Here is a 71,703-nt window from a genome sequence, read left to right on the forward strand (position 1 = left end):
AATGACTCCAAAGCAAAAGTATCTCATATCACCAGGGTAGAAAGCAAGAGTATCTCATATCATGCGTTCTCCCTGTCCTTTCCTTTGTCCTTGTTCCTACCTACAAAGACAAGGATAAAGAAAACAATATGCCGGAACTTCCACTCAAACTCGGGTAAGAAACCGACTACTTGGAACCCTTCCCTGATTGCCTACCTAGCACTGCTCTCGAGTACTCGTCTCCCACTGCTGCTGTACTTCCAAAGAAGCTACCACATCTGCCTAAAGAACAGACAAGGCAAGTGAAAATGATACCTTGCAGCATGTGGAGACAACGTGCAGAAGGAACAAGCAGAGAAGAATGCGGTCTGCACAGTCAAACTCAGCAGAAGGAGTCCGAACTGAGGAACTCGAGAAGCTGCCACATCTGCCTGAAGAAACAAGCAGAGAAGAATGCAGCATGCACAGTCAACTCAGCAGAAAGAGTCTGAGATGAAGAACTCGAGAAGATGCCACATTTGCCTGAGGAACCGATAAAGGAAATGAAAATGATACCTTGAAGCATGTGGAGACAAGTGCAACAAAGCACGTGCTGAGTCATCCGCTACTTCTTCAAAATCAAAAGTATCTCATATCATCAGGGTTGCAATCATTCTGGACGGTGAATTCATTTTGACCCTCAAATTCTTGGGTCGGCTTACTAGGCGTTGTGAGCTGCACGTGCCGATTCACCACCCTTGAATCGAATCTTTAAAGATCAAGTCACCAACTGGAAGAAGAGCCCATCAATCTTGAAGATCATACCGTTGACCAAACTGCTCAGGGGTGAATTAGAAAGATTGAACAAAGAAACAGGTTGTCACCTTTACCTCGTGCCTGCTTGCCATGTGTTCGAATCAACCTTCGAGATCAAGCCTCAAAGGCCCTTGAAGAAGCTTCCAGCCAAAGTTCAAGATCAAGCCTCAACGGCCCTTGAAGAAATCACAGGTCCGATTCAAGATCAAGTGTCTACCACCCTTGAATCAAATCCAGTTCAAGAATAAGCTGTGGAAAGTCAACAATTGGAGGAAACCAGAAAATCCTCCAACCCAGTTCAAGAATAAGCTGTGGAAAGTCAACAATTGGAGGAATCCAGAAAGTCCTCCAATCCAATTCAAGATCAAGCCTCGATGGCCCTTGGATCGACATCTACATTAAGGGACTTCAAAACACATCTCCTACACGTGATAAGCACATGTATACGACACGCCTTGAAGTGGGGGCATTTGTAGACATCAAAATTTTGGTAAATAAATGTTGACCGATAAATCAAAGTTTCAACGCTCATGTATTACATAAATTTTACATGTAGCGTGTGTCTAAACAAAAATCGAAATAAGTTGGAAAAGTCATCAAACATGACACATGTCAACACCTGGCAGAAACGACTTATTTCATCTGGAATATTATATTCAAATTTAGGCCTTGCAAATTTCTATAAATAGAAGGCTAATTCATTCATTTAAAGGAACCAAAATCATTAGGCAAAATTCTTGAAGCTCTGAAACTCTGAAACTCCGAAGCTCTCAAGTATCCAGGTTCCCGAAGAATCGAGAAAGCTCTCTTCGATCTTCGATCTTCGATCTTCGTTCATCGTTCATCCTAAAATCAAGCCCCAACGGCCCTTTGGATCAACAATCATCCACCTTCAAGATCAAGCCCTGACGGCCCTTGAAGAAAGTGTTCTTCGTTCTTCGTTCTTCGTTCTTCGTTCTTCGTTCATCGTTCTTCCAAGATCAAGCCCTAACGGCCCTTTGGATCAACAATCTTCCACCAATTCAAGATCAAGCCCCGACGGCCCTTGAAGAAAGCACCATCGTTCATCATCCGTTCATCCAAGATCAAGCCCCAACGGCCCTTTGGATCAACAACGTCGACAAATCCACACATCCAATCGTTCTTCAAGATCAAGCCCAAAAGCCTTTGAAGATCCGTTCATCACTGTTCTTCAAGATCAAGCCCAAAAGCCCTTGGAGATCCGTTCATCACTGTTCTTCAAAGATCAAGCCCAAAAGCCCCTTTGAAGATCCGCTCAAATCCACCTTCAAGATCAAGTCCACGGCCCTTGAAGAACTTTCATCCTTAGATCAAGCCCAACGGCCCTTTGGATCAATCGCACATCCACAAATACACACCTTACGGAGATCGAATCAGAGGATCAAAATAGAGAGAGATTGTAACCCAAAATCATCAAATACAAATATTTGTTTGTGCACGTTTGTTCTTGTCTCTTTCGTTTCAGGAAATTTCCGTGTTCACAAATGCGTTCACGCAAAACGGTATACGTGGTTACACTATCTGCTAGACAACTAACTTTCCCACTAGTCATACCTAGAATGAAAAATTAATTTGAATCGGTCACATGCATAAAAGTTCTAAAAACAGATATCCATTCAAAATAATTTTAAGTATTCAAGGATGGAAATTAATTAAAACTTAATGTCCAAAAACAAATCACCAACAAATAATCCAAACATAAAGGAAAATTGTTCAAAATTAACCGAAAACACAAGGGGGTTCGGCCACTACTGTGGAATTCGGCCCCAATGTCTAGTTTAACTAAAAAAAAATTAGTTTATGTTTAAGATTCTAATCTTCCATAGGTGTGGTATCCTCTTGAAAGTCAGAAACCACCATCTTGGTACTCTCTGGTTCGTCAACTTGCACAAAGTTTGATTCAAACTTCTTACGACGAGAATGATATTCAGCTACAACCTTCTAGAAAGCTTAGCAAACACAGGACCTATGGTCCTTTAAACCACAATAATAACACATATGTGTATCCATGGTTTCAAGTGCTTTGCCCTTATTCTTAAAGTTTAAGGCATTGGGAGCGAAGTTAGGGCGCTTCTGGGCTTTGTTTCCTCCCTTAGATGGGCCTTGGTTTTGTTAACCTTGACAAGGTGGCTTTTGGCCACCCCTACCACGCGTCTTTTTGCATTTTGGGCGTTGGTTTGTGCTATAGTGTGCTTCAGGCATAGCAGTCGCCCCAGTACGTCGAGCTTGATGATTCTTCATTAATAGCTGATTTTGCTTTTCAGTAAGAAGTAAAACAGAGATCAAATTCAAGAACTTGATGAACTTCTGAGCTTTATATTGTTGTTGTAGGACAATATTAGTAGCAAAGAAGGTCGAATAGGTCTTTTCCAAAATATCCTCTTCGATCAAAGTTTCGTTACAAAACTTTAGAAATGATCGGATTCGACAAACTTCATAATTATATTCATTCACAGACTTAAAGCCTTGGAAACGTAAATGTTGTCAGTCATGTCTTGCTTCAGGCAATAAGATGTTATTTTGGTGATCAAAGCGATCAACCAAAGCGACCCATAGTGCTTGTGGATCCTCCTTAGCAAGGTACTCGATTTGCAAGGCATCATGAATATGTCTTCGAATGAAGATCATAGTAGTAGCTTTCTTAGCTTCGCCAACCAGATTGTCCATCTCTTCTTCAATGGCGGGATACAAATTCTTTGCAGTGAGGTGGAGCTTCACATCTTGAGCTCACTTAAGGTAGTTCTTTCCAGAGACCTTTAAAGCAGTGAAGTTGAGTTTGTTCAAATTCGACATGTTCCTATCACAAAATAAAGGACAATATGTGATTAGTGTAATGGAGAAAGAAAAATCAATCCGTTCACATAGGAGTAGAACATTCAGGTTCTAATAGATATGTATTGGTTAAAATTCGCATGAAAAAACTTCGGGTTTTCATGGGTGATGTTTTTAAGGAAAACTTCATTTTTTTCAAACAAGGCATGTTTATAGAAACTTCAGATTTCGAAATAATTATAAACTTCAGGTTCATATGTTCCTATAGACAAACGCAAATATATACATAAATATGCAACAAGAAAATATGCAAATAGAACTTTAAGTCTATAATTATAATTGAATTAATTATTTGAACTTCAGGCCAAATTTAAAGTGTGGGTAAAAAAATATAAAACTCATTAGGCCTAAATTAATTATGCAATTAAACTCGGGGCCCAAAATAATAAGCCAAAGCCCACTAGTAGGCTAAGCAAATCTTTGTCATGAGGTCCAGGCCCGGATTCGACTGGAATTGTCTCAGGTGGGCTGCAGACCCAAGGTGAGAGAGGAAAAAAAAAGGGTCGGATCCAAGAGAGAGCCTATGAAAGGGTATAGATCCAGTGCGGTGCGGAGCAGTGCACCGATTCTCCAGTAGCGAGCTGGGATCGTGTGCGATGTAGATATGTGAACCTAGGGAAGGACGCAATCCAGTGTGTCACAAGACATGGGGACACCATAGCCATGGGCTGGTGTCGCGGGCTGAGTCCAATAGAAGCCCAATCAAACTTCTATGATGCAGGCTGAGAGAAGTAAAGCCCATGTGGGCATGGGTCAAGTTCAAAACGCCTCAAGTCAGAACTATGTTGTGTCACTGAGGAAAGGGAATGGCCGCTTCAGGCGGCTGGGTTTTGAGACATGGTTTTCGGTGCAAGGTCGTGGGTTCGACGGCGAGCCAATTCTTAGTGACGGGGGGAAAGGAAAAAGGAAACCCATGAATTTCATTCAAATTCGATGGAATTCTTCTAGAATTTTAATGATATTGGTTAAAAAATCACGACACCATGTCAGATTTTGCCAGAAATTTGCACGGCAAGGCCGTGGTCTCGTTGCAGGCGAGTTAGGTTTTCTAGGTTGGACGCCATAAGCGTCAGGTTTCGGTGGAGCTTAATGCTCTATGTGTAAATTTTTTTTTAATTTTTTCTTTTCTTTTTCAAGTAATTCAATGCATATTTAAACAAATAATTCAATGTATGGACATATATTTGATGCAATTCATGGCAATATCAAATTCACATAATTCAACAATTATGAATAATCCATACACAATTTATATAGAATCTAAAATTCGAAAAACATAAGGTTGGGTCATGCATTATGGTGAATGTTCATGCTATCAGGGTTGCAAAAATATCGACATAAAAACCGCTATCTTGGAAGAACCTGATTGCGTGATGATATAGATAAATTGGTTTGTAGCCTATTTTATCTGGCTAAGGGAAAGGGGGCGGCGGCAAGGAGAGATTGTAGAGAGAGATGTGTTTGTAGGAATGTAGGGGAATGTGTGTGTTATTCCCTCCTACGTAGTGCCTTTATTTATAGTAATAAGAGGGAGAAGAATTCCTTCATCCCCAAGGAATACAAGTCCATATAGGAAATAATAACTATAATCAAATCTAATCTAGGATTTACACAATCACACTTAAACTAGGAAAGTTTACAATAAAAGTGAGTTTTTAAAGTTCTTAAACTTAAAAATACACTCATTTATTTTCTCTCTCCTCCCCTCTTACCCCAAATCTCCTCCTCTGTCATTTGACTTCTTTCTTTGTCCTCCTCTTTCCTCCATTCCACTCACTTGATTCTTTCTTTTCTTTCTTCTTTTTCTCTCCTCCTCTCTCCTCCGGTCATCTCTTTCTTTTTTTCCTCTTTCTCCCTTTTATGCGACCCCTCTCTTTAGATCTCTTTGTCTAATTTAACTTTTAAGATTAATTTTAAATCTCATAACAAACAAATATTTGAGTCTTAAAAAAATTTATTTTCAATAGATGTTTTTAAGAAATGTTTTGGGAAATGATGACATTATTTTAATAGATACCAAACAGACCTAAAGCGATTTGGGCTTGGAATTGATCCCAAATAACATAAACCAGTTTGGGCTTGGCCCATGCATATTGATGAAGCAAACTTCCCTTTTTACCGTCATCCCTCTCCTCTCTTTCCCTCTCCCCGGGTCTGGAGGGAATTGCTCTGCAGACCTCAGAAAATTCTTATTCGTACCCACCATTTCCATGCTCTCACTGCACCTGAGATCTCTCTCAACCATGAGCAAGCGACAAAGACCCATCAATTCTCCTCCATCGACCCCCCAAACTCCGCAAACCCACAACTCCAAAAGACCCAAATTACCCCTCGTACCCACCACCAAGTGGGTCCCACTCAACCTCACCCAATCGGAGCTCTCCCTTCCCCTCACCTTCCCTACCGGCCAAACCTTCCGGTGGCGGCAGACTGGCCCTCTCCAGTACACCGGCGTCGTCGGGTGCCACCTTGTCTCCCTCGAGCACCTCCCGAACGGCGACGTTTCCTACTGCCTACACAGCACCACCTCCTCCGAGCGCGGCCTCGCGGAGGCGGCCCTGCTCGATTTTCTCAATATGGGTATATCTCTGGCGGGAATGTGGGAGGTTTTCTCGGCGTCGGATTCGCGGTTCGCCGAGCTCGCTGGGTATTTGGGCGGGGCTAGAGTGCTGCGGCAAGACCCGGTTGAGTGTTTGGTTCAGTTTCTTTGTTCGTCGAATAACAACATTCAGAGGATTACAAAAATGGTGGATTTTGTGTCGTCGTTGGGGAACCATTTGGGGTCTGTTGGAGGTTTTGAGTTCCATGAATTTCCATCTTTGGAGCGCTTGTCGATGGTGTCAGAGAAAGAGTTCAGAGAAGCTGGCTTTGGCTATAGGTCTGTTATTAATAGTCACTTGATATATATATATATATATATGTGTGTGTGTGTGTGTGTGTGTGTATTGTTTGTTTAACTGTAGCGCGGAAGCGCTAACTAGTTAGTAAGTTTGTACGGCGCTTACCATTTGTTTGGGCCCACGCCGCGGTTTGATCTCGTCTCGTGATTTGAGTTGTTCACTAGTATTCAAAGATCATCCTTACAAAACTTCACCGATCTCGGAAATCATTTAGCCATTTGATTATTACCTTAAACATTTAGAGTTTGTGTCTGTCTATTTTTCTGTTCACAATTAGATACTTTGTAGGGATGTTTTTCAATCATGAACTAAAAATTGATGGGTTCAGATCATGGGAATTATTGTGGAATGGTTCAGAACGTGTGGTTAATGTCGTGGTTAGTGCTTGAGTGCTTGCTTTGTTTGTGTGTGCGTGTGTGTGTGTGTCGTATATATATATAGGGTTTGATGGGTTGTAAGGTTTACCACATTGAGATCTGGTTTGTATGGGCAGGGCCAAGTACATTACTGGCACTGTAAAAGCTTTGCAGTTAAAACCTGGTGGAGGTGCAGAGTGGCTTTTGTCTCTGCGTAAAATGGAGCTTGAGGAGGTGATTGAAGCTCTTTCGACTTTGCCTGGAGTTGGTCCCAAGGTGGCGGCATGTATAGCTCTATTCTCGCTCGACCAACACCATGCCATTCCTGTTGATACACACGTGTGGCAGGTATGCTCTTACTGCTCAAATTTCTATTTCACAAATGCATTATGTGCTGCTATTAAATTTTGTTCATAGCTTCTTGGTGAGTTGTTGATTGGAATTGTAGCGTATCTGCATTGTTAATAAAATCCATGAAGTGCTGATGTTTCAATGATTTTTGGATGAGGAAGATTGCTACACGATACCTCATACCTGAGCTAGCAGGTGCTCGTCTGACGCCTAAGCTCTGTGTCCGTGTGGCAGAGGCATTTGTGAGTAAATACGGGAAATATGCAGGATGGGCTCAAACTGTGCTTTTTATTGCTGAATTACCTTCACAAAAGGCCCTTCTACCAGCTCATTTTACAAGTGCAAAAGAGAGTAAAGCTACAAAGAAAAAGGATCGTGAATCGCACACTGTAGTGGAAACTCCAACTGTTGAGTAGTGACGTGACAATTGGAATCTGGACGTTTGAGTTGAAACCTTATGGTTAGATGATTTCATCACTTTTATTATGCGGCAAGGCGTCTAATTGTTAAATACTGCAGTATTGAAGCTCAATGTGCAAGACGATTTTCTCCAACATAATGAACTCCTTGCAAATCAGAACTCTGTAAGATGAATGAACGTGGTTTACGCGCTGCCTATTGGAAGGTCAGGTTCACGTTGCATTCTATGAATTTTTCCGTCACCTACTTCTTTCAAAGCTCATCCGCTCATTCTCATTCCAGTGCACCTTGCTCTTTCCTCTGCATCATCACTGCTTGTATTTCTTCCTTGTTAACGTATATTTCTTGGCGGTCATATTATTGGATTTCAGTAGATTACAAATTGATCTTTGTTCAAACATTATTTGCATCTCAATCAAGAATCAAGAAGTGTATTTTCGCACTGCTTTAATTTATGAAGTTGTTTGGACATAGATTCAATTTTATATATATTGATTTGTTACCTTAGTTATCGTTGTTTCGTTTATGTGAACGGAGATTGAAGTTGGCTGCTAACATTATTTGACAAAAACTTGAACGAGAAGCTTAGAACCCTCCAAACTTTATTTCAAATATAATACGATGACACCTCATATCCTTTAGGTAATACTCTACACTAGTGGAGAGTTGTATAAGCAATTTATACCTGTATGTAACAGATGACCCGAAAACTATACTTGCATCACGTGCATTGTGCATCGACCAACAGAGTTTTGCTGATGCCTGGGCATGGATCGCCGAACCTGTTCTTCGATAGAAGGATAGAACATCTCCTCTTACCGATACAAACCTGAAAAATTAAATCATCATAAGAAACATGCACATCAGTTCCTTCGATTTTGGGGCAACAAAATGGAGCTCTGAGACTGCTGTAAAACGGTAAGTGATGCTCACCTGCTCTACGATTGCTGTAGAAATAGATGAGTGGCAGCTTCCGGTGGAATAATTTTGACAATCACCAGAAGGGTTGCCAAAGCTTGCGAACAAGACCTTGGAGATGTTCCTCTTGGGAGGACAACTGAGCTGAACTTTTGGCCTTCTGTCGCGGTTCTTTCTAGTGTTGTTTTGGTTCTGAGTTTTCAGACCTAACCATTTGACCACTGGGGGTAAATGTGTCTCGGACACAAGCCCGCAAACTTGTGCTACTGAAATTTTGTCCAAAGAAACTTTGAGGGGGTCGCCATTTTCTTCTTCCAGGAGAACTAATAGATTGCCGGTAGGCTTGAGGAAGGCTCGAGGTACATGGTACCTGAAAATTCAACATTTCAAGTAAACGCTTGTGCTTACAAAATATCATCGTAATAACAAATTTACAGGGCTGGTATGAGCTCTTACCATGTCTGGGAAGGTTTGCCTTCCGGGGTTTGAAACAAGACCCAATATCGACCGATACTTTGTCCATTGACAAAGGCTTCACCCTTTCCCATGGAACCGAGATTTAATGCAATAGGATCATTTCCTGCTGGTGCATCAAAATGAGTCTGCCAACAAAGACAATGACTTAGAAACAGCCAACGTAACGAAATCACGATACATTTTTCGTTAACCAATATTCATACCTTAAACCATTTGAGTGGTTGATTAGCGGAGCTTCCCAACTTATTCCATTCAACTTTACTTGATCCGGCATCTGTGTAGATTTCTAACTTCTCTCCAGACAGCCCAACCCGATAGCCCCATGAGTTTTTGCTCAAATCTCTCTCTTCAATCAGTACTTTACGTAATCCGCCCACTCTACGCTCTAGATATGCTCCCGAATCCTTCAAGTAAAACGTAAATTTGACATAAATTGCATGCAGATAACTTGGTTGTGACTTGCATTGTGTGTTTCTTTGCTACAATTATGGTAAAAATGCAACGGAGAAACAGATATTGGAAAAAGTGAGAATGAAAAATACCGGTAATCCGACCATTGCGCTAAGAAATGAGAGAGAGTTCACCCCTTTGTTAAGTATAACAGTCTGCTCCAAGGAAAACCTTTCATTCCTGTGCCTTCCATGTGCAGATCCTAAATGATAACGAAGCATTTCGAAGTATGTGAAGTTGGTGATCAATAAGTCGATCGAACAACAAATCTGAGAGATGTGTGGGGATGGGAAGGAAGATGTAGCGAGATGCAAAACTTACCTACAAATACTCCGTTTACAAATGCGTGCAAGACATGTCCTCGCGATTGAACAACTAATTTAGATTGAGTATTTGAATCTTGCTTAAGGCTGCATTTGGACAATCAATCAAAAGGATATCAGTAAATGATACAGTTAAATTCATCAAATCCTCCGTCTGGTTGATGTTTTACCTGATAGTGTACCAAAGGTAATCAGATTCGTCTTTTGTTGTGAACAATTGCTCTGGCAATGTGTTTGCTCGCGACACAGTGTTGTCAAAATTAGGAATAGCTTCCTTGTACTCTTCCCATCGCTCTGTTGAATCAAACTTTTGGGTTACCTGCCATGATCTAGTAGACTGTTGTGCGTTTACCTGTCGAACGAGAATTTTCAGCGGTCAAAAAAATATGTCTGAAATATCTCAACTAATTGTTGATGGATGTGAACTTACCTTTGCAGTGTTGAAGGCTACAGTTTTGCAGTCTGGCAGGATACTGATTGACTTTCGAGGCAACTGATACGGAGAATTTTGAAAGACAACACTCGCATCTTTAGGTCCCTTGTTCACTAAGAAAGCAGCACATTCTCCAGACTTAACTTGGAATACATAGGCCTGTTGAGAAAGATCGAAGCCCCGTTATTCTTATCGCACTTAATCACGGAGAAAGAAATAAAGAAAATGCTGAGAAGTTCTCGTCAATGTTCTTACATCTTGCAGTTCACCCAAAGAGACATTGGTATGGCCTCCAGAGAGCAGAGGATTGGAGGCTAGCTTTACCGCGGCGTGCAGTTCCTTCAGATGACCCCATTTCGGTTGCCTTACTGAACCTGCAGAACTCAACACGTAAACAGTTAAAATGACAATATGAAAACAGAACACACTCAAATGAAAACGAGTTGTAGAAATCGGAATTCACTTTCCATAAAACACTAACGAAATCGATTTATGAAATCCTACGTTCAGAATCTTACCATACTCATCAAGAGGAGCTTCATCATAGTAGCTAGTGATCACAAATGCAGAGGCTGATCTTCCGAAATTGGTTCCTCCATGATACTGGATCAAAACCGCATTGTTAGCAGAAAACATCATGTTTGATTCAATTCAGTTTTATTAGTTTGATAATTATATCTTGTCAAGATGAACATACCATATAATAATTTACATAGCTTCCTCTGAACTTTGCAATAAACAGTGCAACTTGATACGCGATATCTTCAGCCGATCTTAGTAATGGTTTGTCACCATATACTTGGTATCTTCAAAATCAAGAACAAAATCTTGGCATTAGTTAAAAGCTCGTTTGATAACCATTTCATTCGATAAAGAAATGGAAAAGAAACTTTCTGTTTAGAGTGTGACGGCGTACTGGCTTGTCCAATTCTCTGTCCAAAGTGCTGGCTTATTGGGAGAATTAGGACCAGTAAAGGTTTCTCCACACTTCATTCCATTGCATGTGTTGATCTGCAGATTTCGGGATTTAACTTGTCAAAGACTTAAAATAATACCGACCTTATACGACAACATAACATGTCAAACTACCTGACAAACTTCGCAAGCGCATGTGAACCGAAAGAAACTAAACTAACCACGGGATCTGGAGCATCATCTTGTTTGCACATAACCCAGGGCACACCAGTTTGAAGCCCGACCGCCATTGCTGCAGCCCAACGAACATAAGGAGGTCCCCTTTCATGAAAAGCTGGTTCTATCATTTTGTACTCGTTCTCAATCTACATATACGTATGCAATACACTGTCAATTTATAGGGTACATTTATTTTTTCTTGCGACTTCCAGGCAAAAATAAACATAAACATAAACGAATATTGCAATTTATAAGTTTGTGTTATGGAGTATGGGCTTTTTACCTGTGACAATATAATTGGTCCACCTAGAGAAGCGTACAATTTTTCTGATTTCATCATATAGACTATTCTGGTTGTCCATTTTTCCATTTCAATCTGCCATTAACAAAATGATAACGGATTTCAATGGATTCGAACATGCGACATCTTATTTACAACTAGAAAGAAATACCGGCCTGAACACATGGTTAAACCCCTTAAAAATGGAAGTTATCTACCTTGAATGGTTCATTATCGGATCGATAGACAATGCCAGGAATATCCCTTAACCAAATTGGTAGACCCCTGCAGCATCACCACCATAACATTAACATGGTATGTATATCTAATTGCGTAACATGCTAAACGATACAACACCTTATGTTGCCAATCGTTCGTCAGATTAAATGTTTATTTTAATATAAGGGTGTTATGATGATATAACATGCTAGATAAACGAAAAATTATCATTACCCGTACGTCCATTCACTCTCGATGAAAGGTCCGATTCTAAGGGTGACATAAAGGCCTTGGTTTTGGACTTCCTTAATAAAGCTTATTATATCATTTCTTCCACTGAAATCAAACTGCAAAACAAGGATTAACCAGAATCAGAACCATTATTAGTGACTGAGTTAGCATGTAATTAAATTAAATAAAAATTAGAAAAAGGGAGGGAAGTAAATTCTGACTTTTCCTTGTTGGCGTTCATGAAGGTTCCAAAACACGTATGTTTGTATCACATCTATTCCTCCTTCCTTGGCTTTGGCTATCAAAGATGGCCACATCTGAGAAGGACATGAAATTTGAAAATAAATAACACTTAGGAAAGTAAAATCATTGATAATATTGTAAAAACGACATTGAAGAATAGAAGAATTGAATTCAGTGCCCTTGTGGCACGTTTACGAACCATAACCGGAATCAATTTACAGAATTGGATTCCGATTACGGAATGCTCTTTCAGTCCTTTGTTTACTTAATCTATCAAAATGCAGGTTCAGTCCACACGAATTTAGGAATCCAACTCTTCATTTTGCAAGAATTAGACTCCCCTTACCAATTATGCCCTCATTTGGTTCTTATCAGAGCACGAGCACTACAACCACTCCCAACCATTCTCCCTCTCCATCTCCCTTCTCCCTCACCTCTGCACCACCTGCGCCATCAATAACATGGCCAGGCAGCAAAACATTTACATCTCAAATCCGTTAAATCGCCTCACCCCCACTACCTCACAAGACCGTCAACTCACTTCGCCCAAAACCCACAAATTGATTCCATAACACCAAAACCTGAGAAAGAAATAGGGCAGACGAATTTCTGGCTTCTGTGGAGGCGATTGGTCAGGGAGACTGTTGGGTTTTGTGGTGGCGGTTGCTGGGTTCTGAGATTTAAAAGTTAGAATAACTTTAACGGTTGATTAAATTTCAAAGATTCGGTTTGTGTGTCCTGATGGACTTGGTGGAAAAGATCCCCACTCCCAATTCTGGGTTTTATTGCTGGGTGCTGTCGAAGAATTCTTCTCTCTTTAAACTAACAAATTCACATTTTTTTTAAGTTTTATATTAGTACCTCACAAAATATTGAATGCATTTTACATTAAAATTTAATATTAAATAATTTATTAACCCTACTATGTAATGGTAATTTTGACCTTATTAGTTTTTTTTTAAAAAAAAACCCTAACTAATAAAACTACAAATATGTTGATTGATAAAAATTGTTTTTGCCCAATGAAACACTAAATTTCAGAAGTTTCACATTAGGTAATACTTCATATTTTGTATTGTTTTAGTGATTTTGACGACATCGATAATGATTTAATCTTGCTTTTGCTGCGTTATTCAAGCGTCTATGTTCGTATTCATTTTTAGGGATCACAATGATTACATGGAGAATTAAACACCTAAAATTATCACAAAATATTAAAAACAGACGACATGAGTTTTAATAGTGGAATTGAAAACAACCCACATATGCTTTAAATCTCAAGCGGCATCTTTTGTCAAAATTCCAATTGGCATTTTTTGTCCAAATTAAAAGCTTTATAAAATTTGAAAAATGTGGGGTGTATAGAAAATATAGGGTTATGTAGAAAATGTAAAGTGTATATTGAGAATGTGAGGTGTGAGAATATTATGGGGAAGTATGCGGGGTGTATTAAGATAATTTTTCATTGAAAAAGCAAATATAGGGTTATTAAGTATGAGTGGTTTATTCAACAATTTGTGGGGTGTTAATATAATAAGCATTTTTTAAATAGTCAAGCCTTCCATAAATAAACAATAAAGAAACAGTTAAGGCCTTATTAATAATATAATTAATTTAGTTTTAAAAAATATCCAATTATCATATAAGTAAGGATATTTTAGTAATCACACTGGTATTCTTTCTGATTCGTGTGAATAAATAAACAGTATAAATGAAATCAATACTTTTTTTACTCTGATTCAAAAAAATTTAGTAAACAGCTTCAATAAGAATTTGATTATGATTCTACCTCATTCCAACTCCTCAATTCGATTCCTTTTATTTTGATTATGAATCAGTAAATGAGCCATTGGAGTATAATGGTGAAATTTTTAATGACTTAGAGATACAATATAATAGTACTTAAAGTATATTAAATTCATTTTTGTTGTTTAGATTCAAATTAGGAAAATGACTTATATGAAACACTTTCACCATCTGTCATCATGACATTTAAATCATTACTACAAGTCCACGTAGAGTTAATCTGAAACATAACCTTGTATTAATAATCTAAGTCGTATAATAATCAGTTTCACGTCATAAGGTTGGATTTTTTGAATATTTCATATAACAGTGGATGTGAGAGGAAGAATGATACAAGAAAAAAGTGGTAGAATAAAATCATATGGTTCACGTGCATTCTTTGGTGACCAATTCGATTATTTGCAATGATGTATGGACATGAACACATAAATACAACACAATACTATATGATGATACGTAAAACTAATAAGAATAATTGTTGTACAACCACAAAGAAATATGACACGACACCGAAATACAAGGAGTACTACTGTGTCCATGCTTGGTAGATTATTTGTTAAAAGTTTTTACTAGACTTGGAAAATAATTTTTAAAAGGAATGATTTGAACGCATGAAAATTCACATAAACCCCATAATTATTACATTGCCTAGAAATTTGAGGCAATTACATGAGATCATGCAATTGAAATCAATACCATACATAATATCATGCAATTGGAAAAAAAGAGGAATGTTATCTGCCTTCGATTAACAAATTAAATTATAGAATTAATGCAAAATTTTAATCTTTCTTCTTAAAAATAAGATTATGTAATTTAATTTATTAATTAAATACACGTATCAAGTAATAAGTAAAAAAAATAGAAATAAAAAATGCATATGGAGAAAATAGCTAACTTCCTTTTTGATAAATAGTATGACCTTAATTGAAGTCGTTGACTATAAACACATAGTAACGATACAACGTCACCTACTAAATCACTTAACTATTTCTTTGATGATAAAAATATATAAATAAAAAAAATTACTTCATGAATCCCTTATACAAATTTAGTAGCCACTCAGTATTACAGTTTGGTTGTATTCCTCTTTACTTAGAAGTGATAGGTTTTAGATTTGAATTTCATGAATGGTGAATTCGATGCCAAATTGGGTTGATTATTGTGTGACTTAGCCAAACTCTCCCTTTACTTAGTATAAAATGTACTAAAAAAATGATTTTTTTAGCAATTGTTTACCATTTTAACACAGATTTCTCACAAACATAAGTACATGCAATTTTCTCCGCAAAAATATATATTTTCTTGGAAGAAAATCCTTTTCTTTTTTCTAACTCAAAGTTTTCTCAATTAAAGCAAGAAATACCCATTTTGTTAGCCTTGACAAAAATTTCTTTTGGCTCTGTTTTTTCAAAAATATAAAAAGAATCTTTTTGCTTTTCTGTATTATAGGGACTCTCCTTGGCTTGAATAAAAAGTATTTGAAAAAATGTAGAAAAAGAAAAGGAAAAAACAAATTTAAAATGAGAGGATGCAGCTCTATGTACTTGCCTACCTAACACGATGAGAACTGAACCAGCTAAAAACCCAGAATTTGTATTGTAATAAAACCTTGAAATAAAAATAAACAAAAGAATTATTGACAAGAATGCAATGCAGTTTACCTCAGGAGTGCTTCTTGGATAATGAATTGAACCCGAAAACAGAACTTTACGTTCGCCATTGATGATCAATGACCTTCCATCGTACGTAACGTCGCCGGCATCAGAGTTGCAGGCAAAGCTCATTAACAACAATGCAAAACTGCAGAGAAGAACCCTCACCATCTCCATATAAATTTCCACTGCCTCAAATTTGTTTTTTGTTGCTAAGACTTAAAATTCTGTCACAGAAAAAGAAAAGCGTTTTAAGATTTCGGGCAGAAGCTTATTGGGTTGCTATGATTCTATGAGTAACTGATATGAACATTGATCCATACAAAAAAAATAAGAAGAAAAAAAGAGAAAACTCGGGGTCTTTATCTCTTCAACGAACAAAAGGGGAGATTTTCTAACATGCTCTCGGAAAACTTCGGAGTATAAATAACCGGATCGTAATAGAACAAAATATACAAATTACTTATATGAGGGTTTCGGACCAAAATAAAGAAGGTAAAGGGTTTCGTTGGTGCAGCCTACCCTAGCTCCAATCTGCTATGATATCAGAGGTTTGGACCCTTTCACTGGCTTCATATAAACTTTTTGAGAGCCTTGAATTCGAACATGTCCTCTTTGATTTCCTACTACTTATAACATATATATAAATATTCTGTGTCTAGGCCTTGGATTATGATTACCTTTTTGGCTTGGAATCTAATTCAAATCCATTAACAAACCTACCAATTTGGGGTTTGTTTTATGGTGTGGGAATCAAGAACGAGCGATTTATTTAGTTGTAAATCAATTAGGATATGCAAGGTGAATACATATTTTATAAGATGGCAATATTAACTGCACCAATTAATTAAAAAAATTATATTCATACATACACATATATATATACACACACATGTACACGAATATAAAAATTAATGTGTTCTTGTCATACTAGTAACGTAAGATGCTTAAATTGTTCAACGCAGAATTTGGACAACCATTCATGTTGATTCTCGTTTGAATGTATGATTCAAATTTACAGTCTAACAACATAAATATGATAACAGAACATTACTTTGCATAGCTATAGCTGTAGTATGAGATTTGACTGACTCGTTAATTTGCTAGAAAAGGTGTAACAAGTGGTTTGCTGCAGCACGCCAACTTGGCTTTGTATTGGTGAGATTGGCGGTTCTATTAGTGTGACACACAAATATCATGTACATATTCTACCATAACAGATTCTATCACTAAAATTACGCGGATTTTGGTGAATATATGTTGCCATAATTTAGGGGTTGTGTAAAATGAACAAATATATTTGATAATACACTAATTAGAACATGTATACGAAATTGCTCCTGATTAAGGGGGAAAATCAGATAACCTATGTATGACATTTCTTGCCCTTCCAAAGTCAATGTGGGCAAATAAAAAAGGATCACAGCTAATTGAAGAAGAAATTCTTAAAGTTATCGGAAACACAAGTCACGAAGGGAATTATTGTACAGTACGCTAAAACAATACACGCGTTATAATTTGAGTGACGACATTCCAAGTATGTTGCTTGAATTGAAGATGAAGTTTTGCAGTTCTGTATGAGGAAATGCTTGCATCTTACACCACGGCAACATGCTTGTTTTAAGGGACAAAAACGTCAAGCATCCTCAAATATATATAACCACCAACTTAATTAAATTTGGTTCTTTGAAGCAAACTAAGAACAAAATAACCAAAAGGGTTTCCAAAATCTTTGAGATAAGATATCCAAGCCTTTCATGAGCAGCATGCATGATGCATATGTAATATTCAGTTAGTATATATCTCACATGTGACCTGTGTAATCGCTAGGGTTGGATGCATCTTGCAAGCTAGTCAGTTGTAACAGTTCCACATATACTTTTGTTATTGATACACCATGTCTATAGAGATACCAAGGCTTCACTTTATAATTCATATATATCTCTTCATTGTTTCTAGCTAGTTAGATTAAACCACAACTTCAATCTATATGGCCCTCGGGAAAAAAGACACATAAAGTCAGTAGAGAAATTGGTCGAAATGACCACCGTAAATGCTCCTAAAATTAAAATCACTAGGTGAAAGAAAATGAGCATAAGTTAAGTTCAAATTCTTATGTAACAAAAGAAAAAACGTATATAGGCGACACAGGAGGTACGAGATACTTTTGTAGCATGCATACTTAACAAGAACAAAATAAATAAAAAAGTATAAATTAATGTAGTAATATTGTTTACATTGGGAAAAAATATATAGTTGACAAATCGGTCGAAATGGCGCCCATAAACATGCCTCAGATCAAATGGGATGAGATGAAAGGAAATGAGCATAAGTTAAGTTCGAATTCTTATATAACAGAATGAAAAAGGGCTCATAGCCGACTGAGGCATGAGGTCCTTTTATGCCATGTATATAGTATCTTAACAAGAATGAGATGAAAAATCTTATGAATAGGAGAAGAAAAGAAAGAATCAGCCTAGTTGATCTTATTCGACTACATATGTATTAAATTAATGAATTAAAGGGAAATTCACACCTTTTCCAATGTGTGTTAGTAAACACAAGATAAATTAAGAATTGGGGGTATGTATACTTAACAAAAATGGGAGAATGAGAATCAAAGAGCTTTGAAATAAAGGAAAAAAAAGACAACCCGATCAATTAGCCCCTAGTTGATATGGTTCCTTATTTTCATACATTACATATTACAGGCGAAAGCTCAAATTTTTTTTCTTTCAAGTTCACGTGTGTGAGTAAATACAGAGAAGAGTTTAGATGTGAAATGATTCTCATACCCAAACTTCTGTAAATCCAAGGACCTCAATAATATTTGACAAAAAAAAAACTCGAGAATAAAAAATAAATTTAATTCCTGTTCCAAGTAAGCAGCTCAAAAATTGTTTCAATACTCATATTTAAATAAACTTAAGAAACTCATAGTCAGAATAATTTCACTTTCTACTCGCAATGATAATCATGCCATTAGATGAAAGTGAGGGGAGAACAAACCAATTAAAACTTCAGAATAATTTCAATTTCAGTTTCTATTCGCCATAATAATACTCGTATTTTAATAAAAATAAGAAATTCATAATCGAATTGACTTAATATGATGACCTAGGAACTGTGCTCGAAATTTAATTATCTGAGCAAGAAGTCTCGCAAAAGTTACATTTTAAGTAGACAAGAGACAAACTTGTGACCATCAAGTGGATGCATCAACCAAAATCATAAAAGTATCAAAATCGTCCACAAGGTGGTTGAATAGGCCCACATATATCTCATTGAATTCTTGCAAAAATGATGGGAATTCATCATCAACCTTTGCTTGTGATGGTCAAATATACCAACTTCCCTTGAGAACAAGCCTTGCAAGGGTTATCATTTGATATAACAATATGTCTGCTCAATAATGAATGTCCATTAGAGATGGTAACGATCCTACGCATCATGGTGGATCTTAGATGACCCATATGGTCATGCCAAAACATGTCAAGTTTTGGATCAATGAACTTCTGACTTATGACATTATGTGCTTCAATTGTTTTTATATATGTATAATACAATTCACTGGATAAACTACACAACTTCTTCAATGTACGCTTCTGAGTATCACTAGAGGTGATAGAGGTGTGTCAGTTTGGTATCAGAGCCTAACCCTGGCCGCGTGTGTGTCGACGAGGATGTCGGGCCCCTAAGGGGGGTGGATTGTAACATCCCACATCGCCCAGGGGAGTGATCCTTAAATGTATATTTTCATCCCTACCTAGCACGAGGCCTTTTGGGAGCTCACTGGCTTCGGGTTCCGTAGGAACTCCGAAGTTAAGTGAGAATGAGCCAAAGCACTCCCAGGATGGGTGACCCATTGGGAAGTTGCTCGTGAGTTCCCAAAAACAAAACCGTGAGGGCGTAGTTGGGGCCCAAAGCGGACAATATCGTGCTACGGTGGTGGAGCGGGCCCTGGAAGTGGTTCGCCCCGGGCCGGGATGTGACATTTTTCTAAGTAAGACAATCAAAATTAAAAACAATTTATTCATAATAAAAGGGAAACTGCAATGACACCTTTATTGAATTGAAATACAAGCTTTAAATGACAAGTTTAGATAATGAAAGCAAGGGTACAATAAAAATAAAAGTGATTTATTTAGACCCATGAACTTCATTCCCCCTTTCCACAACAAAGTCGATTGTGTTCAATTGACCTAATATATTGAATACTAGATCAGATATATCCATTAGATCAGCCTAGTCGATGAAATTAGTCTCGACATTCTTTCCTTTGAAGGAGGCTTGATAATGATCTACAGGATGTTTCGATGTACGACAGGTACGTGCCCAACGCCCATTCCAACCACACCTATTATAGACTCCTTCAGGATTCCTATGAGTGTTATTGTAATACCCTAATTATTTTTAAATATGAAATTTAATTATGAAATTCAAATGGGGGGAAATGAAATCCCGCTTCTGGATTTTATTGCTAATTGAGTATTTTGTAGTCGTATTCAGAGTTACAACGCATTTATATTCACAGCGTATAATTTTATTTCAATAAGTAAAAAAAACGAAAATGCTCCTAGTTGGCTAAACATAATTATACGATGACGTATTTTATCCTTATATGTTTCGCGGTATTTCTTGGCATATTTGGATAGAGCTCGATCTCACAAACGCGTAGGCAAAAACCATTAACAAAAGGAGTTATAACGAAGGAGATCGAAATGAACAAAGATAAGGGCATTTTCATTTGGCCTTCCATTTCTAGAAGGCTCCAGCTTTGCTGGAGCATGGACCGTTGAGATGATGCCACGTGTGTGGCTGTGATGGGGGAAAGAAAGAAAATGAGAGAAATGAGGGGGAAAACTGACCAATGGGAAGAGGGAGCAAGGAGAGAATGGGGAAAAAAAGGGAACCGGATCCACCCATAATCCATTTTCCCTACGTGACATGACCCGGTTCTGGGTGGCCAATTTTTCGTCGATTTTCTGACCAATTCCACCCAACCACCACCTGCACACTCCAACTCGACCTCCACTCTTCCATTTCCACCCAAATTCCATTTGATATAACCCCAGATTCACGAAGAATGAAACTGGTGGGTTTCGTGGGTGTCACGGCGGCGATCCGCTGTTTTTGCAACTACCATTGTCAACCACCACCCTTGTTCAACTCCCCTTGAGGTCTAGATCAAATCCCAAACAAGTTTGGGGGCAGCGGAGAAGATGAATCGAGTAACACCTATGTCTAATGTTTTCAAATGATCAAGGGCAATTTTAGGTATTTCTTGACCGAATAGACTTCGGCCTAGTATGAAAGTTATTCCCCTAGTTATGCTCTACAATTTTGTGAAATTTGGCTATTTTTTTAGTTAGTCGGAAAATGGGGTTTTCGTTACTCCAGAAACCGCAGTCTACGACGATGTGTGGCCAATAGGCAGACATTGCCTTTTTAAGTTAAATTCGATATTTTGATTTCATATTTGATACTCGTTTGATGTAATTCGATTGTTTGAGGTATTGAACATATCCGCCACTTGAATATTTTTAGTAAACGGTTTAAATTTGATGGCGAACTACGAATGGCTTGATCCCGTTTAAGGGTATGTAGGCATTCTAATGAGGAGGTTAGATGCAGCCATAAAGTAACCAAGATAAAATTAGAATAATTGTTTTATTTAAGGAGATTTAATATTGTTAATAGAGTAAAGAGTAACCATGACTTTATTTTGGCCTATCACCGGATTTTGCTTCCAAATAATTTGTGGATTGTTATAGTTATTCATATGAGCTTTACCCAGTTTACATTTTTAAAGCTCAAGTCTGGATTGTGCCTTGGACCTTGGTTGTAAAATTGAACATCATCGTTCTTACCCTTTCGATTCCATCGGCCTCACTTGTAGTCACATCATCGTCTTAATTACTGCCACGAGAGGAGGTGGTGATTGCTTCAAGGGAAGCAACATTCACTTCTAAGAGTGGTGCTGATCCAGTTGGTCGAGACTGATGATTTTTCATCAGAAGCTCATTGTTCTGCTCAACCACAAGGAGTACTGATATCAGCTAGTTTTACTCTGTAAAATCGCCTATCTATATTGCTGCTGCATGAGCAAACTAGAGGCATGAAAAGTACTGAATGTCTTTTCCAGCGTGTCTGCTCATTGACATCCTCCTCACAAAGTTTCATCTGAGAGCTAATTCTAAACATTACATAGTTATACTCAGGGACAGATTTAAAATCTTGGATTCGCATATGTGTCCAGTAATAACGAGCTTTTGGGAGAATCACTGTTTTTTAGTGATGATATCTATCTCTCAATGCATTCCGAAAAGCTAGTGGATCTTCAACTGTCAGGTATTCGCTCTTAATCTTTCATGAATGTGGCGACGAATAAAGATCATGGTTTTCGCCCGATCTTAGAAGGATGTCATGTTTCCCTTTTTAATGGAGTCCCCAAGATTTCCTGCCTCAAGATCGGCGATTATACCGCACCATCTAAAATTATAGTAAAATTAAATATGCAATGTAGGATGGGTGGTTATACCACACCATCTAAAAATGCAATAAAATTTACATAAATAAACAATAGGTTAGTAATCAGGAGCTACACCAAATAAAAAAAAATAAAAAATATAAGTAATTATTATATTGAGGACTAGTAGAAGACATGTGGTAGCAACTCTTCTTTGTGGTGGCGAAGGATCACAAAGCAGGTGAGAAAGAGAATGTAGAGAAATAGTAAGATCCTTACGAGAATCATTTTCAGCATGGAAATGAAAACTGGTTAGGGTTAGAAAGCCGTACTAATAACGTGTTATAAATAGGCAAAAGTGAGAGAGAAAAACTTTTTACTAGAGATCAAAGTGAAACAGGAGCAATGTTTCACACTGTTTTTGTAACTATACCATACAATGAATGCAGGTAAAGAAGGGAGGGAGATTAGGTATTCACTTTCTACCTTTGATCTTGTGTGTTGTACTGAGGAGGATACAAACATATCTCTATATATAGAGGTTTTGATCTGACAACTTTTTAAATGTATGAAGAAAACTTTACATACCAAAATAGTAACAATCAAACTTATAGTATTTAAGCCTACAATATTACTCTACAATCTTGACTTCCATTATTCCCTCTTTAGTCAAATTATGTGGGCATTTACATAGTTCTAAAACATTCTGAATGTTTATACTAAGGGTGCATTTGGTGCACCAAACTATCTCGGACTAGACTAGCTTCAAAGACTAAGTTGGATTGGCTTGGCATGAACTAAGCAGTACTAAAATTATGAAACGTTTGGTGCAGTGTTAGATTAGATATGTCTAATTTTTTATTTTTTATTTTTTATTTTTAATTATGAAAAACTTTCCATTTTTCGTCTAAAAAAACTAAAATGCACTCTATAACAATCAAATATTTAGCAGTATACCAAGGAATCAAAATCTTGAATTTTCAATCTTTCCCATCAAATTTTCTTAGCAACCAAGAAGATTAACACAAAAATAATACAAATTAAACAATCAGAAAACCAACCAAAAAGAAAGAAATACTAGAAAAAAAAAACCTAGGTGATTGAATTGAGAAAATCTTTAGTCATCTTTGGAGGCTTGCATTCTGCAAATCAGAAAAATAATCCAAAGTCAATCAATATTAAAACCAAAGAAAAAAGAAGGGATTGACTTATAACTTGAGAAGGATTAAAGTACCAGGGCGGCAAAACAAGGTCTGATCCTTGACCAATCACATGCAAATTGCAATTCAATTTAATTTTAGCTGAGAAAGCAAACTTGATGAAGACGAAGAGTTAGATGAATTGCCATGATTGTTATTCTTACCCATGGCCTTGACAACTGAAGAATGAAAACCATTAAATGAAATCATGCGCCTCAAATTCAAGACCCCAATCTCAAAATCATTCTCATCTTCAATGCTAACCCATAAAATAGGTTTCTCAGAAAACAAGTTTATAAGCAAAAAATGGGTTCTGCTGCTGTGATTCGCCTGCATGGACCCATTAGACTAAATCATGCGCCTCAAATTCAAGATCTGAATCTTGAAATCCTCTCGTCTTCAACTCCAACCCTCGAAATGGGTTTCTCAGAAATCGAGTTTCTGCTGATGTTCTTCGCCTATACGAATTACAGACCCATGATGACCTTGCACGAAGAGGAGTTTTCCAGCAAAAAAGAAAATAGGAGCGAAGCGGGGAGGGGCGAAGAAGATACGGTCTTAGCAGTCCGCCTGATTTTGGGGCCTTGCTAAGACGGTGTAGTGAAGCGTTTAGTCTAGACAAGTCTCAGCTAGTCTCATTAAGTTAGTCCTTCCAACAAACAAACATGGGACTATCCTAATATTTAGTTTAGTCTAGTGAATGTTAGTGAGTGTAAACAAACACACCCGAAAAGCATTTATATTTGCTACAACAAACCCAGACGAGCCTATTCGACCACAATTTTAAATTACAATTAGAGAACTAGCTACAGTATTCACAATATTTAGTATTATCATCATCTGACAATCAAATATACTTCTTAGATGTCATAACAGCATGTTGACCGCCTTATGGTGGTAGTATTACTAAGTCCTTATAAGTATTATAGCCAAATTCTATAACTAGATATTATGATAGAGAAAGAGTTCACATGTATGGTGGTTCACCTCTATAAGAGAGAGATAATTAGATGATCATGTGAAATAATACAGACAACACTAAATTTTAGTGCACATAAAAAATGCAAATTTAAGTTACATATCTAAAGAAAAGCTGTTAGATTTCATTCGCCTAAATGATCTTACAACTCTTATTAGATCATCTTTAATCATTGGGTTAAAATCCAAAACTTAAACTCAAAAAATTTAGGTTTTAACTCACAAATAGTTTTTTTGCTCCAATCTTTATGGGTTAAACTTTTAGCCCGATATTATTAGGTCTGTAGATATCGAAATTTCGGTAAATAAATGTTGACCAATAAATCAAAGTTTCAACGCTCATGTATTACATAAATTTTACACGTAGCGTGTGTCTAAACAAAAAATCAAAATAAGTTGGAAAAGTCATCAAATAGGACACGTGTCAACACCTGGCAGAAATGATTTATTTCATCTGATTATTTAATCCCAAAAATCAAGTTTTGGAATTCTATAAATAGAAGGCTAATTCATTCATTTGGGGAAAAAAAATTCATAACCAATTCACATTACACCAAAACCCTGAAGCTCTAAAACTCTAAAGCTCCCAAGCAAATCACGAAAGATCAAGAAAGCTCTCTTCGTTCTTCGTCAACTCAACCTTCAAGATTAAGCCCCAACGGCCCTTCGAAGGAACTTCCACCAATTCAAGATCAAGCCCCGACGGCCCTTGAAGAAAGTGTTCATCGTTCATCATCCGTTCATCCTAAGATCAAGCCCCAACGGCCATTTGGATCAACAACATCAACAAATCCACACATCCAACCGTTCTTCAAGATCAAACCCAAAAGCCTTGAAGATCCGTTCATCCAATCGTCCTTGAAGATCAAGCCCAAAAGTCCTTGAAGATCCGTTCATCACCCTTCAAGATTAAGCCCAAAAGCCCTTGAAGATCCGTTCATCACCGTCATTCAAGATCAAGCCTCAACGGCCCTTGAAGAAACTTTCAACCGTTCATCCAAGATCAAGCTTCGACAGCCCCTGGATCAATCGCACATCCACAAATACACACCTTACGGAGATCGAATCATAGGATCAAATTTGAGAGAGATTGTAACCCAAAATCATCAAATACAAAATATTATTTTGTGCACGTTGTTCTTGTCTCTTTCATTTCAGGAATTTTTCGTGTTTACAAATTTGGCATGCCCAGTGGGACCAACTCTACCTCTCATCTCTTTCTCCGTTCAATAAATTCAAGCACACTTCCAAAATCAATGGCATCAAGGAAGGCTCAAACTGTTCCCGCAACCGGCGCAAAGAACAAGAACGCCCTCGTCGCAAGTGGTGTCACTTTGGGCATCACGACTCCAAGGCAATAGCTACTTCTGCCGCCTCTTTCACCTCTGCATCAACTCTGCCAAGGGAACAAGAGCACCCAAGGCGCGAGCCTGTGATCACCTTATCCTCATTAAGGGCACCAGGGGGAAAGCCCAAGGAAATACTCCGAATCCATGCTCTCCGATGTCGATTCAAGCGGCAGTTCAGCCATGCAAGTCATGACCACTGGAGCAACTTCAATCGATGAGCAGCTGACTCAGATGAATGAAGCAATCGCAAGGCTAACCCGAACTGTGGAAGAAAAAGACTTGTAAATCGCTGAACTCATCAGCCGACTGGGGCCACATGACGGCGAGAACCCCGACCTAGAGGATGATCCACTAAAGAGAGGAGCTGGCGAAGAAGAGGAGCCTCAGGTGGAGAAAATCGATGTGAAGCCGGAGCCAGACCAAGCAGCGGCACTCATGGGATCTCTTTCTATCCAGCAGCTGCAAGAGATGATTACCAACACCATCAAGACGCAGTACGAATGGAGCTCACATACCTCCTTGTTCTACTCGAAGCCCTACTCCAAGAAGATTGATGCCCTAAAGATGCCAATGGGTTATCAACTACCAAAGTTCATGCAGTTTGATGGAAAAGGAAACCCAAAGCAGCACGTTGCACATTTCGTTGAAACTTGCAACAACGCGGGGACGGAGGGAGACTACCTCGCCAAGCAGTTTGTGCGCTTGCTGAAAGGAAACGTCTTTGAGTGGTACATGGACCTAGAGCCTGAGTCCATCAACAACTGGGAGCAATTGGAAAGAGAATTCCTTAATCGCTTCTACAGCACCTGCCGCACTGTAAGCATGTTGGAGCTGACAAGTACGAAGCAATGGAAAGATGAGCCAGTCGTGAACTACATCAACCGATGGCGCACTCTAAGTCTTGACTGCAAAGACAAACTTTCGGAGACCTCCTCGATCGAGATGTGTGTGCAAGGCATGCAGTGGGGATTACACTACATCCTTCAAGGCATCAAACCACGGACCTTTGAGGAGTTGGCCACCCGCGCCCATGACATGGAGTTGAGCATCGCCCATCATGGGAAGAAAGAACCGATCGCCGCTACAAGAACGACAAAGCTCTTGGGATAAAGGTGGAAAAAGCTGCGTGGAAATCCACCAAGGAAGCAATAACGGTCAACACAGCTCCCGTCAAAATCTCTACACGAGGCAAGGCGATTCAAGTTGAAGCTTTTCGTAATCAAGAGATGCGTAGACGTACTTTGAAGGAGCTCAAGGAGAAGACTTATCCATTCCTCGACTCTGATGTGGTTGCCATGTTGAAAGACTTGCTTGACAAAAAGGTGATCGACCTACCTGAGTGCAGACGGCCGGAAGAGATGAATCGTACTGATAGTCCAAGGTACTGTAAATTCCACCGTTTTATCAGTCATCTAACGGAAAAGTGCTTCGTACTGAAAGATCTCATCATGAAGCTAGCACAACAAGGGAAAATCGAGTTTGACCTCGAAGACACGGTTGCGGCACACACTACTACTATCGTGTTTGGATCACTCGATCCTATGCATCTCCGAAGCATGCATGACCATTCCCGTCAATGTTCAAGTCACACGGCACCTCCTACACAACCATCACCAGGGTCAAACAACCAAGATGCATCTATTGGTGATAAGGAAGGGTGGACATCGGCGACTTACAAAAAAATGAGGAAGCCAAAACCACAAGCCACAAGGCCAAAAGAGGAGCCTAAACCCGCCCCTCGAACTTCAGTCTTCAACAGGCTGAATCATTCAAAACCTAGAATTTCGGCACTTGATCGCATCAGTGGTCGAGACCGAACTTCCGTCTTCAAAAGGCTTAAGACGTCAACATTGCAAAGATCTGTCTTTGAAAGGTTATCAAAATCCAAGAAACAAAGCGGCACAGCTAGATCTCCTCCGCAACGGTCGGCTGCGGACAGGCTTGAAGAAACTAAGAAGCCTTCTAGAAACAGGAAGAGAACGCCAACGGAAGAAAAGCTCGATAGTCTAGCAGGAAAAGACGATGTTTAAAGCTTGATTCCTTCAAGGATGAAGCGCCAAGTAGCTTTGGAGGTCGACACAAAAGGACCACTGAAGGTAAGGAGGCGCACCATCACCTACATCGGCTAATCTTCACGCCAACAAACCCAAGAGGACCGCACTGAAGAGGAGGCCCAAGAAGACAAAATCCAGGAAGAAGACGTCACTTCTGGCTTTGTCAACTCAAAATCTTCACCTCAATCGTTGGGGGCATGCTCCAAAACCATTCCAGTCAAGCCAAGTGAAGTTGAAGGATGGACTCATGTCACTCCGAAGAAACTGCACAAGAAGCATATGACTTCTCCATAAGTTCACCCATCGGAAAGAGGGCAAAGCAACTTTCGCCAACCTCCAAAGCAATGTGAAAGTGTTGAAGATGAGGAAATTTCGACACAAAGATCGACCATGCGCGATCTCTCATTCCTCAGAAAATTATTCAGCTACTCGGTCAAGGCTCATTGCTATAAAGATTGCGAGGAACGCCTCTCCAGGCAGCAACCATCTATTCCACAAGTTCACCAATGGGAAAGGGGGCAAAGCAACTCCTGTCAACCTTCAGAACAATGTGAAAGTGTTGGAGATAATGAAACTTTGACACGAAGATCATCCATCCCCATCACGATGTGTGACATCTTCCCAGAAGACTTCTTCAACTACTCAATCAAGGCTCCTTGCTATGAAGATTGTGAGGAACGACTCTCCCGAATCGCTTAACGAACCAATAAAGCTCCTTGTTCGCACGAGCCTAAACTGCACGAACCAATGCTCCTGGTCCGCACGAGCATAAAAGGCGACACCAAAGCTCATTGCCTGCACGAGTTGAAACTGCAAATGGCACCAAGACACTCCTAGCCCGCAAGAGCATAAACTGTGTACGGCACAAAAAAAAATGTATTCAAACTACGTTTTGACTTGATCTCTTTCTTTGGAAGGGTACGTAGGCAGCTTGATCATTCAACTTCGAGTTCAGTCACATCAAAATAAAAAAAATAAGTGTTTTATTAAATAGAGTCAATTTTATTAAAAAAAAATGAATACATATGTTATTATGTATTTACAAAAAAAAAAAAATTTAAAAAATTAAAAAAAGAAAAGGAATATACAAGTATTATATATATGTGTATATATATGCGTATACATAACTCAAAAGTCGGGCCCTCGTCAGCGATCCATCCCCATTTCTCCTCGGCCCACAGTACGGCCCAGCAGCTCACACTCTCCCATTTCCTCACGAGCCACGCCTCGAAGTCAAGTCCCCAGAAGCTGCACCAGGCTCGGCTTCTTCTTCCTCTTCCTTTTCGAGTACCATGCCGCCAAGCTTCTAATCATGGAGCAGTTCCTAGAGACCGCCGCCTCCACTGCTTCACTCCAGCAGCTCTCCACGACAGCAAATGAATCGCTATCGCGACTCGCCGGCCCAGTAAGAATTTCTGACACATTGAGCTCTTTGATGTCGAATCCAAGACGTTTCAGCCGATGTCAGAGATCCTAAACCTGAATTTCCACCAAGCCCCACGTGCTGCACATGGTGCGCACACCCGGAACAAGTTGGCCTCCACATACCTGTCGTTGTATCCGCTCATTGCCAAAAGCGTATACCATATCAGTAAGAATGATCAAGGTCGGAGCAAACGGTTACAGTGGCAAACAATTTGGTGATACAACCAAAACCAAGATCTTTGTCGGAGGATTGCCGTGGAAGACTCGAGTCGACACCATGAGACGCTATTTTGAGCAATTCGAGGAGATCCTGGAGGCCGTTGTCCTCACCGACAAGTTCACAACAAGATCAAAAGGCTATGGTTTTTCCCTCCAAACATCCACTCTCCGGCCCGCTCCGCTAGACCCGATTCGGAAACGAACCCCCCATTTCCCCAATGTTGCTACCTGAGCAGCCAACTCCTCCAAGCGAATCTCATTCATATCCGCAAGCCCATGGATTCGTCCACCGACGTGAAGAAAATAGCACCAGCAGCAGCAGCATCGGACTGAAGAAGAACACAAGCAGCCAGCCAAAGGTGATAGGGATTTGCTGAGGATCTTCTCTCGGTCAGAGCTCCGCAATGCCTTAAAAAAAATGGTGGATCTGCTCTCGTCGTGCCCTCGTCCACTTTAAAGCCGAGACTTCCTGCATGCACCACGAACTCCACTCTTTCGTCTTTTCTTCCACGGCTGCGTCAAGCTCCAAGCTCTCGACCAACTTCACCTACAACGGCAGCGTCGTGGTGCAGGTGGTGGTGCTATAGTGCATCATCTGGTACATTCTCCCCAACAACACCGTGGAGCAGCAAGCAAAGCGAGAGAAACGGCTTTCGTGGCATCATCGACGAAGAGGATGGCGAGGTGTGCAGGAAGAAGCTCAGGCTCTCCGAGGATCAGTCAGCTATCTCTGCGACATCCAGCCTGACCCCTCCTCACCAACTGAGCTTCATATTCGAGATGTTGGACGGTGGTGCCAACTCTATCGCCGCACCGTCTGAATCTCCACCAACTCCTCCTCCGTGCTCCTCCTTCTTCCTCCTCCGTGCTCCTCCTTCTTCCTCATCCAAGCTCCTATCTCGCACCCTATATATATCTATATGTATATGTATGTATGCATGTATGTATGTGTGCATGAAAAAAATTATAATATAAAAAAAGGAAAAGATGAGACATGGTGCATCTGGCACCAAAAGCAGACGGAAAAGAAAAAAGAAAAAAAAATATATATATATAATAAAAAATAAAAAATAAAAAAATAAAAGTTGAAAGGTTCATGATGGTGGTGGGTATGAGCACCACCGAAAGCAAAAAAATAAAAAAAAATAAAAAATGATGGTGGACGACACCATGTGAAAAAAAAATAGTAATCATAGAGTCCTTTGGTGCTTTTGACACCATGTGAAAAAAAAATGTACACTGAGTGAAACAAAGCTCGTTTATTGATTTTTCTAAAAATTTTTTTTTTACGGAAACGTACGTTTACATGAAAAAAAAATTACAAAAAATAAAATAAAATAAAATAAACATGAGGGAGTCTTCATTGCTCAGGTGGCGTCTCAGTACTCAGCGGAGCTCCAGAAGGTGGAGGCACCAGAGGGTGATTATTTAGAGCCTCAGTACTAGGCAGAACCCCAGGAGGAGGAGGCATCGAAGGTTGATCATTTGGAGCTTCATTACGCGGTACAGCCCCAGAAGACGAAGGCAAATGCTGTTGGAACAAACCCACAAATCTCTGATGATCAAGTAAAATCTGACTATCAGATTCCTGCATCTGGTCAATCTTCCTCTTCATGTTTGTAGCATAGTTATGTGCGAGCCTGTGCAACTGTTTATTCTCATGCTTGAGCCCTCTAATATCCTGTTTGAGACTCATCACTTCAGCCGCCAATTATTCAACTTGACGAGTTCGAGCAAATAGATGTTGGGCCATATTAGACACAGAACCTGCACATTGCACACTGAAAGCCAAATAATCCTTAACAGCCAACTCATCAGACCGTTTGGAAAGCAGTCTGTTATCTTTGGGAGTGACAAGGTTCCTGGCCACCACCACAGCGGTCATATCATTCTTCATTACCGAATCCCCAACGGTAAGAAGACCAGTAGGGGATATGAAGGATGAGCGCCATATGTTGTTTGGAGAAGGCGGGACTGCCTCTTCACCAAGGTTCAAGTCAAAACGACAGTCGGAGGGTCCATACATTTTCAAAGGTGTTAAAGAAAGAAGAGGTCAAACAAATCAAGATCTTAGAAGTGCAAGAAGGGAGTTTCTACAAGCGAAAATTTAAGTGTGTTTTGAAACAAACTGCGTGCCTCTATAAAAATCAGCATTCGATGGGATTTTAAAGATCGGAGAGGCGAGCTCAGAATTCGAAGAGGCCAATTTAAAAAATCGAAGAGGTGCTAGCTTTCTCAAAAGCTGGGCTTGCTTAGAAACCACGAGCCAATCTTCATTTCCAGACTTGTCCGCACTTGTCACATACAATCTCTGCACTCGACGGAGTTCAGAAATCGAAGAGGCAAGCTCAGAAAGCGAAGAGGCATCTTGCTTTTCCAGACGCGTCAGTACCCGTCACACGCAAACTCAGCTTTGGGAAATCACGAGCAATTTGTCGAAGCGCCGATCCCAGATATCAAAGAGGCGCCAGTCTTTTTCAGCCTCGTCAACACCTGTCACGTGAACACTCAGCTTGGCAGAAATTACGGACAATTTGTCGAAGGTTTCTGATAAAGAAGAAAGCACGTGAAGCCATACTGATCAATCACTCAATGGTTGCCGACACAAGTGAAAGAATAGTACATCTACGGGTATTAAAGAACTTCCTATAACTGTCCACATTCACCTTCCATAGTAAGGCAGACATACAAAACCTTTCTTCATCTCTGAGAATGCCTTCCTAACGAAGCCTCTCGAGCCACTCAGTGTTCCTTATTCCTTGGGGTACATCTGCAAACAAATGACACCAAAGCAAAAGTATCTCATATCACCAGGGTAGAAAGCAAGAGTATCTCATATCATGCTTTATCCCTATCCTTTCCTTTGTCCTTGTTCTTACCTGCAAAGACAAGGATAAAGAAAGCAATATTCCGGAACCTCCACTCAAAACTCGGGTAAGGAATCGACTACCTGGAACCTTTACCTAGTTGTTTACATGGTATTACTCTCGAGTACTCATCTTCCTCTGCTGATGTACTTCCAAAGAAGCTGCCACATCTGCCTGGAGAACAGATAAGGCAAGTGAAAATGATACCTTGCAGCATGTGGAGACAACGTGCAGAAGAAACAAGCAGAAAAGAATGCAGCCTGCACATTCAACTCAGCAGAAGGAGTCTGAGTTGAGGAACTCAAGAAGCTGCCACATCTGCCTGGAGAACAAATAAGGAAATGCAGCATGCACAATCAACTCAGCAAAAGGAGTCCGAGTTGAAGAATTAGAGAGAAGAATGGGTCTAAGTTGAATCCAAGAGCTCGAGAAGCTTCAACAACATATTGACGGCACCATCGCCAAAGAGCAAAGCCTCGCTGTGCAACGCTGTCAAATCGCCACCACGTCTTCGAAAGCAAGAGTATTTCATATCATGCTTCATCTCTGTCATTTTCTTTGTCCTTGTTCTTACCTGCAGGACAATGAGAAAGAAAGCAATCAGCCAGCACTTAGTATCAATCTTCCGATCTGGAACCGACTGCCTAGAACCCTTCCCTGATTGCTTACCTAGCACTGCTCTCGAAGTACCCATTATCTCAACATTTTATGCTTCCAGAAAAGATACCACATCTGCCAGAAGAACAGATAAGGTAAGGGAAAATGATACATTGAAGCATGTGGAGACAAGCACAACAAAGCACGTGCCGATTCATCCGCTACTTCTTCAAAATCAAAAGTATCTCATATCATCAAGGTTGCAATCACTCTGGGTGGAGGACTCGTTTTGACCCTCAAATTCTTGGGTCGACTCGCTAGGCGTTGTGGGCTGCACGGGCCGATTCACCACCCTTGAATCAAATCCTTAAAGATCAAATCACCAACTGGAAGAAGAGCCCATCAATCTTGAAGATCATACCATTGACCAAACTGCTCAGGTGTGAATTAGAAAGATTGAACAAAGCAACAAGTTGTCACCTTCACCTCGTGCCTGCTTGCCATGTGTTCGAGTCAACCTTCAAGAATCAAGCCTCAACGGCCCTTGAAGAAATCTCCAGCTAAACTCAAGATCAAGCCTCGACGACCCTTGAGGAAATCACAAGTCCGATTCAAAATCAAGCGTCCACCACCCTTGAATCAAATCCAGTTCAAGAATAAGCTATGGAAAGTCAACAATTGGAGAAATCCAGAAAATCCTCCAACCCAGTTCAAGATCAAAGATGTGGAAAGTCAACAAGCATAAAAACAAATACGTGCCAATTCATCCACTACCAAAGCCAAAGATCATCTACCACATGAAGCTCCTTGTGGTCCAATTTCAACCTTCAAGATCAAGCCTCGACGACCCTTGAAGAAATTTCAAACAAAGTTCAAGAACAAGCCTCAATGGCCTTTGAAGAAACTTTCAGCCCAATTTAAGATCTAGCTTCAACGACCCTTAAAGAAATCTCTAGCCCAATTCAAGATCAAGCCTCGATGGCCCTTGGATTGACATCTATAGTAAAGGACTTCAAAACGCATCTCCTACACGTGACAAGCACATGTATACGACGCGCCTTGAAGTTGGGGCATTTGTAGACATCGAAATTTCGGTAAATAAATGTTAACCGATAAATCAAAGTTTCAACGCTCATGTATTACATAAATTTTACATGTAACGTGTGTCCAAATAAAAAATCGAAATAAGTTGGAGAAGTCATCAAACAGGACACGTGTCAACACCTGGCAGAAATGATTTATTTCATCTGATTATTTAATCCCAAAAATCAAGTTTTGGAATTCTATAAATAGAAGGCTAATTCATTCATTTGGGGGAAAAAAAAATTCATAACCAATTCACATTACACCAAACCCTGAAGCTCTGAAACTCTAAAGCTCCCAAGTAAATCCCGAAGGATCAAGAAAGCTCTCTTCGTTCTTCGTCAACTCAACCTTCAAGATCAAGCCCCAACGGCCCTTCGAAGGAACTTCCACCAATTCAAGATCAAGCCCCGACGGCCCTTAAAGAAAGTGTTCATCGTTCATCATCCGTTCATCCTAAGATCAAGCCCCAACGACCCTTTGGATCAACAATATCAACAAATCCACACATCCAACCGTTCTTCAAGATCAAGCCCAAAAGCTTTAAAGATCCGTTCATCCAACCGTCCTTCAAGATCAAGCCCAAAAGCCCTTGAAGATCCGTTCATCACCGTCATTCAAGATCAAGCCTCAACGGCCCTTGAAGAAACTTTCAACCGTTCATCTAAGATCAAGCCTCGACGGCCCCTGGATCAATCGCACATCCACGAATATACACCTTACGGAGATCGAATCAGATGATCAAATTTGAGAGAGATTGTAACCCAAAATCATCAAATACAAAATATTATTTTGTGCACGTTGTTCTTGTCTCTTTCATTTCAGAAATTTTTCGTGTTTACAAGGTCATCTCTAATGGAGATGGCTATAGGGCCATAGGCCAAATTTCAGTTCGAAATGCTCCAAAACCCAACTCCAATAGAGGGTTGGGTAAAAAAAAAAAAAAGGACCCACTAGGCCAAGTTTCAGCCCTTTGGCCATCTCTTCTTATATTTGTTTTTAACCGTTAAATTAGATCTTATTAGATTTTAGTCGTTGGATTCAATGAATTTATAAATATAAAACTAAAAAGAAATACACATATATGGTAGGTTAATACACTAACCCGAGGGGAATCTTAGGCTAAATTTGCCCCAAAAGAAGAGTTTAGAGTTAAAACTCATATTTGGCCCAATGATTGGAACAAGTTGGGTAGGTTTAAACCCTAAAATTTAAGTTTTAGTCTAATAGTTGGGGTAGGTCTTAGATGTGTAAGTTAAATCTGCACTTATGAGGAACCAAACCCGTTTGAATCGGTTCTACAGGGAGCTCACCAAATCTCAGCCATCAGATTGTGGTCTGCACGAATTGTGCGCACCTTAGACGCGCCCTTGAGTGAATCATTTGAACTTGATTTGCTAGGCCTCCACCTAGCCCAATCTAATATTTTGATATATAAGAGATTGGCACAGCCCATATGTAGAATTTTGACCCAATACAAACAACTGAAAGAAAAGAAAAGAAAAACAAACACTGGAAGGAAGAGCTGGAGTGACGCAGAAGAAATCAAGCGACCTATAATTTAGTGTTCTTGTGCGCAAAGCATTTGCACGAACGAAACGATCTCTCTCTCCCTCTCTTTTCAGTTGTCTGTGAAAGCAATTGGATTTCGATTCTGATTTTTGAGAAACCCTAATTCTCCGATGTCGGTAAGTTGAAGATGCAAAGCTTGATTCTTTACTCGCACATATGCTGATTAGGGTTTTCGTAATTACCCAACGGGGGATTTTGATTTTTGTTTTCAAAATTTTGGTTGGCAGATCTTCGAGTACAATGGGAGTGCACTGGTCGCAATGGTGGGGAAGAACTGCTTCGCCATCGCCAGCGATCGCCGCCTCGGTGTTCAGCTCCAGACCGTCGCCACCGACTTCAAGAGGATTAGCCAAGTCCATGATAGGCTCTTCATCGGCCTCTCCGGCCTCGCCACGGACGCTCAGACTCTGTACATCTCTCTCTCTTTCTCTCTCTCTCACTCTCTATATTATTTTTGCGTTCTTTCATGTGATTTTTGGGGATTTTGGTGTGAACTTGAAGGTATCAGAGGCTCATGTTTCGGCACAAGCTGTACCAGCTTCGTGAGGAGAGGGATATGAAGCCCGAGACTTTTGCGAGCCTCGTTTCGGCTATTCTGTATGAGAAAAGGTTTGGAATTTGCTCAAATCTGATCCTTTTTTTTATACGTACATAGGAAGTTTAATGGGTATTGATTACTTGAGCCTAATGTGATGAGGAACTAAAAGGTTTGTCTTCCTTTTTGTGATTTAGGTTTGGTCCCTACTTCACTCAGCCTGTAATTGCTGGGTTAGGTGATGAAGACAAACCCTTCATCTGTACTATGGATTCAATTGGAGCCAAGTAAGTTATTTTTTGTCTTTCACTCGTTTTCTTTTTCGACTTTCTCATAACTTTTTAGCTGCCCATATGCTAAGGACTTCAAAATTGTTTCTTCATCTTCCCAAATAGGATAAATATTCATGCTTGCTACTTCTATTTTGTTTATGTGTTTATGTGGATTTTGCTTCTTGTTGTGATGTTACTTGTGTTCTGTATATGTAGGGAACTAGCAAAAGACTTTGTTGTTGCTGGTACTGCATCCGAGTCCCTTTATGGTGCTTGTGAGGCAATGTTCAAGCCTGATATGGTTAGTTTCTCTATTCAATTTGCACTAGCTTTGTCAATGGTTGGTCAATATTTTATTTGATCTGGTTGTTGTTGCCGTTGATCCACTTATATACTTCTTCAGATATGAGAATTTCAGTTTTAGGTGCTTTAGATATTCTGTTGAATCATATGTCTCCCATATATAATGAACATTCAGGCACGTAACTGTGACATGCTGTCTCAGGCCAGTGTGATTCATATTTAATGGTATAGATGTGTTGTTGCTTTGAGAATGGGGCCATTGAAATCAAGAGAAAAAACAAGCTGGAGATCTCCAATTAGTTGCACCCTTTTGTTTGTGTGTGTGTGTGTGTGTGTTGCTACTACTGAAAGGAGTTGGGGAAGGGGCAATATAATTCAAGGGAAATGCTACATAAATAAAAGCATATATAGAGATAAACAGTTGGCTCCATTGCCAACTGAACTTCAATAATCGTGTAGAGGATTCTGTGGGGCTGAAAATTTATTGCTGTCTGATCGATTAGATCATTGTGATAATGTGTGCTCCTAGTACCGCTAAAATGTCCATCTCCTTTGTTATATTTATTACTAATGAGAACAGCTCTAAGCCTCTTAACAGCAGTTTGTCTACCAATTGTCAATCAGGAACCAGAGGAATTGTTTGAGACTGTCTCTCAAGCATTGCTTTCATCAGTAGATCGAGACTGTCTGAGTGGTTGGGGAGGCCACATCTTTGTCGTGTAAGCCTTACATTCTCTGTACTTATTCAGATATTCTTATCACGCAATTTCTATACAAACAGTGTTATAAATGAAGATAGGTGTGTACATAGAGAGCGAATGTCTCTTGAAGCAATGTAAGATTCTATTGTTCCTTTTGTCATTCATTCTTTAAGATGCTGGTATAGGATTCGAATCATTTATTCCATCTCTTTGCCTGCCAAATAAAGCAAGTAGCTATATATACTTCAGCTGAACATGATATCAGGGAAATAATTGTGAAACACTGTAACATTGTGCTTTACATAATATGATTAATGCTATGTGAAATCGAGGAATGTTGTTTGTCCTGAAGGTTAAAGCTACATTGTCGTGACCAGTGGCTACTCTTACCATAACATTTGGATTAGTTATCATGTTGGTGATACAGTAGAGCGTAAATAAAACCTAATTCCATAACTGGTTAACATTATTTGGAATCTCAGGAATCAATTTATTTGGTGGTTTGTTGTTGATTTTTCCTTGATGTTCTTTATATCCTTAATCTCCCTATGTTACGACTTCACAGTAATTAAGATTTGTGAGGGTCATTTAATTCCCTCCATTTATGTGAGAAGTAACACTAGCCGTTTTGACACGTGCATTCATTTTTCTGCAGAACACCAACTGAAGTGCAGGAGAAGATCTTGAAGGGAAGGATGGACTGACCTCGCTGGCATGCCTTTTAGTGAATCCTCCTGGCATTTTGTTCAGGCTGCATCTTTTCCTCAAGTGTTTATGTAGCTTTGACGTGAATGAGGAGACATAAGCGTTCTTGGCGATCATCGGCCCCTTGTTATGTTTTGATTTAATGTACTTTGACGAGTATAGACAGTGGGATCATAGGTCACTTGAAGAAAATGCCGGGAATTCAAATATGTTTCAGTTGGTACGCTCATGAATGTTTCTAAACAGTTTTCGAATTTATCCAGATGTATTTGCTGTTTCTAAGCATTATCTCGAATTTATTCGTGGTGCGTATTCGAAACACATGATGTTACTCTCTTGTGTTCAGTTCCGTTTCGTAGAGGTGGTGCTATGGTGAAAGACATGCTGTTAACCAAAGTCTTGCGTTACGTGTTAATCGGTACCGGATAAGCTCGATATTTATTTTCGTTTTTTGACGTAAGCAAGGCATATGGAGAGGGGTAATCGAACTTGAAACTCGGGTGTAGGGGTGGAAGCTCCTGACCAACTGAGCTACAAGGTCCATGAGAGCAATGTTTTGGGGAGAAACTTGATATTTTTATCAGGAATGGATAAGTCTGGCGTCTATTCAGCAACTCTTTCACAACATTCTCAACTAGTTCGATGGAAGTGTCATCGCTTCGCTTGTGGCATACGCAAGTCGTGGTGGCAAATAAGCATATTCCTTCACCCAGCCACCGTTTTACACGAACATTATTATGCTATACATCATAGACCCATATGGGATTGGTTGAATTCTTTTGACCTGTTTACTTCAAATATCGCAACGACTTGATTCCTGACTTTTCCACCATTACTGTATTGAATAAAATTATAAAAAAAAAATTTATGTGGATCTCATGTTACATTGCGTAATATACAATACTCAATGTTTAATATTTTTTCGATATGAGATATTTTCATGGAAGTATAAAAAAAAATCAGAGAAATATATGGAAATGGGGGAAGTCTAAATTTCACCTCATATCGGACAAACTCTTAAGTTTAGGCTAAAATCGACAGATATCGTCGGTATTTCTGACACATTTGTTAAATATTGGAGAGTCTCTTATATTTTGTCCAAACCAATGTTTGATCATTCTTAAAATTTCATCTTAAATTTCCATCATTTCCATCGAAAGCAACCGATATCAATTTCGACATATCCGTCGTTATTTCCACAAATTTGCATGTCGATATTTCTACAGATACCGATATTTTAAACACTAACGATACTTGAACCTTTTATAATTAGATTGTCTTCTCTCCTCTATTCACGAGTTCCTCCCGTTTCACATTAAGTAGACATGAAGAAACCTTGAATCAACCCATGAAACCAAGAACACAAAGGTAATCTCGCACAATTTCTTAAACGAAAACAAAAGATAACACCGAAACAGTTTTCGGTCTAATCGCTTGTTCTTCTACTACGAGAGTTATGTTAGTCTTTAGAAATAGAAAATCACTTTATGATTAAAGGCCTTCTGCTAATCATCTGCTTAATTAACCTCATAATTAATTATTCTGGGGACCATGGATGTGTGTATGAACAAGTTGACAAGAGGATTGCCTTTGCCCAGCGGAGAGGGAATTGCCGATTGCGTTGGGCACAAGTCACAATCTAGGAGCCCAAAATTTTGGACTAAGAAGTTGTAACTTATGGGAGATCATTCTCTTTGGCACACGACTTTGAACTAGGAATCTGGAATACTTGTGTCCATGAGGAATAGGTTTCCCATTGCTTCCAAGGGACGTTGCCTTTTCTCTCAAGAAACCTCATAAAAATAATCCAATAGTTTCCCCTCATATATCTCGAATGAACCTGGTTTTTGACACTGCGTTTCTGGAAGAGATTGATCGTAGTTTTCAATGGACGGAGAAGAAGAACGAGCCAAACAATCTTCCCAGAGGACCCCTTTCACCGAACTCAACCAAGTGAGCGCGGATTTCATTCTAGCCATGGCTATGCAAGAGCAAGAGCAAGCCTACACAATGCTCGAAACCATAGAAAGCGATAGTGAAGAAGACGATGCTGAAATTGATGATGCTTCTTCGTCCTCTAATGAAAACTATGATCCAGACAATGCTGCTTTCTCCCAAAGCAGAGAATTTGATGCTGGTGATTTCAGGTTTCTTGAGGACGAAGAAATTGGCAGCAGCAGCAGCAGCAGTAGCGACCAAGAAATGGATGATTTGGACGTGGATGAACTAACTTATGAGGAATTGTTAGCACTTGGAGAGTTCATAGGGGAAGAAAAAAGAGGACTTCCCAGCAGTGAGATTTCTACATGTTTGCATCCCTACACCTGCAAATTAGCGGTCGATCAGAGCGAGACTAGCATCGATCGATGCGTGGTTTGTCAGATCGAATATGAAGATGGTGAATCATTAGCTGCATTGTCCTGTGAACACCCTTATCATTGGGAGTGTATAAGCCAATGGCTTCAGATTAAAAAGAGTTGCCCTATTTGCAGCACAGAAGTTTCATCACCATCCTCATCATCCAAGACCAAGAATTTATAAATAATTAGGGTTATGCATTTCATTTTATTTTATGGGTTTGATTGCAAAGTGTAAATGTACAAAATTTGTGTTTCAGTTATAGGTAATTAGTTGGAATTTGGTAATGAATGGTGTAATTAGTTGGAATTTGGTAATGAATGGTGTAATTAGTTGGAATTTGGTAATGAATGAAGAAATAAAAGACCATAGGATATCCTTTATCAATAATTTTCTCTCTACACTGAAATAATTTTTGTAAAACTTTGCATATTGAGGTTGCAAGTTGCAACTAAGGCCCAGTTTGGCTTTTTTTTTTTTTTTTTCACAAAAGCTACTTCATTTTAAAAGTGAAACAGTAAAAAATATTTGGTAAAAATTAAATATTCTGCTTAGTTTAAAAGTAATGGCCTTCATACAGCAACAGCTGCTTTAATAAAAACTAGAGTTAAGCTTTTAATTAATATTTTTATTTTTTGTAATACGCTCATTAATTTCAAAAAATGCATTATTTATCCTTCTAGACACATTTAATCCTTGTAAAACAAAGCACTGTTCTAAAAACTTCCACCTTAGCGCTAGGCAGCTGGTCATCGCCCTGATTAATGTCTAGACGTTTGAAAGTTAAGAAAGGTCACCTACCACTACAAACCTTACCTCTTACATCACCATTTCCATTAGCACCACCATTGTTGCCGCTTCCACCACACCACAATCGTGCCAACACTTACACCACTACAACCACCACCACAACCATACCCACCATCACTACCACCACAACTGACACTACCATCGTTGTCGTCACCGTCACCACCAACACCACCATAAACACAATCGCAACCATTGCCACCGCAACCGCCACCACAACCCCCAACATCGTTGTTGTCGCTGCCCCTACCACCATTGTTACCTCTGTAGCCCAACTACCACACCACATCATTGGCACCATCACAAACCATGGCCCTTGCCATTGTCGTCGTTGTCATCACCCACACCATCATGTATATTTGTCATTATATACAATTATATAATTTTTACATTAAAATTTACTAAACGCTTTTACACTACTTTTCATACTTACAACACTTTTAACAATAAAGTTTATCAAACGTTCATCTGCTTTATTTTGCAGCTGATTATTCTTAAAGTACAACATAAGTAGTTAAAAATAAAATAAAATAAACACACAACAATCCCAAACTGACCCTAAATGACCAATTTAGTACTTATTAGATGAGACTTGTTGACACAATATAGTAGATTTTGTTTTTTATAACTCAAGTTCTACCATTTAGTACTACAGTCTAGTAGTATTCTTATTCACTTGTAAAAAAGAGATCTTAGGTTCGATTCTCGTCAAAGACAAATTTGAACCAAATTATTACTAGATCATTGTAAGGCTTAACACACTCTCACACCACCTTAGTGTAAATAATATTGTTTGTTAAAAAAAAAAGTTCAAGTTCTAGTATTTATAAGTTCATCAAACAATGATCCAGACATTAATCTAATTTAATTGAATAGTCTAATTCAAGTCGAGCCACCAAAGATGAATCTAATAAGTTCTACTCACAACTAATTTATTTTTTGCTAAACTCTAGAAACTGACATTGATTTCTTGATTAAAATACCTAGAATCAAGTGAACTGTCCAATCCGCTCTCATTTAAACGGTGAGCTGCTTTGAGAATATGTTGAAGAAGATGATGTAAACATGAAGCCTTTGAAGGGCAAGGAAAGCACAGAAATTGTCAAGATTTCAAGATTTCTATACAACAGCCATATATCCTAATCCGATATCGATATGGACAAAAGAAGAAGAGACCATAAGAAAAGTGGAGGATTATTAAATGTTTGAAAGGTCCATGGGCGCCGCCATTAACCTACCCCCTACAGGTTATATATATAAGTAATGTTAGAAAAATTAAATTAGAAATTAAATATACAAATTAAATAATGTGTCATCTATAAAAATAAATACTTTTGTTAACGTGTAATTAAATAAATCAATCATCAACTTGTATGTCCTTTAAGTTTCAAAATTTTATTTATAAATTTAGCCTTTCTAGCATTACTCGTTATATATCGGTGAGAATGAATCTTCTCTAAATCCCTTCTACCAAGGCCACCAGATCAAGTGATCAGAGCCTTTGAAATTTATCCAATGGTAAAAAATTATTATAATTTGTAAGAAATCAAAATAGATTGACCGTTTGATAAAATTTCAAAAGTTCGGATCACTTGATCCGATGACTTTGGCCGGATCTCTCCCCTTTATAGGCTGTAGGTTGTATCTGCCCTGAGGGTCGGTCTCAGCAGGTCTAATTTTGTCGCCACCTGCACCATTGGCCACAACAAATCTTAGACCTTTAATTGGACATATATGCAATAATTTAATTTGGCAAACACCTAAAATTTCAACTATTGTGAATAAAAGTCACGTCCTTAATTTGTTCGTGCGTGCTCAACTTTGTCACACAAACGACAAGAAAAATTAGGAAGTGCACGAGTAGGTTTTCTTCTTTTAGAGTAAATGAGTCGGAAGGTTTTCAGTCTTGAAAGTATTAAGATATTATTATTAATGAATTGTGTATTTAGGCGTGCATAAATGATGTCAATTGTGGATGTAAATTCATAATTTAAACTATATATTGATAAAGGCTTATTATATTAACATCTTATAAATTATTAAATAAACCTCACATACTTAAAACACCCAATATTTGCTTTTTCAATTAAAAATTATCTTAAAACATCCCACATGCTTCCCCATAATATCCTCACACCCCATGTTTTCAATATACATTTTACATTTTCTATATGCACCTCACATTTCTCAAATCTTATAAAGCTTTTAATTTGGACAAAAATGCCGACTGGAATTTTGGCAAAAGATGCCGCCTAGGATTTAAAGCATATGTGGCTTGTTTTCAATTCCACCATTAAAACTCATGTCGTCTGTTTTTAATATTTGGTGGTAGTTTTAGGTGTTTAATTCTTCATGTAATCCATATGATCGCTAAAGATGAATATGAACATAGAAGCTTGAATAGCACAGCAAAAGCAAGATTAAATAAGTATCGATGTCGTCAAAATTACTAAAACAATAAAAAATATGAAGTCTTACCTCATGTGAAGCTTATGAAACATTGGTTTCGTATTTCATTCGTCAAAAATAATTTTTCTCAATCAACATATATATAGTTTTATTGGTTAGGGTTTTGTTCAACAATGGAAGGTCGGAGAGGTTTTGAGAGTTAAAAAAGATAAATAATGCGTTAAAAGTGATTTGAGATGTATTTAAATTTTTTTTTAAACCTAATAAGGTCAAAATTGACATTGCATAGTAAGATAAATAAGTTATTTAATATTAAATTTTAATGTATGATGCATTCAATATTTTGTGGGGTGCTAATATAAAAAGTCCTTGATAAAACTCTCTTTATTAACTGAAAACGGTGAAAAGACTATTGACTCTTCTATCACAAAAAGAAAAACATGGGTAATAATGTAATTTCAGAAAACCAAATTTTACTTTTATTTTATTTTATATTTATTTAAGCCTTACCCACATGTGATTTCATCTAATATTAAAAAATAAAAAATTAAAGACAAAAACTTCTTTCCCCACTCCCACCCCCATAGTTCTGTCCCTCTCTCTCATTCCCATTAAAAACGAAAACAAAATTTGTTCACACATTCAAAGTGTATATTAAGCAAACACATTCATTTGTGATGTTAGTAGCTTCAGTCATCAAAATCGATATACCCCAACAGTCACCAGTCAATCACGTCCGCAAGAATTTAGTGTTCATTAATTGATTATAGTTGAAGTAGGGCACATTTATGTGCCCGTGAATGACTATCACTTGAAATCAAAGGAAAATTAATAAAAAGGTCTTGAAAACTTTGAGTTTTAATAAAAATGACAAAAATATGTTGTAAGTGAATAGTACGAGTGATTTTTTTAGAGTAAAAATTTTATTTTTATTAAAAGTGAATAGCACCAGAAATATTTTATTAAAACTCCTCAAAACCAATGTACATTAATAGTCGACAATTCTTCACCTGCGTCCGCAAGAGTCCCGCCGACATCATTTCAACGACAAACAGATTTCCACACCACCTCAGAATTGTCCAACGACAAGGATCAATGGCTTAAAAGCAAGTCGTTCAAGTGGTTTTACGGTGCTACCCGAATCAAATAGTTTTATAATTGCAAAAACAAGGTGATCAAGTTGCACTTTCGGTTCAAACACCATGTTTTTGGAGGTGTGGAAAAAGAATAAAGCATGAGACAAATTGGCGGCCGTTTGTAGTGCCGCCCTTGGATTCAGATCATTTGACAACAAGATAATAAAAACGTGTTCAATTCACTTGGTCGCTTGAGCCATTTTCTGCCCAGTGCTTACAGCCTATTAGGACAAAGAAATCACAACCGTTTAAAGTAACTGAATTGTAGGATGTGATGGGATGTTTATAAGGCAGGTTCTTCTAGGGTTCACACCCAAAGACCAAGTCTTTGCTAATTAATCAAGGATTATGAGATAATCATTACGGGCTGGTGGTTGGTCTAGTGGTTGGGAACAAATTCCAGGCCTGTATTCCACACAACACGTCTTCGGTTCAATTCTTTCCGCTAGTGGATCGCATGGTGGTGGCCAAGAGGAGGCTGACATGCTTATGTGAGTCTTTTCGATCTCTATAAAAGTAAACTGCTTATGCGAAGTCACCAACTGGTCTCTTTTTGAAAAGAAACAAAAAAGATTAATTAAAGATCATGCCCCCACTAACTTTAGAGTTGAAAAAGGCCATCTATTTCTAAAGTAAACCCTTTTAAATTTAAAGGTCATGGTCTATTGATCGCTTGTTGACAAAACAGTAAAAATTTACGACTGCTTTGTTTTATTTTTATTTTTATTTAATATGTTAGAATAGAAATTTAAACTGTAGTGTGAAAATAAACATATTGTGGAGGTTGTTGTTGTAATTTTAATTGTAGTTTATTCTTTTGGTATCGAAAAAAAATTGTACAGTTAATTGACTTAACCATAAATCTCAGAGATAAATTCAATAATTTTGAGAATGTTTGCAACTTCAGCGGCTGATAGGATTGTAGTCAAATACATAAATAAAATAATGAATGAATTCAGCAAAATAATAATTTTGTCCTCCACAATTTTTTATTGAAAAAAAAAGTGGAGACAATAAAAGTTCAACGAAAAATTTAAAAAAAAAAAAAGGAGGTTGGGCCAGCCACCACTTAGCCCATCATGCCTTTTGCTTTTGGTCAGAAGCCCATCATGTTTTTGACCATCGCTCGCGGAATTCTAACCCTCATAAACATTAGATTCTTGATTGTACGTGTCATTTTCATCCGCTTTGAGATAAATTTTTTACTGTATCCGAACATGATTTGGTATATTAAATGTTATAATATAATTAGTTGAATATATATATATATTTTCAAATTTCAACTAATTGTATTACTATATTTAATGTACCAGACTATATGGCTGATACATTGGGTCATGTTGAATACTTACTTGTTCCTAACTGGTTGATACAAACACCACGGTAATGAATACCCACGAAATTATACTCATATCTAAATCATGCACATATTAGTACATGTGTACTGTGGTTGATAATTCAAGAACTTAAGTAGAATATATAAATAAATATATACTTATACAACATGAATGAATTGGTCCATCACGTGAGAGCACACAAATTTTCTCCCATTAATCCACATCTAACCTCTCCTTGTTACCCACCCACTCTCAAATATCATGTTACCTCAAGTAATCATCTTGCCACCTAAGAAAAATCATCGGAGTTAATTTAGGCATAAGATTAAGAAAGGTTCTAATCCAAATTAATTTGTTTAATGGTCATAAGGGCAACCATCTAAGCTTGAGTCGAGTCCACGAAATTAGGCTATCTCTAATGGAGAGGGTAGGCCAAGACAAGAATAAAACGTAGTGTCTAAAAGCCAAAAAATGATATGATTTATCAAAAAACTCATCTCCAAGCGATGACTAGGTTATAATTTTATAAAGCCCATCAGACCATTATTTGGCAAATGGGCATCTGGCTGACTAAATGTTAGTCCCCCTTCAACCTTTTTTTGGGCCCAGCTTATCAATTGTAATAATTGATTTAAATTCATGGGCTAGATTTGAAAATATCTAACGGTATAATTAAATTAACTAATAAATTTAAAGTATAAACTTAAAACTAATAAATGATTGAAGATGCTATATTTAGCCCCTGCGGTTGGAGATAACATATGACTATGACATGACATTGTTTATTTAAAAATAATAATTTGTAGAACTATAATTCTGGACGAAACTATATTTAACCATTTCGATTGGCGATGACCTTATAGGTCACTTCCTTCTCCATGTGTCCAAACAGCTCCCCTGGAAGCTTTGTTGTGATGATGACGTGGCACTTGTCCAAACAGCTCCTTTCAACCCGAAAACTAACTCAGATCCCTTCCTCAACCACAACATCTTGATGATTATAAGAATTGGGAGTTAAGGATAAGGACAGATGTCACCAAATGAAGTCAATCACAGGGTTGGCAGAGGAAAATTCGGCACAGCAGATCTGAACTCAGCTTCGATGGTCCCTGCCCCTCGTAACCGATGGACACGTCGTCGTACTGGTTGATCATACACAGGACAATTTTTATTGAATATTCGTAAAGTTAATCAAGATATTTATTTTCTGTGATGAATCATGCTAAAACTAAAGTTTTTTTGTTTTTAAATTGAAGAAGGATTATACGAAAAAGTTAGGCATTGATATGTTTGATGTCGATGCTCAAATTTCCGATTTTCATCATTCTTTGCAGTGCAGAGCTTCAACGAATTTCGACCCTATAGGCTTGTGGAAATCTTCTTTTCTTTTTTCCTTTTTTAAGTATATGAAGGGTTAAAAGGTTTAGTTTCCCTTTTTATTTTTTTTGTTCACGATTGTCTTGGAGTTTCTAAGCCCATAAACACGTCAATTGTTCAAAGAACAAAACTTCATTACTCAAAGATGAATAGGAACTTTTATTTAAAAGTTCTCAAAATTGTTCGTTATCAATTTATGAATTTTGTGTTTATAATCAGAATCGTTCATATTATAAATCACTCTATAAAGATTGCATCTGCAAAAAATCAATTAAAACTAAGGTCATTTAGTCATCAAACTGTTTAAAAACAAATTAACGGAATTGGGAAAAACATTACAAACCGTCTATGTATTTGCTATAATAGATTGATTAAACGATCTTAGTTTTAATTTATTTTTTACAGAGATAATCTTTATAATGTGATTCATAGTATAAACGGTTCTGATCATAAGCACAAAACTCAGTGATTAAAACATTAAGAATTTTGAGTAAGAGTTTCTACTCATCTTTAAGTAGCCAAGTATTGTTCTTGTTTAGAGAGATGGACTAATGGTCTTATCAACAAAATGAATAAGGATCATTATTCAACAAATTGTCCTTCCAAACTTTGCATTCGGACTTTAGAGATTGCATAACTTGAGTATGACCCAAATGAGAGGATCTTATCAACATTGCAGGTAGGGATGGTAACGGTTCGGTTTGGGGACGGAAATGCTATATCCATCATCATAACCACAAAAATTAATCATATCCATGACCGCAAATTAACCATGGGGTTGTTGACCCTAGAAACTACCAAGCCTACGTGGCGCGCAGGCCGAGTAATCTATAAGCTAACTACGTCCTTCGGTGAATGCGGGGCGTGCCAACTCGTCGGCCGAGCTCGGCCGAGGAGTAAATTTTGTTGATGTTGCGTTGGGTGCGCGGCTGACTTCTGCGTCTTGCGATTGCGGCCGAGAAAGGAACACGTCTCGGCCTCTTGGGCTCTCGAACCTGAAGACAAGGTTACTATTCTTACGAAGTTCAATATCAAATTCGGCTTTCAATGTGCCGAATGTAATAACTGTAACACCTCACTTTGCCGAGAAGGCTGATGAGATGACCTCGACCAATAAGGATTCAGAAATCCTTCTCGACCGAGACTTGGATAGGTAATCAACTGTCCTCGCCGCAGTGCTGTTGATGCCAACTGAAGATGCTGCGAGAACGGCTGATTCTACGGTGACAGAGCTATCTATGCCGACTTAAGATATCACCGGTTGCTTTCACAGTGCTGTTGATGCCAACGGAAGATGTGTCAGCGAAAAGAGAAAATAAAAAATCTCAAAGTTATTGAGAGAGTTTGCGCAGGGCAGTTTTGTGTGTTGAATTGCAGGACTTCCTGGTGCACAGCTTCCCCTATTTATAGCACTGGTCCTTAAGTCTGAGTTAGAATCCTATTCGGACTAGGTTTTCCTCTCCGGATCAACGTCACCTCGACCAGTCCTATCTTTACTAGGACTATGAATCTAGTCCTTAACTGAGCCGGATTTGTCTTCTGGATTATTGATCCCGTCGAGACTCCTCATTGTACTAGGACTTGGCTGGCGTTCTGACCTAACCGCCCTAGGCTGGGAAGCCCACTAGCCGATCGGCCTCCCGGGCTGAGAGTGATCCTACCATCGGCCCAAATTAATATTTTGGGCCCAAACATTGCCCCCTCACTTCTGAGGTCCTCGGTCTGAATTCTTCGGTCGAGTTTCGGCCTTGAAGAAGCGAATCTATTACTCAGAGCCCTAATGCCCCAGTTCCAAGGCGTATTCATTGAACATAATTACACGATCTTGATTCTGTTAACCGAACTCGCCACGTGGCGTCCTCTAACACGACCAATCCCAATAATGACGTCCAAGGCGTGCGGCTGCCTGAACCGTCTTGCCATTATGACCACTATCTCAATCCGCGAGCCACTTCCTCAGTTCGTGAGCCCACTTGTCATCGTGCAGGCGTCGAAACGTCTTCCGCCATTAATCTCGCTGTCACACGCAATCGTGCGTCCCCAACATCTGAAACCTTCGGTCTTTTCAACTGCATTTCCCAAATGTTCATCATGATCAACGATTCTTTCGGTCGATTTTGCCATTTGTTTTGAATTTCAAACGATTACCCTTCCTGCCAAAAGCCTATAAATACTGAAAATCTCTCATTCGCACTTTACGCTTCCAAAACTTTCTGAAAACGTTTGCTCTTATTCTCCAGCACATTTCTTTTTCCAGGCCTTCGTCTTCAAATCCCCCAACCCACAAAACCCTTTTACGCCGTGCTGCCTTCTTACAATGGCGTCCTTCATCTCCAAGCTTTCCAGGGAATGTGACCAGCATCAGAAGATTCTTGATCGGAGCTCGATCAAGACTATACGGTTTGAAAGTGACATGAGCACCGTCCACCAAATCTTGGGTCCTCTCTTCAAGACGACAATACCGCCGACCATTACTGGCCTTCTCCAGGAGCACTGCCTAACACCCTTGCTACAAGGGTTTGAATGGTCGAGATGGGATGCGGCGAAACCCCAAGGCTCCTGGCCCTCGACGACCACATCCTGGGCAGCCTGGGTTGTTCGAATAGAACGGCTCTTCGGCGAACAATGGAAAGCCCTCGGTGTCTACGATGCCGTCCTCCTCTCATCAATGGATGTCATTCTCGACAAGGAGCTTCTCCTAGCCGCCTTGTGCTTCTGGTGCTCGGCCACCAACACCCTGGTTCTTCCTCTTGGTCCCATCGGTCCCACCATCCTTGATATCACCGCCATTCTGGGGACTTCGGCAACCGGGCTCCCTATCGACGCGGCCCTCTCTGGGCACCCGTCGAATATTGATCTGAAGACGCTTTTTGATCGACGAGCCTTCGAGGCCTTGAACCGTGACGGTCAAATCCCGTCGAAAGAAGACATCCAGAAGCTCCACAAGAACTTCTTTAATTACAACACCCTCTATCTTCACTTCGCCGGCCGATGAGAGGAGGACCTGCGAGAGGGAGAGCATGAAGCATTCCTCTTCTATTGGTACAACAAGTACATTTGTTGTACCAAGTCAAACAAATGCTTGGTCGAGAATATGCCGGTAGCCGAGGCCCTGGCCAGTGGTCACGTCCTGGCATTGAGCTCCAACATTCTCGCCCATCTCTTCCGCTGCCTGGCCGAGGCGACCTTCCACAAAATCGACCCACACCAGAATGGTCCCCTCTGGGTCTTCCAACTCAGGTTACAAGTTTACTTCGCCTCCCTTCGACCGGCCATAGCTGACTTCTCACCAACAGAGGCGCTTGGACCTCAGCTGGCCTCTCGACCGACACCTCCCCATCAAGCCGAAGAGGTATTTCGGTACCTCTTCGCTCTCGACGACTTCTCCAACGACGAGTTCCTGATATGTCGTCGTCGAGACTATCCTTCCTCCGTCAGGCTGCCTACCTCTACGTGGGGCGCGGAGGAGGACGCCGATCTTCGTCAGACCTGGGGGTCGTCTGTGCTTGCTCGCGACCTCCCTCTCGGCTGTGATGGGAAACGGTCAGGTTGGGAAGTATATCATCCGAACTTCCTTGCCCGACAGCTCGGCTATCTTCAGGGCTGCCCCGTCCCCCTTCTCTCCTCCCGAACAGTCCTAAGCCGTGGACGTGAACCTCGTTCCTCGGAGAAGGAATGTAAAACTGCCGCGAGGGAGTTCCAAGAGTACTGCAAAAAATTCCGCCTTCGACCGGCCACCCCCGAAACCCATTGCACTGACACCTTCGGTGAGTGGTGGGAAAATTACACCCAGGAGTTCTTTGGTGCTCCGGTCGAGGAGGTGCTGAACAAACTCTTCGGTGACCGACCTAAGAAGGCCACGGCCCCCCAAACTCAAGGTAATTGTTCATTTCTCCTCTTTTCCTTCAACCTTGCATATTGATTTGCCTTACTGAATTGTTTTTATCTTCTTAGGTAGTCGGCTTTCGAGAAAAACGGAGGCTGTTGCCGCGGCCACGGTCGAGAAAAAATTGGCCGTGGTTAAAAGGGATAAGGCTGCTGGTCGGGCCGTGCTGACCAAACGACCTCGCCAAGAGGCTGAGCCGGTCGTCGAACCTCCGCCGCCTGCCAAGCGGGTAAAACAACTGGCAAAGAAGGGCGCACGGGAGATCCACGTCATCTCCAGTCAAACTACAGGGGCGACGACTCCTAGTGTTTCCCCTTCTCCTGCCGTTGTTCAACCCTCGGTCGAGAAACAGCCCGCCCCGGCCGCAGCGACAGTTCGAACACAGCCTATCTCTGGGACTGGTACACCAGTTGTGCCTCCCTCCGTCGAGGAAAGCCCATCTGCAGCCGACCGTGGAAACACCCGCTCGAGGAACCCTAGAAACTACCAAGCCTACGTGGCGCGCAGGCCGAATAATCTATAAGCTAACTACGTCCTTCGGTGAATGCGAGAATTTCATAAGAAACATTCGGCCAACGATCTGTATGGTTTACCGAAGGCATGCCAGGACACCATTGATCTGGTCCTGACTTGTCCGGATGCTGAGCGGATCATCCATAAGACCTCAGATCCAGGATTGAAAGCAAGGTTCCAGCACATACGAGAAGCTCGTGTCCTTGGATTTGAAGTTGACCCGTACACTGATATCAATGCAGCTGACCTTCCTTTCTCGCTGGAGGACCTTCAGTATTTACGATATCACTTTGAAGTATTTTCGGCGGTTTCTCTCTTCGGCCTTACGACCGATGAAATCGCACGTATTGCCCGTCTGGATGCTTATCTCGATACTAGGGATGCTCGGCTACACTACCAGGAGCAGGTTCAGGTCTTGACCCCAAGTACATTGTCAATCTCAACCTTACCTGAGGCGGTCACGCAGAACCAACAAGTCGCCGAAGCAGCTCCGCCGAGTGACGTCATTGAAGAAGGGACATAAGAGTCTCGTTGTCCGACTCTGACGACAACTGAGTCCGTAGTCGCCGACCAACCGAATGAGGAGGGTCTTGACCAGATGGGCCCATCAGTCCTGGATAATATGGAAATCAGTATGGTCCATGTGTTACCTGCCGATTTTCAATCAAGCATGGCTCAACCAAATTTCCTCGATGGAGATGTGGTTGCCGAGGAACCCGGCCATGTTGATTTTGTATCGATTGCTGAAGGCGAGTCAACAACAAAAGATGATAGTCTAAAGGTCGCTTTGGCCGAATTGTTCCCTCGTTCATCGTCGGCCAAGCTTCACCATTTTAAGCCATTGTATGTGACGGCCCACATCGAGGGATATCCAGTTTCTAAAGTTTTTGTCGACTGTGGAGCTACCGTCAATATCATGCCTCTGAACATCATGAAGGCCTTACGCCGTTCAAATGACGAGCTTATTCCGTCAGGAATCACAATGAGTAGTTTTGTCGGTGACAAATCCCACACCAAAGGTGTACTTCCGTTAACTGTGAATATTGCCAGTCGCACCCACATGACCGCCTTTTTCCTGGTTGATTCCAAAACCGAGTATAATGCACTGCTCGGCCGAGATTGGATTCATCAAACCAGCTGTATTCCTTCCTCATTGTACCAAGTGCTCATCTTTTGGGACGGTAAATCGGTCACTGTTCATCCGGCCGATAGCCAGCCCTTCGAAGCTAACATGATCCAAGCACGGTATTATGACGATCACGTCGGCTACATTACTTTGCAAGGCTTCAATGAAGAAGGACGACCGACTCGGATTTCCGTTCAGAAAGCTATCGAGGTTGGCGCCGAGACTGTCCAGCAGGATTCGGCGAGACTCGGATTAGCCAACTTCCTCCCCGAAGCCGATGTTTGACACCGATCGGGAAACACGCAGGGCCGCGGTTTCATCAACTATGGAACGACTGCTGGCCCATTGGTACACGATATCTAAACAAACAAATTCGGGCGTCAACCTCGTCGAGTTCCTTGCTGAGGGAGATAATGGGCCTGTATTATCTTTTGATAAAATTCGAGCTGCCCCGGCCGAGCTCGAAGATCATCGGCCCCTAGTTAAGGACCCTTTAGAAGAAATTAATGTTGGGACGGCCGATGACCCACGGCTTTTGTTTATTAGTGCTTTACTTCCCCAACGAATGAAAGACGAGTTTCGTACTTTGCTTACGGAATTCAAAGATTGTTTTGCTTGGAGTTATCATGAAATGCCCGGCTTAGATCGTACTCTGGTCGAGCATGAATTACGTATTAAGCCCGGATTTAAACCTTTCCGTCAGCCACCTCGTCGATTCTCGACCGAAGTACAACTCAGTATCAAGGATGAACTAGTTCGGCTTTTGAAAGCCGGATTCATTCGGACAGCTCGATATGTCGAATGGTTGGCGAATATCGTTCCTGTATTAAAGAAAAATGGTGCACTGCGCATCTGCACCGATTTTCGAAATCTGAATCTGGCAACTCCCAAAGATGAGTATACAATGCCGATTTCAGATCTGTTAATCGATGCCGCGGCGAATCATGCGATCTTATCCTTTATGGATGGACATGCCGGGTACAACCAAATATTTATTGCCGAAGCCGATGTGCACAAAACTGCTTTCCGTTGCCCGGGGGCACTCGGTACTTACGAATGGGTTGTCATGCCATTCGGCCTCAAGAATGCCGGCGCCACGTACCAACGGGCGATGAACACCATCTTCCATGATTTAATTGGCACCATCGTCGAAGTCTACATCGACGATGTTGTCGTCAAATCTAAACGCCGACAGACACATCTGGATGATCTCCGACAGGCTTTCCTCCGCATGCGTCAGCACAACCTCAAGATGAATCCTGCCAAGTGTGCCTTCGGTGTATCGGCCGGGAATTTTCTTTGTTTCCTCATACATCATCGTGGGATTGAAGTCGATGAGAATAAGGCACGCGCAATCATCACTGCCCCACCCCCAACAACGAAGAAACAGCTCCAGTCTTTACTCGGACAGATCAATTTCCTCCGCCGATTTATTGCCAACTCAGCAGGAAAAATGAAAGCGTTTTCCACACTCTTAAAACTCAAGGACTCAGATAAGTTTGTGTGGAACGACGAGCATCAGGCGGCGTTTACGCAAATCAAAGTCTCCCTCACGAACCCACCTGTCTTGGTTCCTCCCCGGCGCGGTAAGCCTTTAAGCTTTATATCTCGGCGGCCGAAGAGTCCATCGGCTGCCTCCTCGCGCAAGATAACGACGCCGGACGGGAACATGCTGTCTTTTATCTCAGCCGCAATCTCAGTCAACCAGAGATCAATTATCCAGCCGTCGAGAAGCTGTGCCTAGCCGTTTTTTTTGCCGCTTCCAAGCTTCGGCATTATATGCTCCCATCGGTTACCCAGGTTATTGCGCAGACCGACGTCATCCGCTACATGCTTACCCCACCGATCGTAAAAGGCTGCATTAGGAAATGGACCATGGCACTGTCCGAGTTTAGCTTGCAATATGTAGCTCAGAAAGCCGTCAAGGGCCAAGCATTGGCTGATTTCCTTGCTCAACATCCCTCCCCATACGGTTTTGGGGCCAACGACGTTGACATTGGCATGGTTCAGACGCGCGACAACCATTGGACGATGTACTTTGACGGCTCCAGTACGTCATCTTCGACGGCCGTGGGAATTGTTATTCAATCCCCGAATCACGATCGCTGGTTCTTTTCTCTTAAGTTGGACTTCGACTGCACCAACAATCAGGCCGAATATGAAGCCCTCATCGTCGGCCTTGGAATTCTCCATGACCTGCGGGCAACCCGCGCCCTCGTCCTCGGTGACTCCGAGCTTGTGATTAACCAACTTAATGGTTCCTTTCGTTGCATGAGTTGTACCCTGGCACCTTACCATATGGTCGCCAGCTATTTGGCCGAATCCTTCGACGGTATTACATTTCAACATATTTCTCGGTGTCATAATACCGACGCGGATGAATTGGCTCAAATTGCCTCCGGTGCACAACTCCTGGGGGGCAAACTAGGCCAAGAGATACCAGTGATACGACAGTTATACCCGGCCTTGTTTAATCAGCAAATCCTCCGACGGGACGACATGATACGCACCAGGGTTATGTCCTTACCTTCGTTGTTAGATCGGCAGGACTCTGTCGAGATTTGCACGACCGAGGTGATACCGGATGATTGGAGAACACCCATTATGCAGTACCTTGACAATCCTACCGGGAAACATAGTCGCAGGACACAGGTTCACGCCACGAACTATGTCATGTACTAGAACGAGTTATACCGAAAGGGTGAAGATGGTTTGTTATTGCTATGCCTCGGCCCCCAAGATAATGCTCGGGCGATCGCAGAGGTTCATGAAGGGGTATGCGGGGCTCATCAATCCGGACGGAAAATGCGATGGCTACTCCGACGACACGGCTATTTTTGGCCGAGAATACTGAAAGATTGTATCGAGTTTGCACGAGGATGCGTACAGTGCCAAATCCATGGGCCTATACAAAGGGTCCCGGCCGAATCACTACATTCGGTCATTAAGCCGTGGCCGTTTAGAAGATGGGCCATGGACGTAATCGGCAAAATCACGCCGACTTCTGGAGCTGCTAAGCATGCATGGATAATAGTCGCCACTGATTACTTTACTAAGTGGGTCGAAGCAAAATCATATGCCGAGTTAACATCTAAAGAAGTTTGCGACTTCGTGGAGGAACACATTGTGACCCGGTTCGGTGTACCGGAAACAATCATAACCGACAATGGAACAATCTTCACAGCCGAAAGGTTTAAAGAATACACGGCAAATTTGAAAATTCGGCTGGAACAGTCCACACCGTATTATCCACAGGCGAATGGGCAGGCCGAGGCAAGTAATAAAGTGCTGATCGGCATCCTCGAAAAAATAATAAAAGAAAGGCCTGGCATGTGGCATTTGAAGTTGAACGAGGCATTATGGGCATACCGAACGTCACCCCGGTCGGCGACTGCGACAACCCCGTATGCATTAACCTACGGACACGATGCAGTGTTACCAGTCGAGTTGAGCATAAATTCGTTGCGATTAATTGAACAAAGTAGTTTGTTTAGCGCCGAATATAATCAGTCCATGAGACAGGAACTAGAAGATTTAGAAGAAGCGCGACTTGACGCTTATAACTTATTGGTGGCACAAAAACAGATTGCCGAGCGAGCCTATAATCAAAAGGTGCGACAGAAAACATTTGGCGAGGGTGAATTAGTGTGGCAAACGGTGTTGCCCGTAGGACTAAAAGATCCTAGGTTCGGCAAGTGGTCGCCGAATTGGGAAGGGCCGTTCGTTGTGCATAAAGTATACGGCAAAGGGGCGTATCATCTTAAAGACCGAACCGGTGTAGTTCACAGATTACCGATCAATGGGAAGTTTTTGAAGAAATACTATCCGGTCACATGGGAAATGCGAGAATAAAAAAAAAAAACCAGTCTATTAAGATTGATAAGCATTTACAAAATGAGTAGGTCGATTGGTTTACATTCAAAATCATTCAAGGAGAAGAGGGTAGAAGAGTGCTAAGCAGGGCCTTCAACTCCAACCACCGCACGTCGGCCATGATAACTTCGGCCTGCCGATTCTTTTTGTCCAACTTCAGCCGCTCGACCCGTTTTTTGGCTGCCGCATACTCAGTTAAGCGATCCTTGCTGCCTGACTCGAAGTCTTTAGCAAGCTCGGAAGCAATGGCCGACCGACGTTTTGCTAGTTCGGCCATCTGACGGTCGAGATCGGCTAACGCTTCTCCTTTTGCCCGTAGATCGTCGATTTTCAGACGAAGGGTGTCTTGCACGGCCGTGGCGGCTTGCAGGTCCTGTTCGGCCTTTAAAGCGGTCTGGAAGATACTAAATGTCTCCCGAACACGCTCCAAGGCAGACGATGCCCGAACTATGGCATCTCCGCTCAGGCGACCGTCGGCTCCAAGGTCGTTCAGACATAGGCCAAGCAGATCAAGACCGTTGCGCTCAAGTACTTGCGATGTTGAAAGCGACAGGACTTCTCGCAACTGGGTTAGGGCGCTTGGATCGGCAGCTTCAGTTGTAGCAGCCGAAGGACCGGACTCTGCAGTTGTGCTGGAGATGAGGGCTTTGAATTCGACCTCTCATGAAGCCTGCACATACAAATCAGGTTAAGTTTAAAAGAAATTATGACAAGAATAGCAAGAAGGTTTCGTTTTTTAACCTGCCGAGAGGAGACCTCGGCCATGTCTCCAGGATCGTTGCTCGAACCTAAAGAACTCAATGGCCGAGCCCAGTGTCTCAGGTTGCTTCTCAGTTCACACGGTCGATGGAGGTTATCTACGTTTGATGGCCACTGAGGCGGCCAAGAAATATAGATAACGCCCTTCGGCGCATAGAATTGTCGGTGAAAAGAATGTACAGGCACCTGACATTTATTATTTTCCTCGTTTAGAATTCTAAAGCAAAAAAGAAATCAAGGAAAGATGGTCGAAGGTACTTACGAAGGCCGAGGTAGCCTCCTGTGGAGGAATATGGAAGCCCTGGTCTTGAGGATGAACGGGCGATTCCGCCGCTGCCTCGGGTTCCTCTAGCGGGCGTTTGCCACGGTCGGCTGCAGATGGGCCGACCGGAACAGCCGTTTCGGAGGAGGCAGGGACATCCTGGTCCTGAGAATGAGCGAGGGGTTCGGCCACCTCCGTCGGTTCCTCGACCGGGCGCTTGCCACGATCAGCCGTGGAGGGGCCGGCTTGAACCACCATCTCAGACCTCGAGAGAGGTTGCCAACGAGAGTGAGGACGATCTGCCAGCGGGACCTCGTCGCTCCCCTCACTCTCTTCCAGAATAAAGACCGAGGGTTTTGGATTTCCAGGGGCTGTTTCCTCGGTCGCAGAAACCACCTTTTTTGGAACGGGTGTTTCCTCGACGGAGGGAGGCACAACTGGTGTACCAGTCCCAGAGATAGGCTGTGTTCGAACTGTCGCTGCGGCCGGGGGGGGCTGTTTCTCGACCGAGGGTTGAACAACGGCATGAGAAGGGGAAACACTGGGAGTCGTCGCCCCTGTAGTTTGACTGGAGATGACGTGGATCTCCCGTGCGCCCTTCTTTGCCAGTTGTTTTACCCGCTTGGCAGGCGGCGGAGGTTCGACGACCGGCTCGGCCTCTTGGCGAGGTCGTTTGGTCAGCACGGCCCGACCAGCAGCCTTATCCCTTTTAACCACGGCCGATTTTTTCTCGACCGTGGCCGCGGCAACAGCCTCCGTTTTTCTCGAAGGCCGACTACCTAAGAAGATAAAAACAATTCAGTAAGGCAAATCAATATGCAAGTTGATCGGATCATATTTATATATATTTTTACTTCGAATTCACTCGTCTTTTCTTAGTTAGTTCCTTACATTTTTGAGCTATTTACGTTATTTTTGTGTTTATAGGATTTGTTATGCAAAGAAAATAAAAATAGCACAAATGAGTTTTAAATAATAAATTCGTCGAAAATTGCTTTAGTCGTTCTCATTCTGTCATGGATTATTGGTAGAATTATGTCACGGCATAAACAAAAGAAATGGGGAGAGTCGGTCAAAGAGGGAGCAAGAGAGCATCATGATTTATATTTTTTTTACCTCGTTGACTCCCATATTCTTCACTTCTGAAAACAACAGGAAGCTGCTTTGCAGCTGGAAAGGAAGGAATCCAAGGTGGAATGACAGAAGAAGCAGCTGAGCTGCGTGGAGGAAAATAGTGGAGAGAGCAAAGGAGAGAGGGCTGCCTTGGCAGCGTGTGAAGAAAAGCACACGGAACAGGAATTGGAGAGCAGAAAGCTGCCTTTGGACAGCGTGAGGGACAGAAAATAGAAAGAAAATAGAGGGAGGTCAGAGAGGTTAGAAGAGAGTAGCGCGGATGGGAGGAGGACAGAGACAACGTTAGGTGGACAGAAGCTGCAAGCCTTCTCTCTCTCGGTTAAATCTTTCTAAAACTTCTATTTTATTTCTATTTTTAATAATGTGTAAATAAATTGATTTTGGCTAGAGGTTAATTCAAAGCCATGATTATATCTGTAATATGAATTGATTACCTTCGGTTGTGATTTCATAAGTTGTGATTTCAATTTACTTATCCGTTCGTATAAAAACTGATTTGTGTATGTTGGTTGAGAGTGCACGCTTAATTTACATGCATGAATTTGATGCTAGAATATAAGTGAATTTCACCTAATCGTTATGAACTTATTTTCACAAGTAGTAAAGGTTGCTAGTCACAATCACGTTAAGTAAATTCTTGGCAAGAGTATCATGCTTTTCATAGTTACGAATGTCTCGTCAATGCTTATGTTTTTCATAGAACTTAATGATTCTTGCTTGTATCTCTATTATGCAATTCATGTAGGGAACTTGTAGGGAATGTTTTGGGTTGTCGTATGCAATCATCCAACCCAATAACTTGTGGAAAAACTGAGGGTTAAAAAAGTGCTGTTCACGGTTAATCTGGAGTATTGAAATTCACAATTTATTGAAAGAACAACTGAAAATCAATTTAGGTTGCATATGTGTCATGTGTGGAGAAGAACCCTCTAGCTAGTCCGTCATTTATCATTTCACCTTAATTTCATGTTTTTGTCAATTCTGTAATTTAATTAAGTTTAATTTATTTTTCATCAAAACCAAACACCCATCCATTATTAAATTATATTATTTATTTAGTTTTCTTTATTGTTAGTCTTTTAATTTAATTTCCGTCCATTTCAGTTCCTAGTGTTTAATTTAATTGTTTTCATTATTTTGAGTCATTTTAAGTGTGTTTCGAGTTATTAGAGTTTTTAGCCTAGTTTTGTGTCCTTGAGTCTTGTTTAATATTTTTAAATTAATTTAGAATAGATTAGCAATCCCTCCTAATCCCCGGCCTAGAACGATACCCTACTTACATCTATACTACAATTGTCAACAAGAGGGTTTAATTTGTGTGTTAAGTAATTCACGCATCAAATTTTGGCGCCGTTGCCGGGGATCAGCAACTTTGCTAATCCCTTTATTTTTGTTTTTGTTTATGTTTATATTGGTGTTTGTGTATTTTACTTTTGATATTTGATTTATTTTTCTTTCTTTGATTTTAGGTACAAATGGAGCAAGACCTGGATTCTACTAGCATTCAAGATCTATTGGCACAACTCACTGCTCAATTAACTCATAATGCCGAACGGACCACAATGCCAAGTGTCCCTACACTTGATGTGCCCTATGGGCAAGGATATCAAGGTCCTCAATTTTCTGCAAATGAAGATGTTTGGGGATATCAAGGCCATAACCAATCAAGGGGCAACATGTTTTCCAATGCTTACAATTCAGATTGGAGAGATTATTCAGATTACATGTGGGGAGAACCTCAACAATTCCAACAAGGTGGATATTGGCAGCAAGAAGACGCGTTCTATTCAAGACCTATACAGCCACCACAGCATCCCCCACAACAATTCCAATCGAATCAAAGTATGCCCGTGGATTATAATCAAATGCTTGAAGAATTAATTTCTTCGGTACAGGGTTCACAAAAAGAAGAACAATTGCCGCCATCGGAAGAGTTCTATCAGTGGCCATATGAACCGTCACAGCCACCACAACAATCAACCCAATTCAATTCAGGTACGTCCTTGGATAATGATACACTTAATAAGTTACTCACCTCTTTGAATCAGGGAGTAGAAAATCAAAACCAGGAGATGCAAGACCGAGTCAGAAGAGTGGACGAATTGGATATGCATGTTGGGCAGATTATGGAATTCATGGCACAGATTCAAGAGCAAAGTGATGTCTCCAATTCAACCATTGCAAATTCAAAGGCAGAAGTTAAAATCGATGAAGCCATCACTTTGGAAGGTGACATGGAGGATGAAGCTGTCCCAGAACCATCCAAACACAGCCCGAACAGGGATGAATTACTGCTGCAAGCAGAAGATGAGGAGGACGACCTGGGCAGTTTAGAAGAATTCTTGCGGCAAACTCCGGAAGTCCATATGTCATCCAACTCAGGTGAGGAAGTTCCCATTTCATTTCATTCTAATGATATTCCTATTCTTGGTGCAACAAAGCAGGTCCTAGATCGTGTTGAATATTTCAAAGGTCTTTGTTTCCCAAGAAAAATGATTCAAGAGAATGAAGTGGTGGAAGCATGTCAAGAATACATCCAAGGGGCTGTGCATGAGACAATCAAGCCCAAAGCCGTTGAGTTTGATGACCCGGGACAAGCCACAACCATCATAGTAAACCTGGCCAAGTTCAAAGTCCCGGAAATGTTCAAAAATGTGGTGTTTGTCATTGAGTTTGTGCCGGAAAAAGAAAGTAAGCCATCTTTTCCAATTTTAATTTTTATTTATACTAACATTTTTCTGATTTTGATGATTCAGGCACCCACTCGTGAATTCAAACCATTGCCGAATCATTTCAAGTATCACCTCCCATTAAAAGATAAATTTCATGCTTTGGAGCCGAGGGGAGTTTAAAGGAAAGATTCGTCCGGCTAAAGACGTTAAATCAAGCGCTTCTTGGGAGGCAACCCAAGCATTCAACGAAGGGAGACTTTGAAATTGCTCAACAAATCTTTTTCCGATCAGATTTGCATTCCTAAACCCTTCTCTTTACTGCATTTATTTTATCTTGTTTAAGTTCATTAACTGTTAGTTTACTTGCGTGTGAATCTTGTTTAGGGTAGATAAAGTCTCTTTACATTAATTTACATAAAAAAAAAAATTAAATTAAAAAAAAAAAAAAAAGATAAAATTTAAAATTAATGATAAAAAAAAAAAAAACAATGAAAAAAAAAAAAAAAAAAAAATTTAAAAAAAAAAAAAAAAAAAAAGTACAAATATTTTACAATGATGTAAACTAATAGTATTCATTGGTCGGGTGGTGCTTCAGTAGTAGGCGGGGCTTCAGCAGTCGGCGGGGCCACAGAAGGAGGAGGCGGCAGAGGTTGATCAGTTGGAGCTTCACTACGCGGTGCCGCTCCAGAAGACGAAGGCAGATGTTGTTGGAACAAACCCACAAACCTCCGATGATCAAGTAAAATTTGACCATCGGTGTCCTGCATCTGGTCAATCTTCCTCTTCATGCTGGTGGCATAGCTGTGTGCGAGCTTGTGCAATTCCTTATTCTCATGCTTGAGCCCTTTAATCTCTTGCTTGAGACTCTGTATTTCAGCCACCAAGGATTCAACGTGACGGGTTCGGGCATATAGGCGTTGGGCCATGTTGGATACGGAACCCGCACACTGCACACTGAGAGCCAGAGACTCCTTGACCGCCAATTCATCAGACCGCCTTGCGAGCAGTCTGTTATCTCTGGGGGTGACAAGGTTTCGGGCCACCACCGCAGCTGTCATATCATTTTTTATCACCGAATCCCCCACGGTAAGGGGACCGGTAGGGGATATGAAGGATGGCCGCCATATGTTGTCTGGTGAAGGCGGAGCTGCCTCTTCACCACGGTTCAAGTCAAAACGACGATCGGAAGGGCCAGACATTTTTCAGAGGTGGTGAAGAAAGAAGAGAGTTGGACTGATCAAGATTAAACAAGTGCAAGATGGGAGTGTTTACTAGAGGGAGCTCAAGTGTGTTGTGGAACAAGCTTAACGCCTCTATAAAAAGAAGAAATCGAAGAGGCGCTCCTCAGAGAAGCGTCCTCTCGCAAATCGAAGAGTCGGGGTTCCTTTCTCAAAAGCCGGATTCTTTTCTCAAAAGAGGAGTTTCCGTTCTCAAAAGCCGGATTCTTTTCTCAAAAGAGGCGTTTCATTTCTTAAAGGCTGGGCTTGCTCAGAAACCACGAGCCGAACCCCGGATTTCAAAGGATCAATTGTCCAGACGTGTCGTCACTTGTCACACGCAAATTGCTTTGCGGAAATCTCGGGCAGTTTGTCGAAGCACCAATTCAGAAATCGAAGAGGGAAATTCAACAGTTAAAGACACGCTAGCTTTCTCAAAAGCTGGGCTTCAACCCACGGGCAAATCTTCTTTTCCAGATTTATCCGCACGTGTCACATGCTACCTCTACAATCGACGATGCTCAGAGCTCGAAGCGCCGATTCTAGATATCAATGAGGAATCTGCTTTGCGGAAATTACGGGCAGCTTTGTCAGAAAGCGCGTAATTTGTATTCTTCACCCATCCACCGGCTGCCGACACTAAGTGAGAGAACAGTTCCGGTTGTGAAGACAAGTCCTATAAGTTTCTACTTTCGCCTTCCACAGCAAAAGCACATTCTCTCAGCACACCCTCTCAACACCTCTTCATCTCCGAAAATGCATTCCCAAAGAATCCTCTCGAGTCACTCTGTGTTCCTCATTCCTTGGGATACTCCTGCGAACAACCCATTCAAAGCAAAAGTATTTCATATCATAAAGGTTGAAAGCAAGAGTATCTCATATCATGCTTTCTCCATGTCCTTCTCCTTGTATTTGTTTTCCGACAAGGAGAAAGAGAGCAATCAGCCAGCATTTGGTATCAATCTTCCAATCTGGAGCCAACTGCCTGGAACCCTTTCCTGATTGCTTACCTAGCCTTGCTCTCGAGTACTCATCTTCATCATTTTATGCTTTCTCTTCGTCTACCACATCTGCCTGGGGGACAGTAAGGGAAGTGAAAATGATACCTCGAAGCATGTGGAGACAATTCAGCTAGGGACAAGGAGAAAGAAAGCAAGAGGTGGGCACTTGGAAAGATTGAAGAAAGAAATAAGGACCAACACCTTTCCCTCGTGCCTGCCCGTTGTGCAGAAGAAACAAGTAGAGAAGAATGCAGCTTGCACAATCATCCCAGCGGAAGGAGTCCGAACTGAGGAACTAGAGAAGCTGCCACATCTGCTTGGAGAACAAATAAGGAACTGCAACATTCCCAAAGAGCAAAGCTCCGCCGTACAATATCATCAAATAGTAAAAAGCTAAGTGTCACCCTGTTCAAGAGGAAAGCTGTGGAAAGTCAACAAGCACGACCAATGATTACTTATTAGTTTTATTCATTATCTTTTATCGTAATTTTCAATTTTTCGTTTGCAATTTTTTTTTTTAATTAATTTTCTTGCGTACTTAACTGAATTATTTCTTTTCTTTGCAGGAACTTTTGGTTATTTCCACCCTTGAAGTTGATTGCAGAATTTTAGCTTGGGGGTCATCGCTTGATTTTACTGCAAATTAGGGAAGTTTTAAGTCCCATTGTTTTATTTTGTTTCTTATTATTTATTTATTTATTTTATTTTTATTTGCGTTATAGTGTTTTCTGACATTGGGGACAATGTCCAGTTTAAGTGTGGGGGTAGAAATCTCCAGAATTTCATTTGTTTCTGTGTTGTTGTTTTTTGTGTTCTTAATTAGTTTTGTTTTCTTTTAAAAATAAAAAATAAAAAAACTGTGTTGTTGTTTTTTGTGTTCTTAATTAGTTTTGTTTTCTTTTAAAAAAAAAAAAAAAAAAAAAAATTTCGGAAAATTTTAAAAAATAAAAAATTGTCTTGTTTCCCTTATTGTTTTGAATTAGATTTTTGTTAGTTTCCCGACCCAATGATATAATTGGATCAAATTTGAACCATGATCATCAAGAACTTAGTTAACATGTGTTTTGTGAAATTCCTAATTCTCTTGTTAGTTTTGTACATGTTTGATCATCTTTGAAAAACCAAATGCACATAGCCTTGTTAATGTGAAACTAAAGTATGACTTAAAGCTTCATATGTGAATTTAGTGACCATATACATCCTATGTGAGTTTTTGAGCCTATTGAAAGTGTGCATTTTTCATACACTCCTATTCTTTCATGTGTGATGAACTTATGTGAGATACATCTCTAGAACTTGCGTAACGATCTTTCGAAATGTTTGTCATTGATTGCATGAACTTGGAAATGATAGAGGCATTAGGTTTACCACTATGGCCCAAATAACTATGTTTCCCAAAGAAAAATGATATCATTAGATTGCCAATTTGAGCCGTGTATGTTGAGCCTTTTATTTCTTATTTCCAGATATGTCTACCCTTATACCTGAAACATTTTTTTTCCTTACCCTTTCCAAAGCAAGCTAGTGAGCAATGTGAGATTGTCTTATGAGAAATGTTGTAAAGTACTTTGAAGGTGTTTGGCAAAAAAAATAAGTGTGGGGGTATTTCATGTTTGTATAAAAAAAAAAAAAAAAAAAAAAAAAAAAAAAAAGAGAAAAGAAAAAGAAAAAGAAAGATTGTATACGAAGAAAAAAGAAAAAAAAAATTGTTTTTCAAGTTTCAGTTTAAGGGTGTGATTGGAGGTTTCTGAAGAATCGTTGGAGAGCTTGAGTTCTTATAAATCTAGACAAAAGAATTGCTTGCAATGTAGCTTGGAACTTGTGTTTTCCTATTCTTTCGTTTCAATAACCCTATCCCTAAGCCTCATTACATCCAATAAAAGTCCTCTTGATTTAAGTTTTGCAATTATGACTGTGGAGAAGTGATCTTTATGCAAGCTTATGGTAGAAATTTTACATTTGTTTCTTTGAGCGAAACACACTAAAACTAAACACATATGTGATTGAGTGTATATCCCGTGAGAAGGTTACTAGTTTGCATATGATGATTTTAAAAATAAAAACTTGAAATTGCATTAGCATGGCTATCTCACACACTACACTTCAAGGATGATTCAAAGATTACTGCTAATATTTGAATAAGGAAGATGAACTTGGATTAGTTCCTTGATGCTAGCTATGGTTCTTGATGATTTGTTTTCTTGAATGAAATTCTATGAGGGTCACATAGGGGGAAACTAATGTTTTTCATGTTAGTACTTTTTCCAGTTTTCTTGGTTTTGCTCGAGGACTAGCAAAAGTTAAGTGTGGGGGTATTTGATCGGATCATATTTATATATATTTTTACTTCGAATTCACTCGTCTTTTCTTAGTTAGTTCCTTACATTTTTGAGCTATTTACGTTATTTTTGTGTTTATAGGATTTGTTATGCAAAGAAAATAAAAATAGCACAAATGAGTTTTAAATAATAAATTCGTCGAAAATTGCTTTAGTCGTTCTCATTCTGTCATGGATTATTGGTAGAATTATGTCACGGCATAAACAAAAGAAATGGGGAGAGTCGGTCAAAGAGGGAGCAAGAGAGCATCATGATTTATATTTTTTTTACCTCGTTGACTCCCATATTCTTCACTTCTGAAAACAACAGGAAGCTGCTTTGCAGCTGGAAAGGAAGGAATCCAAGGTGGAATGACAGAAGAAGCAGCTGAGCTGCGTGGAGGAAAAGAGTGGAGAGAGCAAAGGAGAGAGGGCTGCCTTGGCAGCGTGTGAAGAAAAGCACACGGAACAGGAATTGGAGAGCAGAAAGCTGCCTTTGGACAGCGTGAGGGACAGAAAATAGAAAGAAAATAGAGGGAGGTCAGAGAGGTTAGAAGAGAGTAGCGCGGATGGGAGGAGGACAGAGACAACGTCAGGTGGACAGAAGCTGCAAGCCTTCTCTCTCTCGGTTAAATCTTTCTAAAACTTCTATTTTATTTCTATTTTTAATAATGTGTAAATAAATTGATTTTGGCTAGAGGTTAATTCAAAGCCATGATTATATCTGTAATATGAATTGATTACCTTCGGTTGTGATTTCATAAGTTGTGATTTCAATTTACTTATCCGTTCGTATAAAAACTGATTTGTGTATGTTGGTTGAGAGTGCACGCTTAATTTACATGCATGAATTTGATGCTAGAATATAAGTGAATTTCACCTAATCGTTATGAACTTATTTTCACAAGTAGTAAAGGTTGCTAGTCACAATCACGTTAAGTAAATTCTTGGCAAGAGTATCATGCTTTTCATAGTTACGAATGTCTCGTCAATGCTTATGTTTTTCATAGAACTTAATGATTCTTGCTTGTATCTCTATTATGCAATTCATGTAGGGAACTTGTAGGGAATGTTTTGGGTTGTCGTATGCAATCATCCAACCCAATAACTTGTGGAAAAACTGAGGGTTAAAAAAAGTGCTGTTCACGGTTAATCTGGAGTATTGAAATTCACAATTTATTGAAAGAACAACTGAAAATCAATTTAGGTTGCATATGTGTCATGTGTGGAGAAGAACCCTCTAGCTAGTCCGTCATTTATCATTTCACCTTAATTTCATGTTTTTGTCAATTCTGTAATTTAATTAAGTTTAATTTATTTTTCATCAAAACCAAACACCCATCCATTATTAAATTATATTATTTATTTAGTTTTCTTTATTGTTAGTCTTTTAATTTAATTTCCATCCATTTCAGTTCCTAGTGTTTAATTTAATTGTTTTCATTATTTTGAGTCATTTTAAGTGTGTTTCGAGTTATTAGAGTTTTTAGCCTAGTTTTGTGTCCTTGAGTCTTGTTTAATATTTTTAAATTAATTTAGAATAGATTAGTAATCCCTCCTAATCCCCGGCCTAGAACGATACCCTACTTACATCTATACTACAATTGTCAACAAGAGGGTTTAATTTGTGTGTTAAGTAATTCACGCATCAGCAAGGTTGAAGGAAAAGAGGAGAAATGAACAATTACCTTGAGTTTGGGGGGCCGAGGCCTTCTTAGGTCGGTCACCGAAGAGTTTGTTCAGCACCTCCTCGACCGGAGCACCAAAGAACTCCTGGGTGTAATTTTCCCACCACTCACCGAAGGTGTCAGTGCAATGGGTTTCGGGGGTGGCCGGTCGAAGGCGGAATTTTTGGCAGTACTCTTGGAACTCCCTCGCGGCAGTTTTACATTCCTTCTCCGAGGAACGAGGTTCACGTCCACGGCTTAGGACTGTTCGGGAGGAGAGAAGGGGGACGGGGCAGCCCTGAAGATAGCCGAGCTGTCGGGTAAGGAAGTTCGGATGATATACTTCCCAACCTGACCGTTTCCCATCACAGCCGAGAGGGAGGTCGCGAGCAAGCACAAACGACCCCCAGGTCTGACGAAGATCGGCGTCCTCCTCCGCGCCCCACGTAGAGGTAGGCAGCCTGACGGAGGAAGGATAGTCTCGACGACGACATATCAGGAACTCGTCGTTGGAGAAGTCGTCGAGAGCGAAGAGGTACCGAAATACCTCTTCGGCTTGATGGGGAGGTGTCGGTCGAGAGGCCAGCTGAGGTCCAAGCGCCTCTGTTGGTGAGAAGTCAGTTATGGCCGGCCGAAGGGAGGCGAAGTAAACTTGTAACCAGAGTTGGAAGACCCAGAGGGGACCATTCTGGTGTGGGTCGATTTTGTGGAAGGTCGCCTCGGCCAGGCAGCGGAAGAGATGGGCGAGAATGTTGGAGCTCAGTGCCAGGACGTGACCACTGGCCAGGGCCTCAGCTACCGGCATATTCTCGACCAAGCATTTGTTTGACTTGGTACAACAAATGTACTTGTTGTACCAATAGAAGAGGAAGGCTTCATGCTCTCCCTCTCGCAGGTCCTCCTCTCCTCGGCCGGCGAAGTGAAGATAGAGGGTGTTGTAATTAAAGAAGTTCTTGTGGAGCTTCTGGATGTCTTCTTTCGACGGGATTTGACCGTCACGGTTTAAGGCCTCGAAGGCTCGTCGATCAAAAAGCGTCTTCAGATCAATATTCGACGGGTGCCCAGAGAGGGCCGCGTCGATAGGGAGCCCGGTTGCCGAAGTCCCCAGAATGGCGGTGATATCAAGGATGTTGGGACCGATGAGACCAAGAGGAAGAACCAGGGTGTTGGTGGCCGAGCACCAGAAGCACAAGGCGGCTAGGAGAAGCTCCTTGTCGAGAACGACATCCATTGATGAGAGGAGGACGGCATCGTAGACACCGAGGGCTTTCCATTGTTCGCCGAAGAGCCGTTCCATTCGAACAACCCAGGCTGCCCAGGATGTGGTCGTCGAGGGCCAGGAGCCTTGGGGTTTCGCCGCATCCCATCTCGACCATTCAAACCCTTGTAGCAAGGGTGTTAGGCAGTGCTCCTGGAGAAGGCCAGTAATGGTCGGCGGTATTGTCGCCTTGAAGAGAGGACCCAAGATTTGGTGGACGGTGCTCATGTCACTTTCAAACCGTATAGTCTTGATCGAGCTCCGATCAAGAATCTTCTGATGCTGGTCACATTCCCTGGAAAGCTTGGAGATGAAGGACACCATTGTAAGAAGGCAGCACGGCGTAAAAGGGTTTTCTGGGTTGGGGGATTTGAAGACGAAGGCCTGGAAAAAGAAATGTGCTGGAGAATAAGAGCAAAAGTTTTCAGAAAGTTTTGGAAGCGTAAAGTGCGAATGAGAGATTTTCAGTATTTATAGGCTTTTGGCAGGAAGGGTAATCGTTTGAAATTCAAAACAAAGGGCAAAATCGACCGAAAGAATCGTTGATCATGATGAACATTTGGGAAATGCAGTTGAAAAGACCGAAGGTTTCAGATGTTGGGGGCGCACGATTGCGTGTGACGGCGAGATTAATGGCGGAAGACTTTTCGACGCCTGCACGATGACAAGTGGGCTCACGAACTGAGGAAGTGGCTCGCGGATTGAGATAGTGGTCATAATGGCAAGACGGTTCAGGCAGCCGCACGCCTTGGACGTCATTATTGGGATTGGTCGTGTTAGAGGACGCCACGTGGCGAGTTCGGTTAACAGAATCAAGATCGTGTAATTATGTTCAATGAATACGCCTTGGAACTGGGGCATTAGGGCTCTGAGTAATAGATTCGCTTCTTCAAGGCCGAAACTCGGCCGAAGAATTCAGACCGAGGACCTCAGAAGCGAGGGGGCAATGTTTGGGCCCAAAATATTAATTTGGGCCAAGGGTAGGATCACTCTCGGCCCGGGAGGCCGATCGGCTAGTGGGCTTCCCAGCCTAGGGCGGTTAGGTCAGAACGCCAGCTGAGTCCTAGTACAATGAGGAGTCTCGACGGGATCAATAATCTAGAAGACAAATCCGGCTCAGTTAAGGACTAGATTCATAGTCCTAGTAAAGATAGGACTGGTCGAGGTGACGTTGATCCGGAGAGGAAAACCTAGTCCGAATAGGATTCTAACTCAGACTTAAGGACCAGTGCTATAAATAGGGGAAGCTGTGCACCAAGAAGTCCTGCAATTTACTCCTCGTTAATTTCGTCGTTAAACATTTGATGTATAACATGATCCAATGAATGGATCTTGTTGAGTATAAAATTAAAACACTAATGATGTTGGCTTGTCTTTAATATCTCACGTAAGCACCATTGAGTTCACATTGATTTTGATTCAAAACTTTACTTTTGCTACAAAATGCAACTTTTGTATTCTCAAGGTAATGGTTCAGGGAATAATGGATATACAAATACATACATACATACATATATATATATATATTATACTATTATATTATATATAAATTATATTATTTACTAATCGGGGTCAGATTCAGTTATGGATACGGTTTGGGACCTCTATAGCCATATCTAAAACCATAACCGAATAATAGAAACAGTTTTTCCCCATATCCAGAATAAACCCAAACTTCCATACCCAAATCCGTCCAATTTGGACGGTTATCCACGGTTATCGAGTTTAACGGTTAGATTGCTATCCCTAATTGCAGGTAATGTAGCTATCATATTGTTCGATAGCTAAGAATCAAGTACTTGTCTCTATTTCATTTTTACCCATATAGGTCGCCCATTTAACAACTTTTGAAGAACTCAATTGTGCGAGTGACCCTTTACCACAGTGGTGAAAAGGAGTTGAGTCATTGTGTGACGATATGGGTTCGAACCCTGTTGGTAACTAATATAACATCTAATTTAACAAACTTTATCGTATGACATAAAAAAAAAAAAATCAATAGTACGTCTCATGATATTTTTCTTCACTTATAAGACGTCACAGCCCTTAGGTTTGATTCACATGACGTATTATATTTGTGTGTGTTGAGTTCGATACTAGTCAGTACATTAAATTGTTTTTATAAAAACAAAAATCAAGAAAAGGGTTGGTTAAGAACTCCTAAACTACACATATGGTTTTGATAAGTCCATATCAGCTCATTACATCAGTTCATTTTTAAGTTAAGAAAATGAAAGGGTGGGATTAAATTTTATTTGGGGCATGCGCACTTGTAACGTGTGCGTCCATATAGCGAATGGGTCCTAAAAGAGTTACAATCTTTGATACAATATAACCTTGTTTAATGGGTGTCGAATGTGAATTTCATCGTGCATGTCAAGCAATCAATCACCAATCATAAACATGCAGAAATAAAGGTAGGACTGAAAAGAGTCAAAATAAT

At 40.5% G+C, this 71,703-nt stretch overlaps 5 protein-coding genes across 9 annotated transcripts; 3 read left to right on the top strand and 2 right to left on the bottom strand.

The window, feature by feature from the left end:
* Window positions 1-5,464: 5,464 nt before the first annotated feature.
* On the top strand, window positions 5,465-8,161 carry LOC139192190 (N-glycosylase/DNA lyase OGG1). 2 transcript variants are annotated; one of them, XM_070813760.1, is made up of 3 exons: window positions 5,465-6,505; window positions 7,021-7,231; window positions 7,396-8,161. In XM_070813760.1, exons 1-3 carry the CDS (start codon window positions 5,724-5,726, stop codon window positions 7,648-7,650), a joined length of 1,248 nt encoding a protein of 415 aa, XP_070669861.1. In that variant the 5' UTR covers window positions 5,465-5,723; the 3' UTR covers window positions 7,651-8,161. The 2 variants fall into 2 exon arrangements, with proteins under 2 accessions (XP_070669861.1, XP_070669862.1); XM_070813761.1 differs by having other exon boundaries at window positions 7,469-8,161.
* Window positions 8,162-8,235: 74 nt separating this feature from the next.
* LOC139192189 (beta-galactosidase 16) lies at window positions 8,236-16,901 on the bottom strand. Of its 4 annotated transcripts, none has more exons than XM_070813758.1 (19): window positions 16,878-16,901; window positions 15,833-16,050; window positions 12,341-12,436; window positions 12,123-12,235; window positions 11,888-11,954; window positions 11,673-11,765; window positions 11,392-11,535; window positions 11,172-11,266; window positions 10,953-11,061; window positions 10,774-10,858; window positions 10,511-10,629; window positions 10,253-10,414; window positions 9,993-10,174; window positions 9,821-9,909; window positions 9,592-9,701; window positions 9,253-9,453; window positions 9,029-9,174; window positions 8,588-8,942; window positions 8,236-8,483 (listed from the first exon to the last, which is right to left on the bottom strand). In XM_070813758.1, exons 2-19 carry the CDS (start codon window positions 15,998-16,000, stop codon window positions 8,376-8,378), a joined length of 2,442 nt encoding a protein of 813 aa, XP_070669859.1. In that variant the 5' UTR covers window positions 16,001-16,050; window positions 16,878-16,901; the 3' UTR covers window positions 8,236-8,375. The 4 variants fall into 4 exon arrangements, with proteins under 4 accessions (XP_070669859.1, XP_070669858.1, XP_070669856.1 ...); XM_070813757.1 differs by lacking the exon at window positions 16,878-16,901 and adding an exon at window positions 16,504-16,641; XM_070813755.1 differs by lacking the exon at window positions 16,878-16,901 and adding an exon at window positions 16,346-16,485.
* Window positions 16,902-35,311: 18,410 nt separating this feature from the next.
* On the top strand, window positions 35,312-38,482 carry LOC103401720 (proteasome subunit beta type-3-A). The gene is made up of 7 exons (XM_008340440.4): window positions 35,312-35,751; window positions 35,863-36,044; window positions 36,137-36,244; window positions 36,368-36,457; window positions 36,659-36,743; window positions 37,370-37,464; window positions 38,102-38,482. Exons 1-7 carry the CDS (start codon window positions 35,746-35,748, stop codon window positions 38,148-38,150), a joined length of 615 nt encoding a protein of 204 aa, XP_008338662.3. The 5' UTR covers window positions 35,312-35,745; the 3' UTR covers window positions 38,151-38,482.
* Window positions 38,483-40,128: 1,646 nt separating this feature from the next.
* LOC103401719 (E3 ubiquitin ligase BIG BROTHER-related) lies at window positions 40,129-40,692 on the top strand. Its single transcript, XM_008340439.4, has one exon. It carries the CDS (start codon window positions 40,129-40,131, stop codon window positions 40,690-40,692), a length of 564 nt encoding a protein of 187 aa, XP_008338661.2.
* A 27,284-nt stretch (window positions 40,693-67,976) lies between these two features.
* Window positions 67,977-69,584, bottom strand: LOC139191931 (uncharacterized). Its single transcript, XM_070812962.1, has one exon. It carries the CDS (start codon window positions 69,582-69,584, stop codon window positions 67,977-67,979), a length of 1,608 nt encoding a protein of 535 aa, XP_070669063.1.
* Window positions 69,585-71,703: the final 2,119 nt, after the last annotated feature.

Source organism: Malus domestica, chromosome 15 (assembly GCF_042453785.1).
Source record: "Malus domestica chromosome 15, GDT2T_hap1".
Taxonomy (NCBI): Eukaryota; Viridiplantae; Streptophyta; class Magnoliopsida; order Rosales; family Rosaceae; genus Malus; species Malus domestica.

Coding starts and splice junctions, on each gene's coding strand:
- LOC139192190 (XM_070813760.1), top strand. CDS start 5,724: ATGAAGCAAACTTCCCTTTTTACCGTCATCCCTCTCCTCTCTTTCCCT. Junction 6,506..7,020: donor GAAGCTGGCTTTGGCTATAG/GTCTGTTATTAA, acceptor TTGTATGGGCAG/GGCCAAGTACATTACTGGCA. Junction 7,232..7,395: donor TTGATACACACGTGTGGCAG/GTATGCTCTTAC, acceptor TGGATGAGGAAG/ATTGCTACACGATACCTCAT.
- LOC139191931 (XM_070812962.1), bottom strand. CDS start 69,584: ATGGTGTCCTTCATCTCCAAGCTTTCCAGGGAATGTGACCAGCATCAG.
- LOC139192189 (XM_070813758.1), bottom strand. CDS start 16,000: ATGGAGATGGTGAGGGTTCTTCTCTGCAGTTTTGCATTGTTGTTAATG. Junction 12,236..12,340: donor ATGAACGCCAACAAGGAAAA/GTCAGAATTTAC, acceptor CTTGTTTTGCAG/TTTGATTTCAGTGGAAGAAA. Junction 11,955..12,122: donor GAGAGTGAATGGACGTACGG/GTAATGATAATT, acceptor GTGATGCTGCAG/GGGTCTACCAATTTGGTTAA.
- LOC103401720 (XM_008340440.4), top strand. Junction 36,045..36,136: donor GCCACGGACGCTCAGACTCT/GTACATCTCTCT, acceptor GTGAACTTGAAG/GTATCAGAGGCTCATGTTTC. Junction 36,744..37,369: donor CAATGTTCAAGCCTGATATG/GTTAGTTTCTCT, acceptor ATTGTCAATCAG/GAACCAGAGGAATTGTTTGA.
- LOC103401719 (XM_008340439.4), top strand. CDS start 40,129: ATGGCTATGCAAGAGCAAGAGCAAGCCTACACAATGCTCGAAACCATA.